Raw genomic sequence first — 70,185 nt, forward strand, 5'->3', positions numbered from 1 at the left:
TTGTCTGTTTCCATTGCACTGACCTTTTTCTTTCTATTGGCAGAATTCACTGTTTTCAGAGGAATATCCTTAGTATGAAAGAATGCACTTCTCTCAGACAGTTTCTTTGGAGCTGCTGGTCTGTATGAGTGCCCCATGGTGTTCTTGAATATATCACTGCTATCTCTCTGGTACCAGGAGACTTTCAGTTTGGCTGTTCTTTCTGCAAGACTTGGCACTTTGTCTCTGAGGTCCACGGGTACTCTTCACAACGTGACAACCTGAGTGATCTGCCTGTGACCAGCCATCATACACAGCTGGACAGCTTTTTGCTCATGTATGTGCAACAAGTCTAATGCAGCTCAGATCCTCAGCATGGATCCTCTGCTCAGGCCTTGTGATCCCATTAAGATAGACTAAATGGCATGATCATCTAAAAAGGGTCTTCGGACATCCACTAAACAGGGATGGACTGAGTAGTTTATTCCCTTGAACAGTACTGTAATCAGGTGTAAATACTTAACTTTTTTTTCTTTTTATAGGATTTTTGCACCTTTTCAAGGCTTTTTGAGAGGTCCTACAAATATCCAGCAAGAAGCTATAGAGATGTCTTCCATTCCTGAGCACAACTTAACTGTTTGTCCTGTTGCTCAGTAGCAAGGTGAATTCATGTCCTGTCACTTAGTGATTCAAAATCCCCTCCATCACATTCTCACCACAAACTCAGGATCTCTTGTGTAGAATGTGCTGTGGCTTCTGGACAATTCCACTAAATCACATCAGCTAAACAAGCCTGAAACATAACCCTGTGCAATGAAAGTGTTCATTTGAATGTCTCTGGGATGTTTCAGTGACTTGCAGTCATCATTGCAGTGATTTGCATCCTTTAAAAGTGAGATATTTTGATTTTACATGAAATGTGGAGTATAGGAAAACACAAGAATGAAGTGAAACATCTTATTTGGCCTGAAATTTTTTAACTCCCCTCAACTTTTTTTTTTGGAATTGATAGTGAACTGAAAGTGGGTACTAGCAGCACTATAACCGTGGTGCAGTGTATACATGTTCAGTTAGGAGAAAATATTACAACGAAAGTTGTCCAGGTTTCCTAGTAAATGAGAGGCTTATTTGCTTATTATTAATTAAATCTCCATCCTGAAGATATTTTAACTATCTTAGATGTCAGGCTAATCTCTAGGAGAACATCTTCAAAAGCACGTGGGGAAAAAGCCTAGGGCATGTGGATATGGTATTTCTTGATTTGATGCCATACCTTGAAAACAAATAATAAATTCCATTTAACTGCTTACTTTTGTAAAACTGGTGATGGGTGTAGCTATTAGGGTGGAATTTAAACCAGTTAGCTGTAGCCAGAAGGTTGTTCTGAGTTAATTCTTGTTTCAGTCAGAGCAGTGATATTTTTTTTATCTTTCAGCTTGTGGATTCCTCTGGATGTCTCCCAGGTGCAATTCCTTAAAAAAAACTTCCCAGTAAATGTATTATTACACAGCTGATGAAAACTGCTTTTCTTTGTTACCTCTCAAACCCTGTAGCACCAGTTCAGAGACTCATGGATTTGGGCAGAACGCCACAGGATAAAATTGTCTTGGCAAAATATTCATACTAGTCTGAAAATTTGTTGCTCTGGACTGCTCTTCCCCTGCACAGACCCAGGCACCGTTAAATGGTCACCCCTTGTTTTCAGCCTGACGTTGCCTAGTTGTGGCTTCTAGCCTTTAGATCCTGTTATTCCTCTGCCAGATTGGGGAGCCCATTAGCTGTGATAGGCCAATCAAACATCTCCTAGTGATGTGGTTACTAGTGACAACAGGCAGATGAACTTGATGACCCAGGAGGTCCTTTCCACTTCTGTGTTCCATGGAGGTAGCACAGTGTTAATGCCAGAGTGAATCATGGGTGTATCTGTCCTGCATCTTTGGAAGCAGGCTCCACCGCATCTCCAACGACTGTGATTAACAACTCAAAGCATGTCTCCTGAAGTCAGCACACCAGGCAAACAGCCCATGGGATCAAACATGTACGGCAATGAATGCAAGAAGAAAATAGCATTGGGACACTGATAGGGTTGTGTGCTGCATCTGGTCCTGAGCCAGTGATGGATGGACAGGCAGTAACTCAGACAAGGATGAACCTCTGCAGTAAAGGCAGCTGGATGGTAGGACAGGCAGCAACAGATCAAGTGTATCTGTAACAGATTCAGAAGGGAGAGAAAGGAAGAGGACTCTGCAAATGCAGGAGACCTAGTGTCCTGGTTTTGTCTGGCATAGCGTTGATCATCTTCCTAGTAGCTGGTACAGTGCTGTATTTTGGATTTGGTGTGAGGATAATGTTGATAACACACTCATGTTTTAATTGTTGCTAAGTAGCGCTTTTATCCTAAGTTAAGGATATTTTAGTTTCCCATGCTCTGCCAGCAAGCAGGTACATAAGAAGTTGGGAGGGAGCATGGGTGGGACAGCTGACTTGAACTAGCCAAAGGGATATTCAACACCATGGGATGTCGTGCTCAGTATATAAACTAGGGGGAGTTGGCTGGGAGGGGCAGGTCACTGCTTGGGCATCAGTCAGCAGGTGGTAAGCAATTGCATTGTGCATCACTTGTCTCGTCTCGGGTTTTATTTTTCTTGTTCTATTCTTTTTCATTATTATTATTATTATATTTGTTATTATTGTAATTATATTTTAGTTATTAAATTGTTCTTGATCTGTGAGTTTTACTTCTTTTTGATACTCCTCCCCCCCTCCCACAGGGACAGGGAGGAGAGAGCAAGTAGCTTTTGTGGTGCTTAGTTACTGTCTGGGGTTAAACCCCAACACCTACCTTGCTACAAGCACAGACTCACTGAAATGAAGGGGGAATTCCTGAGGCAGCAGCTCAGTTGATGCTTCCCAGCCCCAGGGCTCGCTCTGTCACTGGGCTCTCGGTTTCAATGCTGCAAAGGGGAGGTCTCCTTTTTGTTCACACTGCACATAAAGTGTATCCATGTTTGTACGGATGTGTTCACACACAACAGCCAGTATGTGGCATCCTCAGCTCCATGACTACCTCTCACAAGAGATGCAAATGCAAGCTTTATCCAATCCTATTTGGAAGGCTCCTTTCCTGCAACCCAAACTTTAGATTATGGCTTTATTTTTAGTTGGGAAACAGATAATTAATATGACCCCAGCCCTGGAAAGGGACCACAGGCTGGGAGATCCCATCAGTCCATCAGGAAAGACAATTTTGCTGTTTGTCCATGATGGTGCAAGACAAACACTTGAAGTGTTCAGCCATGATATTGGATGTTTTAGAACAAGATGAACACCCTTGAGAGCTGGGCTCCTTTGCCCCACACTGCCTATGTGATGTTTTATTGGTTTTATCCTTCTGCCAGGCACTGACTGGTGGAGAAAAGGGCCAGGTTGTGATCTAGATGTTCCTAGAAAAAAAGCGCACTGATTTGGTCTTTCCCTGACCTTGTTTCAGCTCTGGGATGCTGGTGGTGTCTGCTGCATGTCACTCCCACTAGCCAATTTGCTAATCAATCACTGTTGGGGAACACATTGCTTCCCACTGCTGTCATTAGGCATTTGTTAGCTGATCTGCTCCACCATTAGGCTGGTGACCTGCCTGCAATGGGATGCTTATTAAGTTGGATATGGGTGCATAGGGTAGTGTGTTGTGTGAAATGGTGTTATTAAATGCAAGCGAAAAGCCACAGGTAGTTAAATGTAACCACGTAAACCTCAAGACTTCCCATGGTGAGCATGTTCCTGCTGCAGGGATAACAGAGCTCTGAGTGTGTATGAGTGCCTATGGAAAAGGCATGGTTTGTAACAGTCCTTGGGGAAACAGGTTGGGTTAAATGTGTGCTGAACTCCCATGAAGTGCCTGTGCTTGAGAAGCAGACAAAAGGACTCTGAGGTTTTGCAGTGGCTGAGGGAATGCTTCAGACAACACCAAACAGGATGAAAGAGCCCAAAAGACCCACAAATCCTTGGGAAATTTCTTTCCCCCTTTTTGATGGAGGGCAAGTGGGAGGCTGGAGAAGTGTAGAAATAAAAAGGGGAGACAACAGTGTAGGTGTAGTCCTTGGTGATGTGGAGGAGGAAGAATGTTCACTCCTCTCTTCCAGAAGAAAAGCTGAAAAAAAGACCAGGATTGCCATGGCAGTCAGCCATGTCTGCTGGAGATGCTAGAAGGTGCCATTAGCTCAGCGGATCACTGATCAGTGAGTGTTTAGCCCTCCTTTTGGGAAGGATGATTCATACCTGTACAGCGGTCCAGAGGCAGGCTGAACCCGTAGGGTGGGCAGGACTTGGAGCATGTCTTCCTGGGCTTGGTGTGCCCCAACTCTCTGGCCACGTGGACAGATGCTTCATGGGGTATTTCTTCAGCCTTTGTGCAGTTTAAAGCACAGCCAGAGCAACCTTTTCTACACTCAGCATGAGCAGTTGCTGGTATCTGGCCAGATGGTATTGTGTAGACAAGTCTTGGTGTCAGACACTAAAGAGGGCTTTGCCGTGGGACACTAATGTCAGAAGTCTCATGTTTGTGCATAAGGGAAGCCATGCTAGCTGGAATTTGTCATGGTGTCCTAGTACTGTTGCCAGAAATGGCCTAGCAAATGCTCCTGCCAGAGCAAAGGGATTATTTTCAGTAGCAAACACATTAGTTGAAAATCAGGTACAAACTTGCAAGGAATTTGACTGCAGACTTGCACCCTGGAGTATTTGACCACAGTGTGGAGGAGCAGACTCCAGGGTTACACATTGAATGTCTGCACGAAACTTAGGTTTTGGTGTGTGAGTGGAGACAGCTGAGCTGTGAGGACTGAATGGAGACGGTTTCTTTAAGTGTATTAGACCTAAAGCGTTTCCCCAAAATCCTGATGCATTTCTGGTGGCTCCTCTCTCCTCTGAAGCATCAAGGGCTGTGCCATTATCTTTGATAAGGCTGAACTACTCCTTCAGCAACTAGAGTGATGCTATTGAAGGTAATGATGCTATTTGACAGCATGCCTCTCCTTCCCATAGAGAGGTGTTTAAACCTTTTTATATCTCACATAAAGGGACAAGTCTCCCCTTTCCCCAGTACTGCCACATCATCAGCACTTTGGGGAAAGGTGGTACAATGGCTGAAAAGTAAGTTATGGGTGCCTTGAAGATATTCCGTGGCTTTCAGTTTAAAAACAGGGAGTTCTGACCAGATGCAAATATTCATGTCAATTGTATGCTCTCTCCTAAATTTGGGGGATATGGAAGGAGAAATGGAAGAGTATGGAAAATCCATAGCTCTCATGCAAAACTCTACTTTCTGTTATAGCTGCTTATTTCTTTTTAGTGAAAAGTTTGTAGTTTTCTTTGAAAATTATCTCCACTGGCTTGCAGTTCTGGTCACAGTCCATGGCAACAGATGCGTCTAGTAATGACACTGTGGTCTTCTTTCAGATATGTGCACAGAAATAACTTATTCTCAGTTACCTTCTACAGAGCAAAGAAATTTGGGATCCAACCTTCCCACAGGTTCCTCCAGAGGAACGGCTGGTGCCTTGAGGGATCACATGCATGGCTAAAGGTACCTGCCGTCAGGCTGGCTGTGGGATAGGGTAGAGATCAGAGTTTCATAGTGCAATTAGCAGAGTGGGGTGTGGTGATACTATAATCTAAGACCAACCAACACCCACATGGAGTGTGTTTTTTGCCTCCTGCTGTTACTGCAGCGATGGGTACTGACACTTAGGCCACCACACCCTGCGGCCAATTCTGACACTATAGAATCCTTGCTACTGATAAAACATAAATAATAATTTTGCAGAGAGAAAAACATTATGTTCTTGTCCCTTGTTGTTCAGGTGGGGATGGCTGGTGATGGGGGTTGTTGGGTGACATGGAAGGGTTCAGCCCTCACTGGAGGGCAGGTTGTTGGCACCCCTCATTGGAGCAGCACTTAAAGGGTCCAGCTGGCAGCACAGGATGGGGCAGTGTTACTCAAATGGGTCATTTTGTGCTTTGTAATCCTTAGTGCATTGTGCTTATGGACTCTCCAGGCACTTTTCTAGCTGTCCACAAGAAAATAATCTCAGGACAGATTTTTCTTCCTCTGTTGAAATTCTGCTGTTTCAGTAGCCCAGTGACAGTCATTGTCTTTTATTTCCATGTGTGAGTTGAAGCCAGAGTCAGAAAAATTTCTACTTTGTTCCCAAACAATGGGGCTGTGTTTTTTTGCATGATGACTCTGGCTTTTCAGCCGGTGTGCCATGCTTCGCTTCTAGCTGTGGCCCACGGCTGGTGCTCAGCAGAGGCTGGAAAATACCCACAATGAATTTGGGTGGTTATGCAATGCTGCACATGAAGTAAAATTCCTTTCTAACCCCTGCAGGCGATCAGTTTACGCCCTGAATGATGAGATTTTGATTACCCTTATCTAAGCTACAAATACTGTTAACTGAGGTGAAATCAGCTAGCTCTGGTAAGGCCCATCAAAACAGAGATCTTGGTGGCCTTCCGAGGCTGCAAGTCCTTTGCAGCTCTGTGGGATGTCATGGTGCTCTGCCATGAGAAATCTTTTCACTGTGCAGATGTTAGTTGCTGAGGCCTTGTAGATCAAAACCCAACTCCAGCCATCTCCAGCCTAACAATTTTCAGTGAGCAAATACTGCCCTGGAAAGCGTTGACAGTAGGAATGGCAAGCTGCTTCCCCAGAGTTGGCGGGGAGAGCTCGTTGCTTCGAAGCTGGATCTCCCTCTGAATGCAGAGACTGGTTCCAGCATCCCCAACCCCACATGGCATTGGTTATAGCTTGGGGAGCAATTTTGCTCTCCCAGTGAGCGCAGTTTCCCAGGGCAGCTTCATTCTTCTGCGAACAAAAGTTGTTGAGCTGCGGGGAGGCTCCTGGCTGGAAGGTGGGACCTTTCCACAGGCAGACTGAGACTGGTGGGTGGAATGACACTGGATGGTGTGTTAGACACTTGGATGCATCTCTCTGGATTCCTCTGTCTTATATTTCACATCCAGAAAAAACTAAGTATATATATAAAAAAATCCAATCTAGCAGGAAGGGAGAGCTTCTTGTACCGTTCAGCCTGACGGGAGGGAAGAAGTGATCAGTTTTCAAGGCCAGGAGAGATCAATAGAACCAGTCCGGCCGGTGTGCCATGCAAGCCAGACCATAGCTGATAGTAGTGATTCCTGTACCAGGCCTGAGTGAGAGATAGCATTGTTGTTTTGCCTTGTGGGAGGATCTCTCTCACCACAGGGATGAGTTCTAATATAAGACCAGGGATGAATGGACTGAAATAGGTGTGACCCAGAGGATAATGCAGCCTTCTGCATCTTAAGGTACCCATCTGTGAAATGCAAATAATAACAGGGGAACCTTGTAGGGATTCATTAGTCCTTTGAAGATGGCATGTGTTACATGCTATTACTGTGATCATCCAAAGTTGGCCTCATCCCTGCCTTTTGGATATACACCTCTTGCTGTTGCTCATTTCCTGATTCATTTCCCCCTCCTCCCTGGCACTGTCAAGCTAAGTCAGCAGTGATAAAGGCCTGTCCAGGACACTCAGCCACATGCCATGGTGGCTCATGGCCTGGGAAGGGTTGCAAAGATGAGGTCCAGACTCTGGTTCAAGCAGAGTGCTGGAAATTGCTGCCATTGCATTGCAGACTTGACAAGGAGACCCAGGACCTTTCTGTGCTGGGGGATGTACAAATGGCATGCAAGACAGTTCATAACCCAAGATGCTTTTTGTGACTTTTGGGTCAGAGCTAAAAGGTGGATTTGGGCAGGAAAGGAAACCTGGTGACAGGGAAGGGCATGACCCATGAGACACTGGGTCCATAGGAGGATGCAGTAGATGTTGGATTTAGGGGAAGTTGTTAGATGCTCTTGGTGCACAGAGATTTGCAAAGTAACTGATGCAAATTAAGTTTATCCACTTTCTTTCCTTCTGATACAGTAAGTCCACTTGACACAGACTTTTTTTTTTGAGTGTGTTTTATTCTTCAATAAAGCTTGTTGTCATGCTCTGGACATGTTTCTGAAATGTTTTTTGCTGAGGCTCCACGTGCTCTTAAGTTACACAGGACTCGCTGTGCACCTCATCGTCAGAGGTGGATGAAATCAGGAAATTCCTGTCATTCCTCTCCTGGCCTCTAGCAGTTCACCCTCCTTGGTGAGCCACCAGAGAGGGAATAGTGTTCCAGGATGCTGAGAGTTAACACACTCCGATGCTGAATTTGCATTTGCAGCGATGCAGACTGGTGGAGTGAAGTCAACTGCTGTGCTGCTGAGCTGGGTTGCATACCCAGCACAACGATGGGAAATGAGCAGCCGTTTGGGACAGGCTTTTCACTGAGCCAGACTGTTGGAGCTTTGCTCTGGGCTCAAGAAGCTCATCCTGGCTGAAGGGAAAGGACCATGGTGTAGACCTTGGGTAGCTGCAGTGACGTCGGGATTTCAGGATGACCAAGACTTGTTTCCCTGGAGATCTGGGCAGCACTCACCTGAGAGCTGCAGCAGCAGTAGGTACGAATAGAGGAGCTCTGAGATGTGGTTATCGCAGTCCAGAAATTCAAACTCATTTCCATTAGCTTGGGGCTGACTGGCTTGTTGGCTGATCAGCAACTGGGAACTGGGTTTTGGTCACAAAAGTGCATGAAAGCAGAAGAGCTTTGTCCAGTGTCATCAACCTTGTTCTTGCATGGGATGTGTGAGGATGAGGTGTCTCCCAAGTTGTGCTGAGATGGGTGAGACTCATAGCTCTTCTTGCAGCAGAGTCTAGCCCAGGGTGGGTGCATAACTGGGTGTCTCTGGGGGGGAGAAAGCCATCTTCATGTGGTGGTTGACAGCAGAGATGAGTCCTTTTCCAAGGCACTCGGCAAGATGTGAAGAACAGACCACCTCTGTGGGCAACACTTATGCAGATGCAGCCCCAAAGGCTATGTTAGCTTGCAATGTTAGCATGGCAGCACAATAATCTTCCCTTGATATTTCTTATTTGACAGCTACAGATGAGCCCAAAGTGAGCTGCAAGGGGCTGCTTGCTCTGAACCTGAAGTGTTAATAATGCTGAGAGACTGATTAAAAATGGGTAAGTGTCTTTGAAGTCCCTGCATTTTGAAATGCCTCACTTTGGAGGTGTAACTCATGAAACACTGCTGAAATTGAGAGCTCTGGACACTGCTTTGGCTGTGAAGCAAAATGCCACCTATTCTGGGTTTCTTTTGTTAAATATGCCAAACAACTATGCCTCTTCTCTTTTAGCGCAGAGGATCTCTGGGTTGTGAGAGGGGTGTAGTGGTTGGTTGGAAAACAGAGAAGTTTAAATATTTCAGAGAAATTAAGTGTTAAGCAGTGGTACTGATGGGGTTCCTCTGAAGGGGAAGAGAGATGGCAGGGAGGTAAAAAGTGTGTCAATCAGGACAAAAAAAGGACAACGATGATGGGAATATAGGCATGTCCGTGGTTTTATAGGTGGGATGCAGTTTTCCTAGTGATGTTACAGGAGTTCACTTCCCTGGAGGAGGAGAGCAGGGGATGTGACCTAGTCTTGAAGGCTGCCTGTGCTGGTGTGAACAGGGAACCTGGAGAGATGACAGAGCACAAACCACCTGAGAGCATATGCTGGCACCTGTGAGGCTGTGAAGGTTATGGTGGTGTGAGCTTGGCTGGCACTCAGGAGGAAGAGCGAGCAGTGTTGGCAGCACAGACCCAAGCATGTGTTGCTTTTCCAGTCTGGTCTAAGGACCCAGCAGTGATGTTGAGTCCCCTTTGCTTACTGAGAGTAATGTTGATGACACCAAAGCACTGATTGCAGAGATGCAAGTTTTCCAGTGGGGGGAAAAAAAGAAAGACTAATAGTGCTGTGAAGGGGACTGTCCCTGGCAGCAATGCCAAAGTAGGTGAAACATGGGCTGCAGATCCTTATCAGAGCTCATTTTGTCCTGCTGTGGTGGCTTTGGAGACCTGAGTCAAAGCATTTCCTTGCTCTGGGGTGAAAATGGAGCTGCACAGCGCACATTCTCAAGCATTGAGGGAACCCTTAGCGCTTCTTGGGCTGGAGACTGGCAGTCAAACAATGAAGAGCTACCAAAGCAGAGATAGTTTAAAAAACCCTGACCACCAACCAAAAAAAAAACCCCAAACCCCAAGCAAATCCTGACCTGCTCCCCCCTTCCAAACCAAACCACCCAAACAGACAAAACCCAACAAACAAAAAACCCCAACCAGTTATACTGCCAGGAAGCTTTCCCTTTATGAAAACATCCCTAGGTGATGCTAAACTCATTAGAAAGGTGGTGGTCCCATATGCAAAACATGTCACTAAAGGGAAGAAAAACAATCTTCTGAGTGGACAAGGCATCTTAATTATTTTTATATATATTTTTTATCTATAGATACATTCCTGTGCAGGCACAGCCTGTGAAGGAGTGAAATGTGGGAACTTCAGAAAATGGGAGAATTGTTATAGGAAAGGGAGTGTAAGCTTGTTCATCACTAATAGGGGTGTGAATCATTTGGCTGCTCATTGGCTCCCTTCCACATTCTCCTCAGGCCCCTGACAAGGAAAGAGGTGAATGTCCCCTGTGGCTGTGCCCTGCCTACCATGGTGCTGGCCCAGGTCTGGGGCTGTAGGACTTTGTCCCTAGGACTCCTCACAACCTCTTGGGTTTCCCCCTGACAAGAGTTTGCCTAAATTTCATGTTATGCTCCCATTTCCCCTTGCATTTTCCTAGTTGCTCCTCCATGATTATTTTTATCCTGTTTTTCTAGGAGAAGGTGGTGGAAAGGACACAGTGAGAGCTGTCCTACCAGGCATAACATCATTATATGCTGTTTACTTTTCCAAAATTTTAACTGAGACATCAACAAAAGAGTCTTTGTAATATATCTTCTTGCTCTCAGCTGCTTTTCTCAGTGGCATATTGCTCTTCAGCTGTTTGTCATCATTTTTAAATTAAGAGTAGCAAGGTGCAGTACTAAACCCATTGCTAAAGCATCAGGATCATCTCTCCTACAGATCTGATCCTGCAATACAAACTCCTATGGAAATTAACGGGCTGTCTGGATTCCAGTGCAGGATTGAGACTTTATTGTGTAAATCCATCAATAAAGGCAATCAAGTGAGTCAGACAAGATTTATGTTTAATACACACTTGCTGTCATCCCTCATTATTCTGCTCAGGTTTCCTTTTGTAACTCAAGCACACAGGAGCAAATCCTTCAAACCATATGGCTCTGCAGGGTTCTCCCCATCCCCTGACATCACATTTCATACCACAACTGTTTTGTTAGGAGGTTGTGGTTATGCAGTAGTAATTGGGAGGGAAATCCTTCTCTCTCTTTTTTTTTAAATAGGTTTAGTGAACATGGTTCTGGTTGTTTGGGTCATTCCAACCTTCTCCCAGAGGTCGGTGTGGGTATAGCTGGTGGACAGGGTGCTGCAGTGGTGGGATGATGGGAGAGATGTGGTGGTCACAGGGACCCATCTGGGATCAGGTCCGGGGTCTCTCTCTCCTCTACCTTGACTCTGTCTACACAGCCAGGCTGGGAGCTGCTCTCGCCTGACCAGTCTGACTGGGTCTGGTACCCACTGTACTTCCTTCAGGAACAGGGTGGTCATCTAGCTGTCTTAAATCAAGGAATTGTTTCACTTCTCTAGAGAAATAGAGCTTTTGGAGGAAAAGAAAATTTTAAAAACAAAACCCCTTCAAAAATCCACCTCCCTCCCCAAACTCTATCACCTCATGGCTGACTCATGGGAAGACACCTCAGTAACAAAGAATCTCTTTTGGTTTTGTTCTTCAAATAGATTTCCAGCTCTATCTACTTTTAAACTACCATACACTTTTTGTTTTGCTTTTTCTATTCTGGATCTTTTCTAATATCTCCCAAGGATTTACTGAGACATGCTATATCAGGTTAGTTTTCTTCTCTTCCTGTTGGCCTCCCCTCTAATTCCATGACCAAATACACATACAGAAATTATGATTCAGGGCAACACACAGCTCTTCAGATCTGTCATGAACCATCTGTATGATCTCAGGCAGTTTACTTCTCTATTCCAAACTCTCCACTGTGAACCTGCACATGATTTCAGTTTGAATTGAAAAGAAATGTTAGGGATGACCACACACCAAATTAGGACTCTACTTAGTTGGCTTTGGCTCCACTTGTGAACACTAACAACTATTCCGATCTGAGAAACATGTGGCAGCAATTTATTACAAAGATTTATATGGAGCTGTGTTGGCCTGTCTGGCCAAACAAATATGTCATGCAGAAGTATGTTTTCTTCCTCAGATGGTGCTGACCTGCCTCTCTGCACAGCTGCAGCCTGCTTGCCTGTGCTCAAGCCCCTCATTGCTCTGGGCTGCTTGACTCTCTCATTTATCCACCTGTTTCAAACCTTGCAAATGACTTTTCTCTCCAAATTCTCCTCTTTTTACTGGAGAACAAAGCACGCAGCTTCTTTCCACATAAATCACATTCCAAAACTTTGATGTCATCTTTATTTTCCTCTGTTGAGTCTCTTGGGAAATGCTGCACAGGATGACAACCTTCATTTTTTATCTCTTCTTCAGGAGAGACCTGAGCAGGGCTACTTTGCTGGACCCTTTAGCATCAAGAAAAACACATCTCTGTGAGCACTGATCTGCTTGAAGAGCAGTATCTATATGGTTTGCCAGGTCCCACGTGGGCTGAGGAAAGGTTTTCACTAATAACACTGCAATTTTTTCTGAAGACAACAGGGATAGACAGGGAAGGGATGAGGATTCAGCAGTATGGTTTTCTCATTAGCACAGCTGCTATGTGAACTGTGGCATCAAACTCAAAGAATTTCATCAAGGCCTCAAACTTGTTTTTCAACCTTGCCTGAATGCTTACTATTTAGGTTCATACTGAGGTGCTTTAATAAAAGCAGACTGATTTCCAGAGGTCTTGGGTGACCTGGCCCTCCTCTTGTCTCTCCTGGAGCCAAGTTATTAAAATAAAACCCTTTCAGCTATTTTTTTGAGATATGAAAGGGTATTAGTGGTGTGCTACTGGGGTACCTCTGTCTTATGAACCACCCTAAAGATGGCAAGAATTCTTCTGCCTGTGTGGGGAAACCAAAATGATCTATTTATAATTTTCTTACCTTGACAAAATGCAGGGAGTGACTCAAATATGCCCCATCCTTATGGAAATTAATTGTGTTAATGGGATCATTAGAGTTTAGAACTACTGTCATCAAACTGGTTTTTGCAACTAATGATGGTTCTTGGGAAGATTATGTCATAATGAAGGCGGGGGATCTGGTCATCTATATATACGTGATCTGACCTGAGCCCTTTCTTTGGGTTTCATTGAGCAATGCACTAATAGAGTCAACACAGGCAAACAGCTGCCACCCTCACCATGAAAATAGAAGGTGCCTCGGTGGTCCTTGCTCTGGCATTTTTCTGCTTCTTCTCAGGTTAGTAACTTCTGACGTTCTCCGTGCTGAAATCTGGAACTGGCAGAGGACAGAGCCTGGGAGTTCCCGTAAAGACACTGAGATAGAGGATTAGAGAGCCCTTGTTCTTTAAAAAATATAGTGATATAATGAGAAGGCCATAATTTTTCTTACTGTACTACTTGTATTGATTTGATATAACACATTCTTGATAATGGCTTTTTCTCTTGCATGTGAAAATGGTGAAGTTCTACTGATCGGTAAAAGTATCTATTTTTAGTAGAGTTAACAGTTTAAGAACAAACAAAAAACCCAAACGCCCAGCTGTCTAAGTGGAGGAATGCAAGTTTCCAACCAGACTGAATTTTTGTATAAAAAGCTTGACTTTGAACAAAAGTGTAATACAATTTTTGGTAAAATCAGAAAAATAGGAATTTCTTGTCAACACTTACTAAGGAATGAATTTTTATATGGTTACAATAGACAGACTTCGGCAGGAGTTTAGACTTTATGCGGTGGTCTTTCACTTTAGTGCCTATTTCTATTGAAAAAGAGCTAAGAGAGGATTTCTTGATGGTTCCCTGTGATGCCACTGATGATGCAACACAAAAGGATGAAACTTATTATACTAGCTCTAAGTGGCTTAGTAGAAAGAAGCATGTATCGGTTGACTGATTATTAATTTGGTAATTTATGTGAAGTACTGCAAATGGAATGGGCCTTGAAAAGGAATTTGAAGTTCTGGACAATGATACGGCCTAGCTCTGGTACCCCAATTTTAAGTGAAGATGAAGAAAGTAAAAAATACTTTGGTAAGGTTGATACAACTACCAAGGCAGTGGGGTAGAATAGAGAAACAGTTACTAAACCATCCTTGGAACTTGGATTTTAAACGTGGGAAAAGTAACACAGTGAAAGGGGACACAAAGATGCGAAGAATGGATTTGCCTTTGCATTTGAATGACAAAAAGTGCAATGTTCCAGAAAGTCTCTAATGCCCAGTCCTTTCTATCAGTGTACAATAATGCATTGGATTAGCTTTTATCTAGAGGTATTTTGGTGGATTAGGAAACTGCATCAAGTATTTTAATTAAATGCTTTTGATTTAAAATTTCCCTTCAAAGATTTTGTATGGTTTCATTGTTGGTTTTTCTGTCGCAGATGTTGCCAGCCAAGCTTCGATTAAGGCAAGTCCAACCTTTTCTATTCTGATTCTCCTTTTGTTTTGCCAACTACACTGCCTAATGCATGCTCTGAGCAAAGTCATTTAGACGGACTATACTTAGATGTCATAATGCTTTTTCAGTGGCAAAAGCAATGTATTTCTCTGTGTTTACAGACTATACTTTTGTAATACAGCAATGGCTCTACTGACAGTGTATGTTTGGTGTGCTATGCTGAGCACGTATCTGAACAGCTCTGGGCTGGAAATCACATGAGATGAAGTTAGAAATGGCATGAATTATATTTCTAATGATATTTCAGAATTTTGCTACTGATCCAGCAGAAACCCCTGCTTCTGATAATTCCTGAGTTTGATAATTAAAAGAATTAAGGCAAGTCCTTTGAGCCTTGGAAAATTATTTGATTCAATGACTGAGAAGTCAGCTCCGTTCATGTTTTAATCAAAAAAAGCTTGCCTCTTCTTAATAAAGACCCTTTTGGAAAACATAGTAGCCAAAAATAACTTAATGGTTCATTGATTCTCCCTAGTCTGCATTTCAGTTAGCCAGCAGAAGAGACAATTGGTTGCTGCAGCATTACACAATATTACTGCTTTGCTTCCTAAGAGGACTGTACTTTTCTGTGCTTCAGTCTTGCACCTGAATTGCTCTTCAGTCACTCTGGTCGATTCATTACTCTTGCATCCCACTGGCACTTCTAGGGCTACATTCTCCGCTCTTGACTAACTTTATAACAGAGTCCTTCCCTGCAGCGGGTAGCAATTTGCAGCTGTATGCAAATTAAATATGTATTCCTTTTCCGATGAATAATGGCCCTTGCAACGGGTTTTGAACTTTCTCGTCTTTTCTGCCTCAGGAGCCACGAGCGGGGCTCTGGGTGCAGCCTGTACCACACGTGATGTGTGGTGAGGGATGGGGTTGAGGGGTGTGGTAGCCTCAGGCCTGGTGTGAACAGACTATTGCTGTCAAGAGCACGTAGCCCACCCAGAAAAGCTTAAATTTGAACAAACTGTTCTCGGGATCTTGATGGCCTCTGAGGGAGTCTCTGCTGACTGTCCTCGTCTGTGCTTTTCAGAATGAGTGCATGAAAATTTGGTCACTTCTGCGCAGTGGGAAGTTTTCCTGTCCTACCAACAAAGAGCCCGTCAGCAGCCCAGATGGCAAAGCAGACCTCAACAAGTGCCTGATGTGCCAAAGGCTGATGTGAGTATTGGCTGCCCATGCTGGCTCCAGCGACCATCTTCCCTATCTGCAGCATGTCCTCTCCTCCCATAGCCATCTCAGGAGGCTTTGTGTTGTAAAATCATAGTCCTGGGCCAGACAGACCAGTTAGTAGCTCTTCAGCAAGCTTGTGAACCCAGCAGTTCCCTCTAGCTCATCACATGGGGATGGGGACACACACCACAGGGTGCGTGGAGCAAATCCAGGGTGAAAACACACAGGGATTGAGTTCCTTGTTTCCATAGGTGGTGTTTAATAGGATGGAAACACCTGGATGTTAGGCAGAGAGAAAGGATGGCAAAATTCCCCCAGTGCAAAGATGCTGAACACCCTGGGCATGTCTCACTGAGCTGGAGCCCCGGCGCTGGTCTGTCCTGCTGCCTTGCGCAATGGGGAGGTGGGGTTGGCAGGATGGGCCTTTAATCACCAGCTATTTTGGTTTTAGTCTGAGGACTGCACACTGCTCTGCCACTCACGCCTCCCTTTCTTGCAGGGAAAGAGACTCAAACAACAAAGGGAGTGGTGGAGAGGCGAACAGGAACGTGAATTCCTTGGGAGAGGTGAGGTGAAACATCGCTACGGAAGCCAGTTTTATCGGCACATGGGGAGCAGGGTGTTGAGGTGGCATCGTGTCTTCTGCCTCTGACCCCTTGCCGAGTGCATTTCCTTGTCTGTGGCGTGGGAAACGCTGGCTTGGCTGATGGGGAAAGGCCCAGCAATGTGCCTGCAGTGGGAGGAGGGCAAACATGCTCTGCCTCCGGAAAAGGGTCTGAAGGAGCGTGAGGCTTTGTGCCATCCGTGAGCATAAAAGAAACCAAAACTTCTTGCAACTCCTCCCAGGCAATCTAGTCCCTATCGGGCAATTAATATGGTCTGTGCCTGACCCAGAGTATAGTCTAAGGAGGATACCTGCCTGTTTATAAGGCATGCCATTGGCATCTGACAATTAATAGCAGTGATGGTGCATGTGAGCTCTGACTAGGGCAGGGTGTGGGAGCAGGCAGATTCTAATTGTCCCTTGTTTATCTTGTTGATGCACCTGGCTGGTTTCTTTTACCCATAGATGTTTTTTTAGATAGCAGGTCTTTATGTGGAGGGAGTTGTCTTTTTGAGCCTTGGGTTTTTTATTCTAGATAGGAGTGAATTGGTTTCCATCAGATAGTCTTGGTTGCAGTGATTTATTTTTTTTTTTTACATCTGGTTAAGCAGGGTAGCTCTTGTGTGTCTGGGCAATTTAAAGGTTTTGTAAAGCACAGCTGTCCTAAAGGATATCTTTTTTAAACACCTGACTTGCCAAAGTGTGGTCCTGAGGCAGAAGGACAGTTTCACAGTGTCAGGAAGAGACCTACACTGAATTTCTTTGTTCAACCATAGATTTTCTGTCTGGCTTTTGGCAAGTAATTTTCTAGGCTTGACTTCCCTATCTGCAAAGCTGGGATAAGTTATCAAACCATCTCCTCTACACAAAGGGAGGGGGAAAAAATGTATTACAGATCACATGACAGATAACCTTAAAAGTGCTGCATAAAAGAACCTAAAGACTTCATATGTAGCATGTGTTTCTTATGCTACAAACCTGCTTGCGTGCCCTGAAAGTTATAGGAAATCTGTTCAGAGGAAAGTAAAGACCGGGTTGAAATGCTTAAGCAGGTTTTGTGACAAAAGCCTTTTGTGAAATAGAGTGCTTTGAGTCGATTAACGCATAACGTCATGTTAAGTGAAAGGTAAAAATGCCCACCTCTTACTCTAGCATACCTGGAAATGTGAGGTGTGCAAGGATTATTTTCATGCCTGCAGCTTCATTTTTTTTACTGTGCATGGATTTTTAGAATTCTTGGTAGCATGTTCTCTCATGAGAGATGGGAAAATTGACTTCCTCATTCAAAATTCACTGAGAAATTGTAGCTTTTATACTTAGAGAAAAACCTCAGTCCTTTAGGCAGGCTCTTGCATGTCTTACCTATTAGAAATAAAGCTACCCTGGGTGCAAAAGACAAATCTGCTCATCTAAACATACTGACCTATTTGTTTTATATTGCATGCTATAGTTTAAGAGAACATATCAGGCAAACTATAGTTTTCCACTGACTTATGCCGCAAGGAAACAAAACAGTGTTTGAAATGTAATTCATTGGGTGGATAATCCTTTGTGGATTTGTGGGAGATGCATCCCTCTGGCAGCATACCTGTGTCAACCCATGTTTTTGGCATTTCCATAGGATGAATGCCGAGAGTTTCGGGATCTGTTTAAGAAAGGGAAACTTTCCTGCACCAGAGAAAATGACCCTGTCCGGGATTCCTCTGGGAAACAACACAGCAATAAGTGCATCATGTGTGCAGAGAAGTTGTGAGTAGAGGAAAAAAAATGCCTTTTCTGTTGAGAAAGCGGCTGCTGGAGTGACCCAGCTGCTGATGACAGCGGATGGGATCACTTGCCCCTCCTGCAGCCGATGACAGGGAAAATCTCCCGCTCCCTGGAGCACTGTGGTATTCACTTTCTCATCTTGCTTCTCTTCCAGCAAAAGAGAGAATGAGCGGAAGTTATCTAAAAACAGACAAGGAAAAGATAAGGTGAGATTAAAGTATTAGGCAGGTCAATATAAAACTTTATTGGATTTTCACCCAAGATAGAGAGAAGGCAACATTATTCTACTCAGTTGCTCTGTCTCCGCTGATTTGATTTTGAGATCCACTTTCCTTTCCCTCTTTATTTCTTGCTCATGCTCTTGAATCCCTCAAGTGAACTATTTGTGCCTGAATGTTACAGTCTATCCCACTGACCTGTGGATCTAGGGACAGCCAAATCCCATCAGAGTGAGAAACCAGGTGTGCTGTGCTGTCCTGAAACCTGGCTCAAGGGTGGAGAAGTCAGTGCTGCTGAGGGTGCTAATTAGGTGAAAAGAAAAATCTGGGTGAAAAGCTCTAAATCTGAACTCTGCAAAGCTCAAGATACCACTGTATTCTGGGAGGAGAGCTCAGCCCTGCGCTATCTCCATGGACCTGTGGCTCAGTTATAGCTTTTCTTCTTGGAAACTTTGTTCTCACAGAGCTGCCATTCACCCCCTGCGCCCTGTCATCCTGCAGCCACTGTCACACTGATGCTTTGCTGGCAAAAGCAGCTCTGTAAGGGGAAAAAAAAAATCATTTTCCAACACTTACCTTTCGATTTCTGCTATGGTAGGAACTGATGTGGTCCCCTTAAGCCTCAGTCTTGGGGATAATCCTCTTTCAGTGCTTTTCCTAATGACTTTGGCACAAAAAAATGGAAGCGTAAGTGAAATTTGCTGATGGCAAAGTTGGGAGGCAGCAGAAGAGGATCAGCAGATCACTCAGGACTAATTGGATAGCGCTGAGGCCTGGAGTAATAGAAACAAGATAAAATGTAATAACAGCGCAAGATCACACAGTCAGTGATTAACAAGAATTCCTGCTTGTCGGTTAGAAGTGACAAAGGATTAGAAAGCCCTGCATTTATTAGTGGGTCAGGGATGTGACAGGCCATGAAAAAGGCAAATGCAAGTCTTGTATGTACTCAGCGAGGTTTCTGCAGCAGAGGCCGGGAAGCTAACAGAGCTCCAGAAATGCTAGTTCAAAGGGAGACTATTTGAGAGGGGTTAATTAGGGGAAGGCAGATCTGTCTCTGGAGGATCAGGGTGCTGAGTTGGGCTGGTCCCAGGGAACAAGGTACAGAGGGTCTGGGATTGCTTTCCTGGGCTTGTCAGGGAGGGAAGCATTGCCTGAACTGCACGGGGGTGTGAGTGCACACTGGTGTTGGGGAGAAGCAGTGAGGCTCTTGGGGAGCCCCTCTGAAGTGGGGTGTGACATTTATTTCTGGTGGGAGCAATGCAATGTGGCTGCTGGCCACAGCAGGTGCAGGCTCGTCCTGTGCAGATCGTGTCTCTCCTACCCATGGCTAGTCTGGCTCTAGAGAAATGCGGGGCTTTGTACTCTGAGTGTTTTGCCAATGTTAGTCCAGTAGCAAAGCTGAGGATCCAGAGGCTGAGGTGCCCCGGATGGGATGCAGGACACAATGCTGGGGAAATCCTCCCCTGACAGAGAGGATGAGGTGCTGGAAACTTCTGAGCGAAGCAAAGGATGAGGCCAGTGACCTGTTAAGGACCTTAATGCAAGCTAGTCAAAACTCCTATAAATGGGCAGAAAATGTCAAGTGTTAAAAACTATTTGTAAAAAATAAAGGGTAAGAGGGATCCAGTTACTTATTCTCTGTATTTGCTGCTTGGAATTGGCTATTGCAGTGTCTGAAATAGTTGAAATTATGGGGATTGAATGTTTACATCCATGTTGCATAACAGGTTTCTGTACAGCAATTTTGAACAGGGAACAAATTAATCATCCACTCTCCAAACAACCTTCCACTGCTCATGGACTATTAAGTATGTTCGCATTGTGCTTTTATGTTTTAACTGTTGCTTCTTGATCGACATGTCCCAAAGTGTGGTTGGTTTTGGAGATACTACTGACTTTGTAAATGAAATTATTATCTGAGCTGCAACCTGGGAAAAGGCTGTAGCTGTGTATGAAGGATGTTGAGAGAAGTGGGAGGGAGTTCATTACTGTATCGGTCACATCACTGGCATGCTTTGGAGAACAGGGAGAATGATAATTAGTCAGACCATACTAGAAAACTCCCAACACGTGCTGTGCAGGCAGAAGGATCCGTAATTTTCTGACTCAGTCCTCTGCTTATATACTAAGCGTCTGGTACTGCACACCCTCTTCTCTTGCTCATACCCAGGCTCTCCTGTGATGTGTTTGTGATGGTTCAGTGCTTTCCTTGCAGGAAACCCCAAGTTTCTAAGAATCAGATCAATAAGGCAAAGAGGACAGGGTACCCTAACTGCTGCCCTCCTTCCACAGGATGACTGCAGTGAGTATCGCTCCCAGTTTGAAGCTGGTGGACGACTGTCCTGCACAAGGGAGAATGACCCTGTTCGGGATTCCTCTGGCAAGCAGCACACCAACAAATGTCTCATGTGCGCTGAGAAGTTGTGAGTACAGCTTCCTCTGAGCAACAACAGCAAAGAGGGAAACCTCCGGCTGCAAAACTGCAGCTTCTGCCTGTGGAGCTGCATCTGGGCGATGCCTGGGGGAGAGTCCTGAATCCCAGTGGCCCTCCAAGAGATGCTCTGGCAGTAGGGCTCCGGCCATTGCCACTCTTCCCACTTCCCTTTCAGCGCAAAGGGCCCAGGGGCAGGTGAGAAGCAGCGTGGAGTAGAGGAGGAGAAGCAAGTTTGATAGAGAGCAACCCCTTTCCCAGGGGACTGTGGGGTGTGGGCAGCTCCTGAGGAGTTTCCCATGCATGTACTTTGCCTTCCAGATGCTCTCTCTCTACTCCCATAGAGCATATGCAGAAGCAGCCCTGATATGAAAGCAGCCACCTGGATCCAGGATGTAGCGTACAGTGGGAATGGTGAGGAGAAGGGAGAAGGCTTAGGGGTGGGAATTAGTAACAGGACCACCAAGAACAGGGACTGCGGATGGGAAGGTGGTGCCTAATGGCATGATGCTGGCTTACATGGCAGCCCTGAGTGCCAGCGGCACTTGCACTGCCATAGCACTCCCTTTTCCTCCTCTCCCCTTCTTCCAGCAAAAAAGAAGCCCAAAGAGGAGGTCAGTCTGGTGGAACTGCCCAGCGCAACAAACCGCTTGCTTCAAAGAGTACAAACCAGGTGAGATGGAGCTTGGAGTTGCCCTGAGCTCAGAGAAAGGGGCTGGTGAGAGTCTGGGATCCTGATGGCCAGGGACTGCCTGTGGTGAGCCTGGGGTAAGCATGGTGCTTGGGATGCTGGAGCCAGCTAACGATGGGGGAGAAGCAGGTTGCATTGCAAAGCCTCAGTCATTTGTGGGATGGACCTGTGTATGAACATACAAAGTGAGCACGTTTGGACCTGACAGAACAGTCCCTCTCACTTCCCTGGTGGTGTGATGCTATATGAGAGATAAAGGGCAGGTTCAGACTCCCCACAATCCTGTAAGCCCTCGGATAATAACATTTGGTGGGTATGAAGCAAGCATCAAACCTGCTTCTCTAAGAACAGCCCCATAATTCTCTGGGTCTGGGAGGAGGAGGGGGAAGGGCGGGAGCTGCTTTAGCTTTGCTGCTTCTCTAGTTGTATAAAAGTTGTTTCTATGGTTGTTGAACATGACCCTGCCTCTTTTGCAGAAGAGCTGCGGTGGTTCAGGGTCACGGCAGGGGGTGAATGAGAGACGTCCCTTCTCGTCGAGCAGAGGGTGAGTTGAGCAGCAGCTGGGACTGTAGCCTGTCCCCTCGACGACCCCACAAGCCCTGGCACTCGTTTCTGCCCCCTTCCATCTACGTGTTTTTTCCTAGGGGTGGTTAGGATGTTAATTGGAGCAGGAATGCTTCAGTGGCACACAGGTAGCACTATCTGGGATGGAGAATTGAACATTGTGGTGTTTGGTGCTCAGTACAGCACTTCTCCCCACTGGCTAAGCTGGTGATGGCAAAAAGACACAGAGTGGGGACATTTGTCATGCAACCCTTGCTCCTTTTTGGCCTTGACTTTCCTGTGTATGAAGCATCAGTGATTGCTGTGCTCAAAATCCATCTCAGGACACCTTTGTCCAGCAAACCCTGCCTCCTGACAGGGCACATGTGTCTGCCTTGGCCCTGGCTCATCCTGACCTGCTAGCTTGGAAGCAGTGTCTGGTGCACTACTTTCTGGGCACTGGTCAGGCACTCCTGTTTGTTTTATAGCTGCTGGACCTGAGCAGGACTTGGCTGATGTTTTTTCAGAGCCTTTACTGGGGAGCTCTGATACTTCTTGCTTTTTGCTGGTGCAATCCCTTTGTCTCCCCATCCACCAAGTGATGCTATCAGACACAGGGATGCAGAGCCCTGGGGGGTGGTGATGCACTTGTGCTGTGCACAAGGCAAGGTTTGTCCTGCTGTTGGCTGCCTGTTAACATGTGGCTGGGGGGCTTCTCACCCTCTCCTGTCCCAGTGGGTTGGTGGATGCCATAGTGCAAGCAGCTCCCTGAGAGCTGTGGGGGTCTGCGGGGAGGGTGGGTGTGCACTGTGCTCCCCCTGTTCAGGAGGGGTGGTATGATGATCTGCCTCTCCCCTCTCTCCCCCTGCCAGCCCACAAGGAAATGTGGCTCAGAGCAGTAGGAACTGCAACCCAGCACCTGGCCGCAAGGCACAGAGCAGAGATGACACCGATGCCTACCAGCTGGTAAACCCACCTTCTGCATCTTGGATGGCAGCTGTTTGGGCAGAAATGGGGACCTCTCTCAGGGGGTGCTCCTCTGCCAGTGCTGAGCCCCCACCAACTCCTTTCCCAGCAGCTGCTCCTGTTCTTGCTGTGGCCCTAAATATTCTCACTCAGCCCCATGTCCTTGGAAGGGTTTGAATGACTGATAGCATCTGTACCCTGATGCTAGCCCCTGTATCACCTGGCACTGAAGCAGAAGGAAGGGGAGTAGGGCTGGATGTGCTCATATGGGACCCTCCTAAGCCAGTTTTGCTCATGGGCTTGGCTCCTTATGGAAGTACATCAGCTGTGGGGGTGCTGGTCTTGAGCTCAGGCTGGATGCCTGCCCCACATGTAGCCAAAGTGGGTGAGGAGTTCCACCCCCCATATGTTGAGAAGGTGCTGAGTTAAAGGCCATGGCCAGAGCAGGGTGATGGAGCTGACCAGGGGATGAGGACAAGGTTGACAGGGGGAGGGAGTGCTAAAGGGGGAAACACTGAGTGATAGATGATGACTGTGTATGGAATAATGTGGGAGGAAGATGGGGGTGTCTGTTCTCCCTTGTCTCCATGAAAGGAAAATGCAATAGTTTCAATAGAGCTAAAAGTGGAAAATATGAAACTAATAAGAGAAAATAAGTTATGATAAAAAAGGTGACTGAACTGTGGATCTCACTGTCATGGGGTGTTGTCAAGAGCTAGGATGATTAAAAAAAAATGACCTGATGTTTTAGTCCCTCCAGCATTTGCATACAGTAATTTAAATAACATTTTGGAAGGGATAGGAAATGTGTTTCTATGGAGCTGGAGGGACCTTACTGCAAACCGCTTCAGCTCTCTCTGAAGCCTCTGTCACTGACCACTTTTAGAAAAGGGGTATTTGAGTTAAAAATCCCAGTAGGTGGTTCAGGTAAGGCAGTTTTGATGCATTCCAGAGGAAGCATTAAGTGTAATAACACCAGTCTGCTTCAGGGCTTAGTGGTATTTCCTGGTAGCTCCGGAGGGGGAGTGGATGCTGACGAGCCTGACTGACTAGAGGTGATTCAGGGAGCAAATCTGCTCCTCTCCTCTTTCCAGGGCCACCCGTGGGTTTTGTCACAGGCAATTTCCCAGAGCCAAAGGTGTGGTGGCACTGGCTGCTGGGACCTGTGACATGTGGGGCTGCTGGGGTGGGGGGGAGTGGCTGCCTGCCCTGGGCAGTAATGCAGGCACACGGCTCGCACTGCAGGCAGCAGCAGCTGGCACATTGGAAGGCATCTAGCAGAGAATTGCAAAGGTCAGGGTTGTCTGCTTTCACGTCATTGGTAATTACCGAGATGAGGGAGGAAGCAACACATTAATGAAATTAGTAAATGATGTTAAACCAGCGGGTGCTATCACAGCACCCCAATGTCACCGAACCCCTCGTGCCACCTGGCGTGAAACTTTCCTTCCCTATGGTGTTTCCTGTCCCGTAGTGCTGTTGATAAACCATCATTTTGTGCTAAATGCTGCATCTCCAGAAACGTTCTCTGCATCCCAGCTGCAGCTCTCCTCTGATTGCACCATTTGCAGTCACTGCAATGTGTTTTGCAGCACTTGGAGAAGGGGATGGGAATTCATTAGTCACTCCTTTGTCTTGGTCTTTTTTCAACACCTAGAGCAGAAGTGGGGGCCAGGCTGAAGAAGGGGCTGTGTGTGTGCCAGGGAACAGGCTGTGGTATCTCTGACCTCTGCCGTTTGAAATTTGCTATGACTCTGCAAACATCCCCCCCACCCTGGTGTGCTTGTAGGGTGGAGACCTTAGTGTGAGAGGCTTTTTGGGGTCCCCAAAGACCACTCCTTGTGCTGTGAGTTTGTCCTGGTTGTGCCACGTGTGGTTTGTAGGAAAGCTGTGTCTAAATGTTCCTGTTGTCATGCTTGAGAGGAAACAAGAGGGCACCCTTAATTAGTCATAGCTGCTCATATATGCTTGTGTCTCTTAACTCAGTGGGTGTCAGAAGTTGTGCTGCGTGTCGCACCGCCCTCGGGCAGCGGGAGTCTGCTGTAGAGCTTTTTTCTTAATTTTGGCCAATGGGTTTCATCTTCATTCTCGGAGATGAAACTGCATCAAAGCCCTGATAAGGAGGACTAAGGACAGGTAGCAGAAGTTTTCACCTTCTTGTAGATCCCCAATGAGAGAAATAAACCTGCCCTGGACCAAGGTGCCGAGGTGGATGGGATGAGTGGGTCTGTGCCTGGCAGTGGGGCAGGGAGGGCTCTGTCCCTAGAAGCTTGACTGGCCAGTCCAACAAGAGACACTATCTCTTTACAAGCCTGGCCTTACGGGAGGTGTGGTGGATGTGTTGCAGGGCAGAAGGATTCCATGGCAAGGCTTGGTCTGTGAGTGCTTTTAAGTCACATAAAGGAGGGTCTCACAAGTGAACTAGCACCAAATGTGATTTCTTTCTTTCTTCAGCTGGACTGTGATCGAATTCTGCACGGGGTAAAGGGTGGAAGGATTTTCTGCAGCAAATCCTCACAACCAGTCTGTGGCACTGATGGGAAAACATACAAAAATGAATGTGACTTGTGTTCAGCTGCCATGTGAGTAGGCGGAGAGATTTCAGTAATACAGGGCCATCCACCATTCCCGAGTGTCTTTTGCAGCACAGTGTTTGTTTTGATATATCATGACTCACTATCAAGTGTGTCCTTGGTGCCTTGCTGTTAAGCAAACATAGATCAAAATGCCTGAGATTAATCTGATGACAGCTAATTAAGATACACAAGTTTCCAGAGTCCCCTATTCCCTTTCTGCCCAATCATAAGATTGTTTGGGGAATAATAAATGCCATCATACTGGAAGTAGCATCAAAGTATTAAGGAGTCCACAGAGGACTGTCATGCCGATGGCAGAGAGCTGTGGCATTGCAAGTGAATAATAAGCAATGTCTTGTTCTCCCTTTGCAGGAGAGCTTCAAACTACATCACGGTAAACTATCGAGGTGAATGCCGAAAGCCTGCCCCTGAAGTGGTAAGCGGCATGCCACGGCTGGGCTGGGGAAACATCAGTCTTTTCCCTTCCCCTTGTGAAATTCTCCTGTTGGCACCATCTCAGCTTGTGGGGGCCTGATCCAGGCAGTCACAATGCAGAGTGAAATATGAGAAGTAGGTAGCAGGTAGTCACCAGCTGCCCTGCAGTGCTCTTCAGCAATAGCTGGGGGTCAACACCTTGACCCTGCAGGCAGGTTAGCTAACAGATTAATCAAATTACAGGTTAACTGAACTAATGGGTTAATTAAAACCATGGTCTGCAGCTGCTCTTTAGCCACGTGGTGCAGCATGCTCTGGAACTGTTAGGGTCAGCTCAGGGGGTCCTGCAGGTTGGGAGGGCTCGGTTGTACTGCAGGCTGGGAGGGAAGAGGAGTATTGGACCCCCTTATCTCCTCTTTTATTTATTTATTTTTTTTTTTCCCCCTGGGTGGGATGTTGCTGAGAGGTGGAGAAAATGGCCACCCAAAGTGCCTCTTGGCTGTGTGTAGCATCCCATCTCTCACTCCAAGTGCATGCTGGGGAGCCAGCCTGGCCCCTGCATCTGTGGCAGGATTATTAGAGCCCCAGGAGTGGGGTGCTCATAGTCTAGATGTTTGACTTGGATTGACTTGGACAGAGGTTCAGATTTGGATTTAATATATAACCTGGGCATAATCTCCGTGTTTTATCTTGGCTGTATGGTAAGAGAGTGACATGTCTGGGAAAACATCTGGCTTTCCTCCTGGGACTTTGGTGAGGCCAGAAAGACCAGAACTGTGTAAACCACAAAGGGCTCATTTCCCAAATAATATCTAGGGAGATGGTTGGGAAATGAAAATGATTCACTAGGTGGCATACTTTTGGGAAAGGTGTTGAGCCTTAATATTTTTGCGATTCCATGTAGCAGATGAGTTAAACATTTCTCAGTTGTGCTTTGTCTTTCCACCAGTGGAAGCTTGGCAGTCTCCAGCACTTTGATTTGCGGCCAGGGTCTCCCAATTTGTGTCTCTTGAGTGCGTGGGATGCCCTGGAGCATACAGGGAGGACTGTCCTCTGTATTGGCATGAACTCTTGAGAAAATGAATATTCAGCCCCAGGGAAATACTGACATTTGTTCCTACTCCAAACCTGGAGAGAATCAAAATATTGAACCAGCCAAAGAGAAGTTCTATAAAGATTTGGATGGGAACTTTGGCTTCTGAATATGAATTTGGTATCAATGTGTTCGTAGGCAATGAAAAACTTTCCCACAGGATAGCTATCATGCCATTGCGTCATGCCATGCCTTCCTCTGCTCAGTGCCAGGATCCCAGCAGATCCCCAAAACATTAAAAAGTAAACATCCCGGCTCCTCTTCCCCTCTTCTGTAAAGCAGCAGAGTGCTCTCAACTTTAAACAAAAGTTGAAGAAATTGTAGGGCAGAGAGAAATAATTTTGCTTGTGATCATACTTCGAGGTCTTCGTGTCCTGACCTTTAGTGTGATGGAGCCACTGTTGGCTTGAGTATTCTGGGGGTACAGGGAGACCAGGCACTACTCAATCCTGTTGGTGACTGTGCTCACACTGCCCAAGACAGATGAGATTGGGTATACCACGGCAACTGAAAAATAGAGAGGATTCCCACAAAACTGTGCCTGGTCTGGAATTCCTTACTGTTTTGTGTTTTACCAAGCTGTTACAGCTCTCAAGCCTTTGCAATTAGAGGAATATGCCATTTACTGAAAGTCAGACAGCTTGTAGCGATGTTAAGTATTCCAAGGAGAGTTGGATCCAATTAAAAGGAAAAGCGATAAGCTTTTTCCCTGGGGCAAAAAAAGCCAAACATAAACCCCCACGCACAATGATTTAGTCTTTATTTATGTATATTATGTCACCCGAAGAATGAGACTGGAAATTTATGGAAGCTTATGAACAACGTACAGAGCAATGTTATTGTCAGCACTGAAATTCATGGTCACTTGCAGTATAATGAATTCTTTCTAGTGAAGATCCAGACACTCAATATATGCTACTAAAACCCAGACGAAACCAGCTCCAGTAGTGCATTTGGCATCAGAAGTGGTTTTAGACAGTTGCAATGTGCAGAATGGAAATGCAAAGGCCTCTCTTTAAGCTTTGGAGGAAGATAAGAAATTGTTACCCAAAAATGTAATATTTCCTTGAGTTGTATTTTGAAATTATCCATGGAGGGTGCTGGGTTGCCTGACTAAATGTGTCCAAGCTGCCTCATCCCTTTGCAGCTCAGTGTCTGCATTCACTCCTGCCTGCAAAGATTCGACTGAATATCCAGGTGTTTCTGGCAGCTCTCCCTGCCTGGTGACCAGATTGCTGTCAGGGAGGGATGGGAGCAGTGTGGTTTGAGAGAGATCTGACACTAAAGAGTGTATCTATGCACTGCTGTGGTGGAAAATCTTGCTGCAGAGAGCCTGTCCCTGGGGCCTCAGGCTGGCCAGCATTTGAGCTCACCACCTTCCCTGGGAGGTCTGTGCCTCTGTGCTGTAACCAAATTCGTTTGATCCTGTTCTGCTTTACTAAAGATAAATGTAGGTCTGAGTCCTGGATTTAGATATCTTTTTTGGTAAGCTAGCTGGCTGTGGTGCTGTGTCATATGGATGAATTAATTGTGGGTCTTCCCAGCACATTTCACATTTAATGCTGCATATCTCACAGTTCCTTTACTTGTTCAAAGGTTTTTCCACAAATCACCCATGTGGTAGTTATCAGTCTGCCCATGTTAGTCAGGGAAAAAAGGGAATATCCAGCTTCTCCTTTCTTTAAAACCTGTTTCTTAACAAAGAGACAATTCCCAGGTTTGCAATGGGCAAGTCCTGGTTTTATTACAAGGCTCTTTATTTTATCATGCTTCTTTATATGGTGGTGGAAGGAGGAAAAAGCAGAACCTTTCCCAGTTAGTTATTAGGTGTGGAAAGCACCTAGCTTCAGGCTGAAACTAGTCTTGTTTTCCTAGGCTGGCAGCAACCCAACCTGCCTGCCCCAGTGCCAGGCTCTGCTGCAGTGGTTTCGTGTGGCTGCTGAGCTGGCTGGAGGGGCTGTCACGCTGATACTAATGCTCAGCAAGTGTCACGCAGCAGTGGTCATGCTTGGGGATGGACTTATTTTTTGCTCTTTCTTTCCAGAAGTAATGGAGTTCAGACTGCCAGTGAACACCAGGGATCAGCTGTGACCAAAGGTACAGAGAGAGGGGCAGTGATTTACCTGCTCTCGGCCAGCCTGTGCTCTGGAGGTTGCATTTCACAAGGGTTGGAGTGTCCAGCCTTGCTTGGACAGACTGCAGGGCTGGGGTAAAGGACTCTGCAGCATGCTTTTCCTTCTCGCTGCAGCCAGGGGATGGTGGGGCTGAGCCCATGGAAATGTGCAAACGTTCTAGTGCCCCTGATGTTGGGCTCTGCCCATTCCTTTTCCCATCTCTGTTTTTTCAGCCAAGCTGTCCCTGCAGAGCGGGGAGGACGCTGGCAGAGCAGTGTGCTGCTCTCCCCCGTTGCAGGGAGACAGGGGTGGCACAGAGCCCCTACAGAGCATGGGAGCATCCCCGCTTTGAGGTTTCCTCATGGTCATTTCAGGTCCCTTTGCCTTCTGGGAACTACAGTAATAAACTGTCTCCCCCATGTCTCCCTAGGGCACGTAAAGGAAGAGTTGATGTTGAGCACCAGGGGAGCTGCCGAGTCCCCGGGACTGCCAGAGCTGCCTTCATCCCCTTCTGCAGTGAACGGGGCCTGTCCTTGCTCAGGTGGAGGGCGAAGGGCTGTGGGGACTCAGTGGTGTCTTCCCAGGTCTGCCCCACGTGTGCCGTTACGGTCTCTGCTGCCTCGCTGTGTCTTAGCGTGCTTCTACAATAAAGATAACTCAGCAGCTTCATGTCACTTTTCTTCACTATGCCTTGTGGGAGGGACAAACGAGTCCCCATTCCAGCTTTACACAGCGTGCCCCTTAGGCAATACGCAAGTGCAGAGGGCCCTGGGGTGCACCAGCTGCTGTAAATATCTGGTGAAGATATTGGACCTGAGGAGGAAGAACGTGATCTGGGATTTTGTGAGAAGGGACCAGGGGTCAGGTTCTCTCTGACTCGTCGTGGGGTCTTGGGTCAATCACTTCATTGCCCTTTAAGCCCTTTTCTCTTGCCTGTAAAATGGACATTAAAAGATATTTACCTACCTCAGAGGGTTGTTTTGAGACTTAATTGGTTTACATTGGAAACCCACAGAGGCAAATTGGTTTTAAAGCACCCCGTGTGTTGGGCTGACGGTTTAGCTGTTGCAGTAAGCGTCCTCTTCCAGACTCCCCTTCTGAGGCACCAGGAAATCCAGACCACTTTGTTTTGAGCAGCTGTGGGAAGTAGATACACCCTGGATCATGTTAGATGGTGTGCTGAGCCCTGCCCCACTGAAGCTGGAGTTGGGGGCACAGCCAGGAAGGTGTCTCGGGTCTGGAGGTCTGAATTTGGCCAGCAGTATTTCTTGCTCTGAGAGGGCAGAAGTACTGATGGCACCCTTGAGGTAGTGCTGGCCAAGCAGAACCTCCATGAGATGGCCCATGAACCTTCACCACTCTCTTCTGGGTCACCCTTCTGCCTTGGCCTGAACTTCCTTCACCAGACAAGGCCCTGTGGGCACAAGGGCTCAGCCAGTGCCCATCTCAGGAGCCATCTCCTGCAGGGAGGGGTCCTGGTGCTAGGGGAGATGGAGAAGTGAGAAGTTCCATAGTGTTGTAATGGCTTAAGGTGTTTAAGGAAAAGTATCATTGTTTTGAGATAAAACTGTCTGTAAATCAATTACAATTCATTTATAGTCTAAAACTGTTTTAAGATAAAGCCAGGTCTTTGAGCTAAGGGCTCCCCTGGCTCGTCAGGGGCAATGCATCTGAGAATGGGGTGGGATTTACAGAGCGGGAGACTGTGGTGGTGGGTTAACAGAAATCTGCTGGCAGTTTGCACGCACTTCCTGTACTTTCTTTTATAGCTGTTACTTAAAGCAAATATGTTCTTTATTTGAATAAACTCTATTGCAGGACATTTCCAGAAGACCTTGAGTGAACACACACGGTGTTTGAGTCCATTTTAGCTGTGACCTGATCTGTAAACACTTTCTGTTGCAGATAAGGCTGGAGTGACTTTCTTTCAGATTTTTGGCAGGTTTTTACCTAATACCAATTAATTTCACTCCTACCAAAGACACAGATTTTCTTTCAATTAAGTTATCAAATCCTTTTTTTCTACTGCAGTTAATGAGAATTGATTTTAAACTCAAAATGCTTACGCATGCATCACATTTTATTTCTGCTGATAATAAATCAGGTTTTATTATCAGCAGACTCTGACATGAGTAGCTGTTAATATTTTGTATGCTGATTTTTAACGTGAGCAAACACTATGATTTAGAAATAAATTATTACTGCCTATTTCTATGTGGAAAATCCCCTCATGAAGTGCAGTCATGCAGGGTGAATGTCACCAGTTTGGTCCTGGTTAGCTGTTTTGCGGGATGCAAATTTGTCTGCCTTTGGACTGTGATGAAACAAGTGAACATTATTTATGGAGCCTGGGAATGATGAATGTCAGACAGTAAAAATGTTCTCTGATGATGTCTGCTCACTGATTCCAGCTAAAATAATGTGCAGGGACATCTACATGATTTCATAAAAACAGTGCACAATTTGTGGCTTAAAATAAATTCTTGCAAATGAAAATCAGTGCACTTGAAAGCTGTTATGAGCTGTAGTGATTTCAAGTATTTAGGTTTTGAAATAATCACCCATAAAACCGGCATTAACCGAGCTCCAAAAGCAATGAATTGATGAAGACTGTGCCCTAGTAACCTCTTCTCTCAGTATTTGAGCACCTTCTGAATGTCTCCTGCTGCCAGCAGAAATTATCATCCATAAAAATCACAGCTGGCAATAAGGGATCATTAATCAGATTCCAAACCTGTCTGCCGAGAAGGTGCAGGACAGTGACTTGCTAAAACTGCCTGTGCTGTTGTTATCAGCCCTACTAGAGGTAGCAATGGTAACTCCTTTCTGCTCTCAGCACCCTGCCCGGTCAGTCCTTTTTTGCTTTCCACCCTTTTTTGCAGGTGACTCCAAGGGCTCACTGATGATGTCCGTCCTGAGCACTGCTGTGTGCGGCGGAGCTCTGGTGGGACTCTGCGTGAGCCATGCCGTGCGTTATTGCTGTGAGCTTCCTGGGGAGAAGATGGCAAGGGCTTGAGAGGTATTGGGGATTTATTACTCTTTCTTTTTTATATTTGCTCTTGGTCACCCTTTTTGTTGCCCTCTAACACAGTAATGAGGCCAAAACAGTACTCTACAAAACTGGAAAGGTACCAGCACTCTGGTGATTCTTCGGTTTGCTGTAAATTACACTTTATTAAGGGTGTCTCTTGCCAATATCCACAGACTCCATGTGGTTCACAGCAGTTTCTGAGGTTTTGCAAAACTGGCATTGTGAATTGACAGCTTTGGTCTCCAGGTCTCTCAACACAGTTGGGTTTTGAGCTAAACTACTCTCTGCAGAGAGCTTGAGTCTCATGCTTTTTTTCCATAAAAGGTGTCAGGTACTTATGCAATTCTTCAGGACGTGCAAATGCTGCTCTTGCTATATAGTGAGGACTGTTGACTCTGGCAGATGCCTCAGCAGACCTTGAACTCACCGTGGTGTTTCTCAATCCTCTGCAGTCTGTCCGTTTGGAGCCTGGTAGCTCTGCCCACTGCCTCCCTGCTGCTCTTGCAGCCACCATGGAGGGAGAACCCCTACAAGGCAGCATGGCGTGGTCTGGCCAGGGGACCTCTCACAGTCTGCTGCTGCAGACGGTATCAGAAATCTTGCAGTTTAGGGGCATTTGCTTCTTCAAGAACTGAGCGAGCTGTGACATGGAGAGCCTGATGCCATTTGTGTAGTGAAGCCCCTCTGAGTCTGTCGCAGAGCGCTCTTTTCTAGTTCTCTCTACATCTCTGTGACACCCAATCCCACTTAGAAACTGCTGTGTATGGGTACCTTTGAGTTTCAGCATTATTTGCCTTGATTATCACAACTTCTGCTCCATGGCCTGTCTGGGATAAACCTTGGGACTGCTGAATGGGCTTCTCTCTTTCCTCTCTTTAGGGCTTCTCTTTGGCATCTGTTAGCACATCTGTCTTTTCCTGCAAGGGTATCCCTACTACAGGGAGCTCTTGTCCTGGCCGTTTCTGTGGGATCTCCCTGGTCCAGTCTGCTGCAGGAGCCCTTCAGCTGCCCAGCCCTCCCACTGGGACTGCAACACAAGAACTTGCAATTCTTTCCCCTGTGTGAAGGTATGAGCAACTCCGCTCAAATTGTTCACTGAAAATGGTAAGATATAAATGCAATACTCATTAAGTACAATCCAGATCCTTGACACTGAAGGTCCTAAAAGAAGCAATTTAGTGTTAGGTGTAGCGACAATCACACACTTGGATTGTGGATGGGAAGCATGGACAATTTCTACATATATTTCTGAAAAAGAGGTGAGTTGGCTTTACTGCCTTCTGGCTTCAAAGGGGTTGCTTACTTTCTTGGCCTGTCTCAGTGAAATTCTATAGAAATGGTGACAGATGATTCACAGCTGGCACTAGAGGTAACCTGGAGAGGCAGCAGAAGAAAGGAGCAGAGTGCTCATGTCCAGGGCTGCTTGGCCAGGTGCACTTTGCAGAGCCTCCCTCTCCTGGCATGCCCAGTGAAGGGAAAATAAACAGGTAGACATCAACACAGTAGGACTGCAAGTGAGGATTGCACAAACACGAGGGTGTAAACACATGGGGATAACCAAAGGTGTCCCTCTCCTGCAGCTCTCTGTCCAGCCTGGGTGGGATGTACCTTCTGCTCTGGTCCTGAAAGGCTCTGTCCTGTCAGAAAAACGGCTGGTGGAAAAAGCTTTGCTGAATTGCTCTGTGAAGCACGCAGCTCGCTTGTAAGGTCACAGCATGGATCTTGTGCACAGGGCAGGAGCCCAAAGTGGAGCACTAGGTGTCTCGGCTGGGGTGGGGGACAGCAGACGTGCTATAGCAGTGGTGGTGATTTCTAGATCCCAATTCCTTCCCCAGATCCTTGACAGGTGTTTGCTGTTCTGTCCCTTTAATCTGTCTCCTATTGCAAACTACTCCCCAAATCTAATAACTCGGTTGGAAGAGAATTACTTTGGTCTTGACAGAACATGCTGAGTCAATCTATTTTAACTGCAGATTTGGTTTGCAAATAATATCTCCTTTCTTATAAGATTCAGGTGTCATCTCTGTGGACATTGGCAGGAATTTGCTTGACCATGACAGCTTTCACAGAGACTGGCAATTAAGTTGTCAAGATACATTTTCCTCTGCCAGGAAGCATTAATTGATGGTAGTCTTGGCTGGAATGAGCCCTGAGAGATGGATACTGTAATCATGGTGAACTGAGGTCCTTGTAGCTGAGGCCTGCATTGGTCCAAAGGTCTGGAGTCCTTGACACTTCATGGAACTGAGATAAGGGACAGGGCAGGAGACATCTGGGGCTGAATATCAGGTGGAAGGAAATGAAAACAAGGTATGTGAATAGAGATCTCTCTAATGTCACTAGAGATTAATGTAGCTGTAAATGCTGGCATTTGGGGAGACTTTAGCTTTGCAGATGCACACTGCAAACTACTAATATTATCAGAGATCATGGATATGAAAGCAAATAGAATTTTCCATTAGGTAATCCCCAAAATCGTGTTGTTGTGGATTTGCTTTTCAAGTGAGAAAGATGTTGGAGATATCCTTCCCTTAGAAAATAAAACTGGGATGATTCAACACAAGCTCACTCTGTTTAAATTATGTCAAAAATAGATCTGCAAGTAAGGATTTTGATTACCAAGTACAGAATTTGAAAGATTAAAAGTTAGTGAGAAGTTTGGAGAATTTAGGATCCCAACTGAGAAGACGGGGATTGAGAACAATGCAAAGAATTGCCAAAAAACTCTTTCAATAAAGGACAAAAAAAGCCTTCAGGACCAATCCAAGTTCTGTTACCTTAATAGTGGGCAAACCTTCAGGAGAAATTTGAAGAAAACTAAAGATATAAAGTGTAAAGAAATAACGTACATAGTGAATTTTCAGGAAGGAAACCATGTGTAGGCTAATATCAATCTTTGCAGAGTTGGCTGGCTTCCTAGATAAAGGAAATAGAGTACATCTAGTCTGTGCAGACATCAAAAGCACTTTGTCTGCTGCCCTGTGGGATGGTATCACTTAGGCTTGGTGGGGTGGGTCAGGAACTGCCCGTGGGGAAGATGGTAGCAGATGAGCAGAGGGTACCATGGGAGTTATCAGTGAACAGTCAAAAAGATGGATTTTAGAACCAAACTTAATATTTTCACTCCTTGTTGTAGTACAGAAAAAGTTGGCACCTGGAGTGGGGCACTGCTGAGTTTTTTAAAACAGAAGAGCAGAATTTCTCCCACAGAGCGCAGGGTGACCTTCTGGGCTGAAATTGCCTGGACTCAAACTGGGATGAAATACAGCAGTGGAGAGTACAAAATCATGCTCCGAGGTTAAATAACGAGGGTTTCGGCTATCAGCTGGCAGCCCAGTTGAAAACTACAAAGGAGGAAAAGAAAGATCTAATTGCATTTAGCCAGTTGCAGGGTAGATGTGAGCCTAAAACGTGCTGCAGCCATGCGAGGGACAGCCCAGGGCTGGGTCAGATCCATCCGGGAGGAGAGGGGTCCTGGCATGCTCCACGTCCCTCAAGCCAGGCAAAAGGCCCCTTCCTGGCATACAAACCTGTGTCAATAATTACCTAGAAATCTAGAGCTGGGTAAATATATTTTTGGCTTTGATTGTTGATGACAGACTTGGAACATTACCTAATAAGGTGGGACCACTTGATATCGTGGCATGCTATATATTCCTGCTCCTACCTGCAATCTTCCTCTCCTGCACAGAGAGCTAGCAGACTGCACTGGAGCGGGACCTCTGACTGCCATGAAGGTAACAGGGGTTTTCGTGAAGGCGGCTCTAGCCCTTTGCTGCTCCTTAGGTGAGTATTTCTTGGGATATTGCAGAGATTGATCTAGCTGAATCAGAGTTGACTTTTCATTTTGGTAAAAGTATTTGGGTCTTGTAATGTGGAGGAGAGCCTTATTCCATGAAGAAATGTTCTTCCTGAGAGAGCGTAGCAAAAAAATTAGACTTCAAGACTGAGATTTCAGCAAACCTTGTAAAAGTGACTGTTTTCATCTTCTTGGTTTGTAGGAGCAAACCGCTGAAGGAGCAGTCCTAGTGCAGGGCAGGAGCTTGCACATGGGAGCACTGTGTATCAGGGCAAAATAAAACTGTTAGAAATCATTAGAGTCACATCGTTACCCATGTGAGCAATATAAATGCAAACTTTAACCTCTAGGATTGCTCTGTAAGTTTACTGTGCTGTTCCTGGTAACTGAGAAGGATGTGTTTGGAGATGAACAGTGTCAGTGGTCAGCAGTCATCTTAAACACACATGTCCAAACTGTTGAAAGTCAAATATAAAGTCTCTTAGAAGATGTTAAGATCCAGGAGTACTGAATTGAAAGTGCCTGTATTGCTTCCCTGTAACATCTTAGGGATGGATTAATGTATGCACTCTCCCCTGTTTTATCTCCCCTCAAAAGTGCAATTAAACTTTATTTAGTAGCTTCTAATACATCCTATGACCATTTATTGGCATAATGTAAAACTCCATATTTTCCTAAACCAAATAAACTGGTCAACAACAATCACTGAATTTAACAGTTTCATGAAAAGATTGACATTTATCTTCTCTGCATATTAATAATTTTTTTTTCTTTTCTGTCTCCATTTTTTTCTTTCAGGTATTGCCTTTGGAGTTGAGGTGAGCTACAGATCTATTTATTCTGTTCTATTCCAGGTTTCTGGTAAAGTAGAAACAGTATGTAATTACCTGATGAGCAAGTGGATTAAATCTAATGAAAGCTTAGCTGTTCAAACAATATTTGCCAGTGTGTGATTGAATGATATTGCCAATTTCACGAGAAAGTAAAAGTCCCCCATTTTTTACAATATTTTCAGTTCATTAAATAAAGCGAAGAAAGTGAAACATAATTATACAATCCTATTATATTAACTCTTAGACATAATTTAGTTACTCTAAGCCAAAGGCAGTAGATTACCTCCTCGTGAGGAATAGTGTTTTAAGATTATATGCTTGAAAGCATCAAAGACCGTGATTCTGATAATTTTTTTCTATACAGTAAGACCTGCAGAACTGTGTTCCTTGCATAGGTTTCCTATACCTATGTCATAGAGAGGAAAACAGCAGGGTCTGTGCAGCGGATTTATCTGCAGGTTCTTCCCACGCAGTTACGAGACTCCTGTAACTCACCAGAGACTGCAGCATGATTTGAAATGATCAGATTTTGAGCTAAGGGGCTTTGGTGTACAGCCGAGCTCCCAATTACCGGCTGCCTTCATTAGGCATTGTCTCACGCACAGCAATCCTTCCTCTGTGTCGTGCTTTCCCTGGACCCCAGCAGGAAAGCAGAATCAGAAACTTCTGTAGAGATGATTCGCTCCTGCTAACTGCCTGAGCAGATTCAAAATAATACCTGTAATTTACCTCCTGGTAGGAGCTCCAGGCAGTGTGCTTGCAGTGGTGGGAGGCTGCATGGGGGTTTCTTTCCATGAGGGAGCCAACACTGGGGCTGATTCTGTGCTGCTTTCACAGGTTGATTGCAGCCTGTATTCCAGTGGCATTGGCAAGGATGGGACAGTCTGGGTAGCTTGCCCGAGGGACTTGAAACCAGTCTGTGGCACCGACGGCACCACGTACAGCAATGAGTGTGGGATCTGCTTCTACAACAAGTGAGTATTGCTGGAAGCCTAGCAGAAGCTGCAGGGACAGGGGCTCCAGGTAAGGGTGGCAGCTTCATCCCCCAAAGATGGACTGGGCAGAGAAGCATGTGAGTTAGCAGCTGGGTGCTGACACTGCCAGCCTCGAGGTGATGCTGCTCTCTGCGATTCCTGACACAGGTCTGCTTTCTTCTAGGCAACACAGGACCAGTGTGGAGAAGGCACATGATGGAGAATGCGAGCCGAAACCTGTCATGGTAAGACAAAATCCGTGGAAGACTTCAGTTGGCTGTAAAAGGGGACAGTTCAAACACCACTTGAGGAAAACAGAACGTGCACAGCTGGTCTGCACAGCTCAAAGGGGATTAAAATCTGATGATAACTAAAGATGAGACAATTTTTTGGGTCTACCTGGTACCATGTCTCCGCACTTTTCTAATTCCCTGCAATTTTCTACTTCTAGCCTGTGTAATTGGGAATAAAATGAAAAAATTGTGTTGTCTGAAGGTTGGATCTCACCACCTGGATAGCTCCAGCAGGGTCTTATGAAGGCGCTCACAAAATCCACAGTCTTCTTGCTATGCCTTTTTTTTTTTTTTTTTTTTTTTAAGCAGGACAGAATTCCCACAGATCTGACTCTGGCTTCCACTTTTGATAATGGAATTAGTTTGAATTGTCCCCAAAGGCTGAGGGACAGTAAACAAGCTACATAGGAGTGTCATATATTTATACTGAAAATGTGGGGTTTTTTTTTCTCTATTCCTGTTATTTTTACAGATCGATTGCAGTAGGTATAGAACAACTGCGGTAGATGACCATGTCCTGGTAGCATGCCCAAGGATACTAAAACCTGTCTGTGGCTCAGATGGCTTCACTTATGACAATGAATGTGGGCTCTGTGCTTACAATGCGTAAGTCTTCCGCATAGAACGTCCTTCTGGATAATTAGCAATAGTTAAGGCTCTCAGCAGCACTTCTGTAAAACACTAGTCTTTCTTAAGGCAGGTCTCTGTAGGTCTCTCTAGCCAGCCTGGGTTTTCTTCCCCATTTTCTGTCTATGCTCATGAGGGGAATCACAAACAAACAAATCAGAGGACAACCCAGAGCAGAGCCATGAACAGATTAACGTGTTATTTATAACACCTAATTACTCCTAACACTTAATTATCATGTGATACGGAAATACTGTGCATTTGCTGCTACCATCTGTGGGGTGCATTCAGACAAGTCAAGCAGTTGTAGTGTCCCTCAAGGCGGGTGGGACCTTGCTTTCTTGGTGCAGTACCTAGAGTGTAATGGGAAAAGTTATTCTCAAGGCTTCCTAACCAAAGCATTTATTTCTTTCAGGGAACATGACGCCAATGTTAGCAAAATATATGATGGAGAATGCAAGCAGGAGATTGTAAGTGCAATAGAAATTAAAAATCGATCTCTTAGGGCTGTTAATAGAATCCTGAGAACCCCACAGATTCCCCTAGGAAACTGTAAGAGGACCATATGAAAAGGCTTACAAGGTTTCCAGTCCATGCTTTGTTTTTCTGCACAGCAAGGGTGGATTTTGCATCCTCCTTGCTTCAAAGAGAGGGTCACCCCATGCATATGACACCAAACCAACGAAGGAGAAAGGAGATGGATATGAAATGAGAAGCTGCAGTGAGCCAGTGCTGCAGAACTTGCTTCCCAACATACTCAGTTGGTTTTTGTGCTCAGGGGAAGGGGAGGCCCAAGATTTCACTTGCCAATGTGCTGTCCAGGTTGGCAGTTTTCTCTCTGGAGATCACAAGTGTTTCCACCCTTTGCAGTAGGGATTCAAAACTCCCATGCTGGTTGCTTTCACAGACACAGAGCACTAAGCATACATATTTACAGAGTACAGTTCATTGTATACTTGTATGAGGCCGACAGTCTGGTGCCTCAGGAAGAGAAGCTTCTATATTTCAGCATCAAAATTCTGTGATGTAGAAAGTCCGTTCTCCGACTGATAGATAACCATTTTTTCTTCTATCCTTTCAAATCCTATACTCAACTACAGGGAATTTGAAATAATAAGTAATCACAGAGCTGGAGAAGTGGGGAGAAAACCAACACAGACCAAAACAGTATTAGTCAGATTTCCAGCTAGCGAAAAGTATTTCCAACTAAATTCAAGACCCCTTTTTTTTTTATGAGAACGGGCCCAAAATTTTGTACATGTTCTTCTGCCTCAAGGATCCCTTCTCCAAGATAGTCCTTTTTCTTGACTCCTAGAGAACTAGGATAATATTCAGAAAGCTCATTTCTGATTGAAGACTTAGCTTCAGTGTATCAGAGCTTTGTCCTGTTGCAGAAAAAATGGAGGCTGACATAGAGGATGAAAAGGTTTTGCATTGACTTTTCTCGCATAGCAAGGGCTCCACCAGAGCTAATTCTCCTTATCTTGACAGATTGACTGCAGTAAGTACCCAACAGTAACTGCTGAAGATGGCAAAGTATTAGTATCCTGTCCAAGGAACCTGGATCCAGTTTGTGGCACAGATGGTGTTACGTATGATAATGAATGTGGGATCTGTGCCCACAATGGGTAAGTGCCATACACAGAGTACTCCTAAGTAGCCAACAATGCTTTGCAGTCCTGAGAACCATCCTTCTGCATTTCTGCTTATGCCTATGTCTTCGAGTCTTTTAGAAACTGGATTGGGTTTGGATTTACCTTGAGTTTCCTTCTGATACCTTCTTTGTGCTCATGAGGCGAAACCTTCAAGAGTCAGGTGGCAGCTCCTTGGGTTAGTCTGTGGGCTGGGCAGCGACTGAGCAGAGGAAGGAATAATTCAGAATATTGTTATAAATTGCATGTTATGAGAAGATGTGATGAGCTTGTTAATGCGTAATGTAATGTAGCTATTCTGATACACTCTTATAGAGTCTGAAGCCATGGTTTGCTTCATTTTGCATGTGACTGTGACCAAGAGGTTAAGCATTTAGTTCCTTGACTTTAGTGTTTCTCTCTTCCAGACAACAGAGGACCCATGTTAACAAGAAGCATAGGGGAAAATGCAGACCAGAGACTTCTGAGGTAAGTATTCAATATAAGGCATATTTCTCCTCCTGTATCAACTGAAAGGTTCCCTGAAGCTACATCTACTCTGAAAGTGAGCTGGCCTGAAGCCTGGCTTTCTCCACATGTCTATTAAGTCTTGTCAGCCCCTTGTGTTGAGGATTCCTACAAAATCCATCTGTCCTGGGGCAGGTGTCCTCAGGCCCTCCTTGCCCGCACAGCCCTGGCAAATGGGCTGCATAGGAGCTAGGCACGGAGTTTTCATTATGAATTCACACCTACACCAACCTTTGGGGTGGGGATATATTCTGGTGTATGGAGCACACCTGAAGTTTTGATCTGAGTGTATCAGTTGAGAATTTCTAGAGCTGGTGTCTAGGACGTGCCAACACATCAATGTGGAAGTCAGTCAGTTTGGGCTTAGATCTTCCTTTGAGGATGCTCTTCAAATGCATTGTCAGCAAAATCCAAATTCCTTCATGATTTTGGTGTTTTGTGTATATCTATACTGCAGAATGAAAAGGGGATTATGTTTTATCTGTTTTTTGCTTTTCTGGCGTATCTTGCATTTGGGATTGACCTAGCTACTGACCCTAGTCATCTGGCATCTCACAAACTGTGCAGTTCCCTCTGTGCATGAGAGGATTCGTGCAGAACTGACTCAGCCTGGTTTTGAGAGAACTGAGATGTAGCACTAGTGTTGTCTCAGCATCCCGGAATAAAAGCCATGGCAGGAGGTTACGTTGGGGTTTTTCTTGGAGAACAAGGACTTCCCCAGGTTTGACATTTCTGCTTTTTGTAGATCGATTGCAGTCAATACCCAGCAAGAGTGATGAAGGGTGGCAAATCCAGGATAGCCTGTTCAAGGATCCTGCTCCCAGTTTGTGGCACAGACGGATTTACTTATGACAACGAATGTAGCATCTGTGCCCATAACCTGTAAGTACTGTACATAGGACTCTCTTTTGAAGTGACTAGCCATAGTTAGTGCTCCTGACAACTTTTCTTTTGATACCAACATATCTATATGTCTCTGTTTCTATTTCAACCTCCTGAAGTTCCTGTCAGCTTGATTTTTGTTCCCTGATGCTCTGTTTGTGCTCCTCAGGGGAGCTGTGGGAGAGTCAACTCTCAATCTGAGCACACTGAGGGCTGTGGTATTTGGACAGAGGAAAGATGGGGCTGCTGCATAGCACACACTGAGGAGACCTGATAAGTCTGTTACCACTTAGGATTATGCTTGCTAATGAATGGGAGAAACTGGTTCATTAGGCAATCAGATGCCTCCTTTATCATGTATATTGTCTCTGAATTTGGTTTGCTTTCTGTGGCACCTGGGTGTCACAGGGCTTAGCCAGTGAGCATGCTAACGCCAACCTCTCCCTTTCAGAGAACACGGGACTCACGTTAAGAAAAGCCATGAGGGAAGATGCAAGGAGGAAAGTACTCCTGTAAGTGTAACTGGTTATAAAATAAGCGCCATCTCCTACTCTCTGTCCAGTCTCCAGGAAGACCCTGGCTGGGCTCGGTGTAACCACTGTGCTCCTGGGTGCATGGAGGGGTGATGGATGGGGCTCATGCTGGTGCTGTGCTTCTCCCTAGCTGCTCACAGCGGCTGCTGTCAATGTGCTGTGCATGAGGGCAACAACAAATGGGAACAGGAGGGGTCTTCAGAAACAAAATGTCCCAGTCCTGCAGATCTCTGAACCAAAATCATCAGAGGCAGCCCAAGAACCACGTAGCCCATTTTAACACAGTAGGAGAGGAAGACAGAAGGCTGTGTTAGATGTCTGTGTATTCATTCAGTGCTAGGATTTCCACTGCACTAGATAGGCATGTTAAAAAATTCTCATACTCTGGTCAGCCAGGAAAAATCTGCTCTCAGGTATGCATACAAAAATAGCTTTATTATCCTGCACAGTAACAATATGCGCTGATAATAACTCAGCACATTTATTCTGCTTATGCAGAGCAGCTCTAAAGCACCAAAAATAATTTCATGCATCCTGGGGGACCACAATATATTTTCTGTAGTAAAGACACATTGTTAAATTGCTGGTTTTGCTTTAATTTGCTCCTGGACCACGTGGGAAAGAGGGGTAATAGACACTGCACTGGGGAAACTATGGGAAATGACAGTGAAGTGTCAGTGATGCTTAGTTATTGCAGACTGACTCCCAATAGGTGTTTGTCTGTTTATCCTCAAACATTTAAACTGTTAGATTTTATATGTTGTAAATATTTTTGCAACAACAGCTGGTGAAACGTTCTTGCTGCTTTTTTGAAAAAGCTGAAACAAAATCTTGGATTTCACTACCTATGTCAAGCTGGACTTAATGTCAAACACTTTAAATCAGATTCCTTGGGTTAAATGCTTGTTTTACAACTTGCATATGTACTACTCTAGGAAAAGAATCTTTTTGGCCAGCTGTTCCTTTCTTCCCTCTGTTAGTAGACAATACCAATCCCAACTGCAATTATTTCATTTCTAATGAAAGACTAAACTTAAAGAACCTCTAACCTTTTCTGCACTTTGGCCACAACAACCCCCAGCAGCGCTCCAGGCTTGGGGAGGAGTGGCTGGAGAGCTGCCAGGCAGAGAGGGACCTGGGGGGGATTGATAATGAGCCAGCAGTGTGCCCAGGTGGCCAAGAAGGCCAATGGCATCCTGGCTTGCATCAGAAATAGCGTGGCCAGCAGGGACAGGGAAAGGATCTTGCCCCTGTACTCGGCGCTGGTGAGGCCACACCTCGATTACTGTGTTCAGTTTTGGGCCCCTCACTACAAAAAGGACATTGAATTACTCGAGCGTGTCCAGAGAAGGGCAACAGAGCTGGTGAAGGGTCTGGAGCACAGGTCGTATGAGGAGCGGCTGAGGGAACTGGGGGGGTTTAGTCTGGAGAAGAGGAGGCTGAGAGAAGACCTCATCGCCCTCTACAACTACCTGAAAGGAGGTTGCAGAGAGCTGGGGATGAGCCTCTTTAACCAACTAACAAGTGATAGGACAAGAGGGAATGGCCTCAAATTGCGCCAGGGGAGGTTTAGACTGGATATTAGGAAGTAGTTCTTTACAGAACAGGTTGTTAGGCTTTGGAATGGGCTGCCCAGGGCAGTGGTGGAGTCCCCATCCCTGGAGGTGTTTAAGAGTAAAGTTGACTTAGTGCTTAGGGGTATGCTGTAGTTGGGAACTGCCAGTGTGACGTTAATGGTTGGACTAGGTGATCTTCAAGGTCTTTTCCAGCCTAGATGATTCTATGATTCTAATTTTCCTCTGGCAGAAACCTTTAAAATCTGGAGGGTTAGAGTGGAGAGACTGCAGATGAGGCACTCTTCCACCGCCCAGCAGCTGACCCAGCACTGTTACCGTATCTCCCCAGGTTGACTGCAGCGCATACCTGACCAATACCAAAACTGGTGAAGCCATCGCAGCCTGCCCCTTCATCCTGCGCGAGATCTGTGGGACAGATGGTGTCACCTACAGCAATGACTGTGTGCTGTGCGCCCATAATGTGTAAGCCCTGGAGGTCACCCCTCGATTGCTCAGCAGTTACTTGTTGAGTATTTTTAACTCTGCTTTCTCTTCCAGTGAATTTGGAACCAGTGTTGCCAAGAGGCATGATGGAAGGTGCATAGAGGAAGTTCCCCAAGTAAGTGAAATCTAAAGGAAAATAAGAGCTTGAGCTGGTGCTGATTGCTTGTATAAATGCTGGTTGGTTTTGGTGGTGTAGCCTGCACTGGGGGCCACAGCTTGTGCTGTCCTTCTTTCTGCGGGTGAGTATCCCCCTCCTGGCAGTAGGAACCTTGTCCATTTCCTGCCGGCAGTCAGGAAAAGAAAGAGGAGAGGAGAGGTGAAGAATGAGTTATGAGACAGGTGGTATAAATGGTTTAAGACTTTATAAGAAGAAATCCCTTTCCCACAGCAGTCTATCATAGCTGCTGCAGAAACTTAGCAGTCTGTTTTGGTAATATGGGAAGGGGACGCAGAGGACCCAGGGTACCCGGTGCCTCCTGGATGCTTCCATTTTACAAAAGGATGTTCTGCAAAGATTAGAAAATTGCCTGTGTTTTGAATGCTGATATCTAATGTAGCAGGGGATTCAAACCCCTCTCTGTTTTTTTTGTAAATGCAATGTAATCTAATATATACTAACAAAGAATCTTGTAAAAATACCAGATTAACTATATTTGGCCAGCTCTAAACTCTTTACACTCACTGGGGAATAGAAGAACAAAGCCATCTCATTAGCATGTGTTTGAAAGAGTCAGCATCCCGAGTCAGATATTTCATTTCTATACAAACTATGAAATGTCATTCCTTTGTTTCCTGAGTACGCTCTGTGCTCAGACTGGGTGAGATACATAAATCAGGGAGGAAGATTCCACACTGGAGAAACTGGGAGTGCTAAAACACAAGGCCAGTTCTTCAACTGGTGTAAATCAGCTTCAACTGCTGTCAGTCCTGCTGGCAGATTTCAACACTCGGAGCTGTCCTATTGCAACAAAAGGCCCGTCAGCACATCTCCCCTCCATTCTTGTGGGCCATGAAAAACACCTTGGTCACAGTCGGCCCTCTTGCAGGAAGTGCACAAATCATGCCATTTTGATTTGAAGATTGTTTTTGAGCTGCATTTTGTAATATCAGTAAGGTATGGGGGCATCATGATAAATACAAAGCTGAATGAGTAATGTCTACCTTCAAGCCTTGATTAAGTCTTCTCCAGCATAAGGCTGTGAAAGGAAATTTTAGTTTTCCATGAAGAATGAGTTAGTACATAACCATAATTTGTCCTATAGCAGATCCTAAAAGGCAGAGGGATAAACATGGGGGGTTATTTCTGGGCGCCCTTGCTCAGCAGAGCCTGTGCCAGAGCTTTTGCTGTTTTTGTTCCCCAGCTTGACTGCAGCCAGTACCAGACTAACGTGATGAAGGATGGCAGACAGACGATGATCTGCACGATGATCTACGATCCTGTCTGCGGTACTGATGGTGTCACTTACGCTAGTGAGTGTGTGCTGTGTGCCCACAATCTGTAAGTACTCATTTTTCTCCCTGGGGGATTTACAGTGGTGGTGGTTGGATCTGTTAGGGCTGAGTAATGTGCAAGGGTGCTTTCTGAAACTCGTGTGCTGGAGGGGTCCTGTCTATCAGCCCCCATTTTCCTGCTTGCCTTGGTTCGTGTTTGACAAGAGCATTTGACCCCAGAGCCCCTCAAAGAGGGATGCATCAACTGGGGAGAGTGTTATTCTAAAAGACATGTGCCTGGTCCGTAGGGGCATGTTCTTGTTAGTGCGGTGCAGGCAATGCTGAGCTAGTTTATCTAAAAATCTCCTGTGCACTATGTGGGAGTGAGGTTTGGTTTGGCACTGCGGTTGTAATGGGGAAGGTTGCGGCTAACAACGGTCTCTCCTTCCTCTAGGGAACATCGGACCAATCTTGGCAAAAGAAGCAATGGACGCTGTGAAGAAAATGATGCAAAAGTGAGTGGGAAATGATGGGAACAAAGAGTAAGGTTCAGTGTCTGTGACACTCATGGGGGACTGTCCTCTGCTCTGGGTTACAAATTGGGGGGGTGGTGGTGAGCAGACCTGAGGAGATCCCTTGGGAATTTCACACTGGTCATAAACCAGCCAACATCCATGGCATTGCTCTGTAACAGTGCAGGAAAAGATGTGACAGTGAGCAGAAACAGTACAAGGTCACATCTGCCACCAGGAACAAACTTTGAGTTGGTTATTATGATGTTACAGTCAGTTTCATGTCTCAGTGGGGTGTCATTCCTTATGCTGGGGGGGCCATGGTTTGCTCTCAGGCAGAGACACTCATGTCTATCTTCTGTGTGCAGGATCTTTGCAAGGACTTTCAAGAACCCTCTTCTGTATGCAGCATGGAACATTTGCCCCACTGTGGCTCTGATGGCACAACATACGGCAACAGATGTCTCTTCTGCAATGCTTATGTGTACGTACAAAAGTAAACCCCTTCCTTTCATGAGCAATTCCTGTAGCTACTACAGATGCAGAGCTGTTTTCATAAGTTGTTTTTGATTAAATGCTTATGGGCATATACTGGACATTTCTGGTGCACCGTGACTTCTGCAAACAGATTTTTTTTTTGCATTTTAAGGGAAAATGCAAAGGGCATGTTTCTGTGATCTGTACGTGGTCTCCTGTTTGTTAACTTCAGAGATATTTTACTCATTTTCACCAGCATGTAATCTGTCCCACAGGTTCGTTAGGGCATGTGGAAAGTAGTTCACCAAACCAAATGGATTGTATCAAATGTGTGAAATCTTTCATCTTTCCTTTATGGTGATAATGAAAGGGAGTATTTGGGCTTTTGAGACTGTTCTTTGTCTCCAGTCAACACTAAGCCAACACTTGGGCCAGTGAAGTGAGGAACAGGGCTTCAGTACTGAATACGCTCTGTGTCTAATCTTTCTCTCTCCTTTTCTCACCAGGAAAAGCAGAAGGACTCTCAACCTCATGAGTATCACTGAATGTCCAGGAAGATGAGCTCCCTTGCATGTGACTTCCCCATGGGCTGATCTTCCCCAGCAACTTTCCTTCAGTTTGTCTCATTTCCTTAGCCCCTGAAGCACTTGTTCAATAAACTCTCTTGGCAACATTTCTCTGTCTCGGTACCACACCTCATCCCTTTTGCCCCTTCTCCTCCCTGACACGGTACTTCTAGTGGTGCATATGTATTTTTCTGTTGTTCTGCTCTACTAGACAATGTGGGTAAATCTTTTCTTGCCATGTGTCGGTGCCATCCCTGCTCTGATGAAGGCCTGGCCTCCCCTTGGAGCTCCCAGGCACTTCCTTACTTCTCAGAGTCTCCTTGTCAGTATTAGTCTCATCTACCCATTAATGTCTTTGTACGACCTGATCACGGACTCCATCTTTATAGTCAGTGCAGGGAGACATTCACCTCAAGGGCATGGTCTAACTCCTCCACAGGACAATGTCTAGGATGTAAGTGGTAGTTTGCTCTCAAGAAGAACACTTTTTTTCTGTGGGCTAGAAAGGGAAACTGGCTGCCTAGCCAAGAGGTCCTGGTTCCCACTGCCTGTGCAGCCTGTCCCATGGAAGAGTTAAGAGGCAGCAGCTGCTGTCAGGAAAGGTGATCCCAGCCTGTCCCCACTGAATTTGTCCTCAGTGTAGAGTGCTCTTATAGGATATAATCTACAGGAGGAGAATGTCAAGCTCTTTCCAGGGTCACAGACAACAGAAGTGTCTACTCATGAAATATCTTCATTTATTAATGCAACAGAATATCTCCAGGACTGGTGAGCAGAAATCACCCCTGGGGTGGGGGACAGCCCTGGTACATCACTGCGGCTGCCTGCCTTCTAAAGCCATTTGAGTAGGAAAAGGATCACAGAATTGTAGAATGCTTTGGGTTGGAAGGGACCATAAAGATCATCTAGTTCCAAGCCCCCTGCTACGGGCCCAGACGCCTTCCACTAGACCAGGTTGCTCAAAGCCCCATCCAACCTGGCCTTGAACACTTCCAAGGAGGAGGCATCCACAACTTTTCTGGGCAACCTGTTCCAGTGCCTCACCACCCTCACAGTAAAGAATTTCTTCCTTATATCTAATCTCAGTCTACCCTCTTTCAGTTTAAAACCTTTACCCCTCACCCTATTACTACACTCCCTGATAAAGAGTCCCTCCCCATACTGGAAGGCTGCTGTAAGGTCTCCCCAGAGCCTTCTCTTCTCCAGGCTGAACCCCCCCAACTGTCTCAGCCTGCTCCAGCCCCCTGATCATCTTTGTGGCCTCCTCTGGACCCGCTCGAGCAGGCCCATGTCCTGATGTTGGGGGGCCCCAGAGCTGGACACAGCACTGCAGGTTGGGGTCTCACAAGAGCAGAGTAGAGGGGGAGAATCCCCTCCCTCGACCTGCTGGTCACACTTCTCTTGATGCAGCCCAGGACACAGTTGGCTTTCTGGGCTGCGAGCGCACATTGCTGGCTCATAGTCAGTTTTTTATCCACTAATACCCCCAAGTCCTTCTCCTCAGGGCTGTTCTCAATCCACTCATCGCTCAGCCTGTATTTGTGCTTGGGATTGCCCTGACACATGTGCAGGACTTTGCACTTGGCCTTGTTGAACTTCATGAGGTTCACATGGTCCCACCTCTCCAGCCTGTCCAGGTCCCTCTGGATGCCACATCCCTTCCCTCCAGCATGTTGACCGCACCACACAGCTTGGTGTTATCAGCAAACTTGCTGAGGACGTACTTGATCCCTCTGTCCATGTCTCCAACAAAGATGTTAAACAGCGCTGGTCCCAGTACTGACCCCTGAGGAATGCCACCCGTCACTGGTCTCCACTTGGACATCAAGCTGTTGACCATAACTCTTTGAGTGTGACCATGCAGCCAATTTCTTATCCACTGAGTGGTCCATCCATCAAACCTATGTCTCTCCAATTTAGAGACAAGGATGTTGTGTGGGACAGTGTCAAGTGCTTTGCACAACTCCAGGTAGATGATGTCCATTGCTCTTCCCTTACCCACCAGCGCTGTAATCCTGTTGTAGAAGGCCATCAAATTCATTAGGCACAATTTGCCCTTAGTGAGCCACGTTGGCTATCACCAATTGCCGCCTCCTTTTCCATGTGCACTAGCATAGTTTCCAGGAGAATCTGCTCCATAATCTCGCCAGGCACAGAGGTGACACTGATTGGCCTGTAGTTCCCTGGGTCCCCTTTATTTCCCTTTTTAAAAATGGGGGTTATATTTGCCTTTTTCCAATCAGCAGGAGCTTTGCTGAACTGTGATGACTTCTCATTGTTCACTGTTCACAGTTTTAATTGAATATATAACAAGTCATAGGAAAGCAATTCTGCTTGATAGTCATGTTTTGTCTACTTTTTTTGAGGTCAAAGAGCTCAGGACCTGGTGATACAAGTGCTGTCACTTTGTTGTCCGCATGGACGGCAGGGAGGTAGGGGACCTAGGGACTATCCTTCATCTGTGGGCAACATAGGTACAGCCACTACCACTAGCTCCACACCAGGTCACCAAAACTATTACAAGTCCAATATTTCAGGGTTAAAAGATTTCTTCTGGACTACAGCTAGCACCTCCTTGATTCAATGTCCCATTGTAGTTTACCAGAGAATAACACAATTATTTGGATCAGTTTGGAAAGTCACTCTTTGAATTGTCAGGCTAGAAGAATAGGCTGAAGGCAAATGTTCCTGACTTGGAGATACTGTGAGCATTGTATCAGGGAATGAGGCCGTAGTACCTCTGTGCCATTAGTGTCTGTGGCTGGCATGTACTTTCCAAGATGATTTGTAACTAACAATAGCTTATTGTACTTTTCTTGGGTCTGCGTCCTAATGTAAACACTCCTTTGGTTTGTATAACCTTTTGCCATTTTCTTTTAAGGTGTTCTTGTAGAACATGCTGCTTTAGTCTCTAAGTGTTACTTGGTTATCCTCAGGGATAAGACCTGAACAATTTTTTTGTGGACTTTGGCAGACTTTCACTTTGACTTAGGTCTGACCGCTGGCTGTCGCAAGCCTTTGCAGTAAAACTGCCAAGATCCAACTGAATGGCATTAGCTGGGCACAGCTGTGCCAAAGCCGCCTGTGCAGAGCTCATTGTCTGATGACACCAAAGGCAAATATGAACTCAAGGAGGCACAAAGTTGAGATTAAGTCAGGGCAATCCAGGGAAGAAGCCAAAGTGGTCATTAGACAGAGTTTTCCATTCAGTATTCACCAGTAGGTTTCATGTAAAAGTACATAATGGAATAAATCACTAAAACTGGGCCATAAAATGGGAAAGACATAGGAGTTTAAATATCCCCTAGGCTTAGGGGGGTGTTTTATGAAGCAATATAACTCTATAAAAGTAGGGCAGCTGCCTTCTCGGGGACAGAGCTGTCTTCTGTGCCTTGGAGTTGTTTTTCAGCTGTTCCAGGGTTACTTACTGAGTGTGTGTTAATGAGATGATTTCTTTCTACTTTATGTTGATGAGAAAGCAATGGTCAGGCAAAGATGAGCACATTCAAGAGGAAGCATTGAATTTTTGTGGCTTAGGAAAGAGGTAGAACAATACCAGCTTTGAATTGTCACCAAGAGACTTGAAAGTTGTTTTTAAGGTATGGTTGACTGAGCTGGGTGCCTGCTTGGCCACAGATAGAAGAATGGCTGGATAGATGGATAGATAGAGATTACTGTGCTGGGGAACACCAAGACATCACGTCATGAGCTCAGTGCTTGCCAGGCTGCAAATATATTCAGTAACCATCTCCATTGTGAGGGTGACAGACTCTTTGGTGCTGCTCATCCTACCGCTCCATCGTTTCTCAGGTGCATAATGCTGCAGGGCCCTGAGGCTGACTTTCTTACTCACCTTGGGCAAAAGCCTGAGCAGCTTCAAAATGGTCAGGTTACGCTCAAAAAACATTCAACTGTCATGCTAGGAAAGCCTGTTTTTTAACTTGGAAAGAGGCACTAAAAGGACCAGATGCAAACATGGATTTAGTCTTGCTTCAGTGGACTCTTATTTTCGCACTCTTGCCATGAACAGAAATAGTTGCGGGTGCAGCCTTACACCCTCAGTCAAGGATGCAGTGAAGAAAAAACTGACTTTCCAGTGCCTGTTATGACTGCAACATCAGGCATCTAAAATTTACTGCTGGAACACAGCTGGTCCAGCTCCACGCTCTGCTTTGCAGCCACTGCTGCAGCTCTCTGGCTCTGGAGAGCGGGGACTGAGCTCTCAAGCTGCACCAAGGGCTGACGAACTTCGACATATTTCACACTGATGACAGTCCAGCCTCAGGATTCGTGACCTGTAAATGCACCAGTACATATCGCAGAGGCAATATTTTAAAAATATAAATGTCCTCTCTCCTTCCTTGTTTGTCTAACTTATCTTTACAGCCTTATCGATGTTTTCTGAGTCTACAGTCATTTTTCTTACAACAAGAAGAGGAGGAAGAATGAGGTAAATCATTTAAATCTTGATTGATAAGTGGCTTTTAGAAAACAATACTTAGTCTTTTCATACTGAGCCAAAAGATTTTTTTTTCACCATTTATCAGCACTCACCCATCTGTGACTCGAAAAAAAACCCCACAACTTTCCTTGATAGCGTGTGTACCTAAACTTCATTCAAACACTTTACAATCTATACCTTTCAAAATTACGTCTGCTGATAATTTGCCTTGTTTTAGCTTTTTTTCATGTGCTGTATTTGCTAGAGAGGCACGTGGATGGGCCTACTCTGTCTCTCTTGATGGGTGGTTGAGAGTAAGAAGGCTCATTCTACTGATTTTTAAAACTCTTCTCTTTTCAGAAGAACATTTAAATGATTTTTTTACCACTTTTATAGCAATGTGTTCCTCAAAAAAAAAAAAAAAGAAATCTAGAAGTAATTATACAAACTCATTGTATCAGTCACACAGGTCTATTTAACTGGCTGTTAGCAAAGAAAATAGTTTGGGAACTGAAAAAATTTCCTCAGACCTTTATATTTAAGGGAATATAATCCTGGTATCCACCCATTTCATCCATCAGTATGTTCTCACTCCAGAATGTTCATTCTCTTGTTGTAATTTAATGTTTGATACAATTTTATTTGATTCTTTGCCATGCTCTGGTTGCGTGGCTCTGGCTGTGTGCTCTCTGCTGATCAACGAGTAGATATGAAAAAAGCAGAAAGCAGTAGCGGAAGGGAGCCTGTCTCCAGCTGGCAGACATCCACTCAGCCCAGGAGGGTTTTCCAGATTTTCACCAGCTGAGGTGCAGCCCCATAAGTTTAAACATACTTATGAATTTGCAAACAAAGAGCGTTCACATAGTGCATCGCATCCTGCCTGTTTTTCATTCATGGAAGTAAAACCTTAATTTAATTCTAGACCCCTGAAGAATGAGGAATGTTTGGAAATTTATTGCTTTAAACTCTTTTTCTCTGTTCTCTTTAAAGCTTTGCTATAGCACACGCCCCAGGGGCATGGCTGAGGATGGCCAGTCAGGGCCCCCTGGCCAATTCCAGAGCAGATCTATGGCACAGATGGTTTCACTTACACCAATGAATGTGGGATCTCTGCCTATGTGTCAGTCTGATGGAAAGAACATGCTTTCTGAGTGACAGTCCCCTAATCCCTGGCCTCTCCCTGTGCTTTTCCAATTTATCCTCCTTTCGTCCCTCTTCACTTGCTGTTTGTGCTTGAGGGGAAATTGTGAAGATTTAACAGAGAAAAGAAAACAGCTGAAGAAAATAGCCACAGTGGAAATCCAAATGATGCAGCATATTCAGATGGCATAGGTTTGTTGACTGATAGGATTATAATTAGTCAGAGACAGTAAAACCACTTCCTTGTTGGTGGTTAACTCAGATGAACTCTACTTCACTTGTATCATTTGGGAGTTTTATTTACATGCCCAGCACCCGTCCCCCTTTGGGAAAATGGTCATACTGAGTCTCTAATGGCAGACTTTCCCTTCTGCAGAGAACGTGGGACACCCAGGGACTTGGGAACAGCAGTCATCCCAGTGACTAAGAAGGAAGGCAAACCAAGAAGCAGCCTGAACTCCCATTGCTCTCTGTGGCAGCATCCCAAATAATGTCAGCTGTATGCTGAGCAGGCAGTGTACGATTGGACGTAAGTGATGCATATACCTTCTGTTGACATTTTATTTGGCAGTGATTTAACGCTAGCTTTCTAATATCGCTATTCTCCACAGGCTGCATTCAAATCTATGAAGAGAAGGATGGCAAAAAGATGCAAAATATGAGACAAGTAGCAGAAATATTTCTTTGCTATGCAAGCATGCACAAACAACCTTCACTGACAGCATCAAGTAAGTGCAACATGACCTGTTTCAAGAGCAGAAAAGGAGACACACAAAACCTTTGCAGATATCAGTGCAGTCAGCTCTCCTGAGAGAAGAATTTTTGTCAAGTTGCAAATGGGGCACAATGCCCAAGCCAGGGGATGTAGGGGCCGTATGATCATGTACAACATAGCAGTTGTCATGCATATACTAACATATTAAGTAAAAAACTGCATTACTCTGCTAGTGCAATAGTTTAGAGATGGTAGAAGTCCTGCTATCTACCTCAATGTCTGTGAAATAGTCAAATCCTGTAGTTCAGCAGCATGCTCCTTTCTGTCAGTACCAATGGTGCTTCACCCATTTCCAGCTGCAAAGAATCAGCCAGTGGTCTCCTTAAAACTCAGCTCTGCAGAATAAAGGAAATTATTGCCCTTTCGTTTGATCTTAATAATGAAGGAAGAAGTGTTCAGTGGTTATGATGCTAATAGTCCTTCAGCTACAGAAATTCTTTCCATCTGATTCCTTCTATTCCAGCCAAGGGTTCAAGTCACAGCACCATGATGCATCCTGTCTCTCACCTTATTCTCCTTTTCTTTCCCACTAGGGAGAGCAGTGGATTTTCATTCTTAGCCTATTGCACCCTATCCCTCAGAAAGAAAATCCCTTGTTGCTGCTTTAGTTACAAGATCTTCCCTAAAAAGCAAACCATCATTCATCCCAAATCCCAGAGGTTCCTGGTTTTCTTCCCATAAATGAAAGCAACCACCTTCATTTGTCTTTTCCAAACATTGTTTCTCATGTGAATTTTTGCTAGTTTTTTGGCTGAAAAGGTGAGGCATGGGACCGTGTTTCTGTTTGATGCTCTACTTGCTCTTGTTCTGCATTGCCTCATCCTGTGGTTTCACATGGAAAGAAAACTTTGCCTGGGAATGTGATACACTGATGTTTCTTGGGGCAGTTAACAGGCAGAGCAATGCCTCCAGGATACTGAGGCGGCAATGGACTGGCACCTCCAGGAACAGCTGCTTTGGACTCCTGGTTGCTTCCTCCTATATGGGGTTTGTGCAGGGGAACACACTCTTGAAAGGTTTATTTAGCTTAGAAATTTCTTTAGAATAGTTTCTCTCTCCTATACCTGTGTATAAACTTCCACACCTCTAGCTCCCTCAAGTTGGGCAGAGCCTCAGGTCACCCTGTCCTGAGCTTGCAATGAGGCAGGTCCCAGATCCTGGCCCAAAGGGCTGTGGAGCTGCAGGTTGATGGTGATCTCATTCACAGATCTGGGGCTCGTCCAAGACCCCTGAGTCCAAGGCTTTGGCCATTTACTCAAGGAAATTCTTCCTCACTACTACAATAGACCTCAGAAAAATCATTATTCTGATCCTCCTGACCTCTGATCAAGAGCATATAAGGAAACTATCACTTTTTTACAGCCAGCCCTCCCCAAAACGCACAAACTTGGTGTGTTACTTACCAAGAGGAGGGAGATGTAAACATCGAAGGTTAATTACCCTCTTGTCAAGAACGCTTTGTGGTCTATAGCCATGTCTGTCAATCTTATGGAACACAACTGAGGGGAACGAGCACTGAAGGCATGTTCCTATGATAAATTAATGAGACTTGGCAGCTTACTGTGAAGAGATGATCCCTGTGCTTCACAGGAGGCTGTAACCTGTCTCCCCAGCCAGCCTTGCCATAGCCTTCATATTGCAGTTGCATTCAGGATGCTTAGCCCTCTGTAAACAAGCTCTCGAATGCAGCTGTCCAGGGATCAAGCAATTTTCCTTGAGGCCTTCCTGTTCCTTTTTGCCCCCAGTAGCATGCAGCAACTTCTCATCCCAACCATACTGAATAACTTTTCCTAGCCCTGCTAGTTAGTCAATTAAAATATCTTACTTCTGCCTATAAGCCTCTCTTGGCAACGGCACTCTTCTGGCTTGCATAGCTGTCTGATATCTAAGGGACACAGCCACGTTCCCCCTGCCGTGTGCTATTCTGATGACGTGCATGCTGCTAGATGACTGGTAGCTTGAAAATGCCTCATCTGCTGTCCTTTGGAGACGTGTTCAACTATTCCCCTGGTTTATATAACCTCAAAGCAATTTGCTTTCATGGCAGAACATGCTTATTCATTCTATTTTAACTGTACATTGAGCTATAAATAATGTCTCCTTGCAGATAAGAATCTACTGATTTTTTTTTTTTTTCCCTTACCTTTAGAAGATTTTCTCCTGACCCCAGCTCCTGAAGGAGACTTTCCCAACCTTAGCAGTGAAGTTGCCAAATTGACTTTCTCCTGTCAGGCAGCCATGAACAGTGTCGATCCCAGGTCAGCTGCTACTTCCCTACAGCCACCTCCTCATTGTTCCTGCCTGGACTGTGGCAAAGATGAAAGGAGCCCCCAGTGATGCACAGCTGAGATCACTGAAGTGTCAGGAAAACTGATTAAGCCAATGATTTCCTTTTTCTCTGACTAGCTGCAGGATAACATCTCCTGCATTACCTCCAAACCACCTTCTCTGCAGTATGTTCACTTCAAAGAGCGATAGCCTGGGCTGTTGTGCAGCCAAATGTTCTACTGTTTAGTGCCTCCTTTTTCTGCTGCTTGTTCTAGCATGTTCCTGCTTTCACATGAGTAATTCTCGCCCTATGTAATGGAACCCTTGACCTGACGTCCTCGTCATCCAGAAACTGCCCAGAGCTGGAGCTGGTGAGGTGAGAAGTGAATGTATGTCCTCAGAGTTGATTCTACTGAGACCTGTGCCTGGTCCAGGCTGCAGCACAGCAGTAACAACTGATTTTCTGTGGCACAGGTAACTTTGCTGTAGGTTCAAATGCTGATGCTCTTCTGGGGAAGTGTTGTGATGGTGAGGACATGAGCTGTTGCAGAAGTGGAGAGACTGAAATCTTTGAGAGCTAATGACGTTCTCAAATTTGAATAGTTTAGTGTGATTTTTAGCAATGATTACTATATACTCTTTTTGTTGTGCATTTTACTGGCCATCCCCCATAAAAATGTACTGAGAGCAATTTGTACCACTTACGTGTGGCCCTTTAGCAAAGATTGTAGGAAAACTCTGAGACTGCTCTCCTGGGTCATTGAGAAGTATTATGTTCCTTCATTAATGAAAACTATCCATAGGAGAGAGCGTTATGTAAGTACCATATACATCAAATAACTCAGGTTGGAAGAGCTCTCTAGAGGTCTCTAGCCCAACCCCTGCTCAAAGCAAGGCCAAAGTCAGCTCAGGGTGCTCAAGGCCTTCGTCGCTCAGCTGGGTTTTAAGTATCACTGAGGAAGGACGTGCACGGCCTCTCTGGTTCCTGTGGCACTGCTTGATCACCCTCGTGGCAAAGAATAATTCCTGCTATTTGGTCAGAATTTGATCCCTTTGCCGTACAGCTCTGAGAAGACTCTGGCTCTGTCTTCTCTATAACGCCATCAGGGACCTGATAACAATGTGATCCCCTGTAGCCATCTCTTCTCCAGGCTGAAGAAGCCCAGCTCCTATAGGTTACCCCAAATTCCCTGTGGCCCAACCCCTGACCAGCCTGGTGGCCTCCGCTGGACTCATTCCCATGTGTCAACATCTGTCCTTGCGGTGTGGCCAAGTACATTTAATTCATTGCATAAGTAATGTGAAACCATGTTAGCCTTCACCTGCAGGGTACAAAGTTCTGCACATGGTCTTATTAGTTCAGGAAAATATTCACTGGCATTACCTGAATCAAACTCTATTTAATAAGTTCATAAACACATGGATATGTTTTCATATTGATACGTTTAAATCATATCAGTGACGTTGTTTGCTTATTGCTTAGTTCAAATGGTGCCTTCGGGCACTAGGTGAGAGGCAGATCTTCCATTTATTCTCTATCAGTTTCTCCAGGTGTGTGGCTCAGTACAAATAGTTATTGGCCACACTGTGGCCAAGAGAAAGACAAAGATGGAAACTGCAGTCTGAATTGTATTTAGCAGGCATTTTGGAGTGATTAGAGGAAATTTCATGAAAGAGCTACAACTAATTATTGTTATTTCCCACTTTTACAACAGCTATTTTGGAATTAAATAATGTGACAAAACCCAGGAATGTTTGGAAAAGTGTATTAAATAGTTTGTCATTCATTTATCAGTGTATTAACTTATGCTGAGGAGTCCCATATCTGATAAGAAAATTTCCCAGCATCAGTTTTGATTCTTCCAGAGAATACGAAATCAATACTGGCAAAAACTGTAGTGGGAAATATTAAAGAAGAAATTCCTTGGGTAAGTGAGAGAGGATGTTGCGTAATGGCCAGATCCTGCCCTGGTGTCAGCCTGCAGACCCTCTGGTGCTTAGGAGCATAACATGTGGCACTGTATTTTCTTACTTGTGGATCTTTGCCCTTGTGCTGGCTTCTGCACACACAAGGCCAAATGGTCATTAGCCATACGCTGCCTCTGACTTTGAGGATTAGAAGATCGTAATGAAGTGGATTACAGCATGAGATCAGTGGCAGGATTGCAGACCAAATCCTCTTTCTAACTGTTCTTCCAGGAGTAGCTAACAACTGAGCAACCTGTCCTACTGCATGAGCTTAGCCAGCTGTGGAATTTTTCCACACTGTTATCAGAGGCAGGATAATCTGGAGCTGTAACCCCAGGTGGGGAGGCTGTGCATGAGTCTGAAACCTGAAGATACCTGGGTGTCACTTCTGTGGCTTTCCTGGAGCAGGTACCTGAGCAGCCCAGGGGAGACTGGTGTTCCCCAGTCAGCACTTAATTGTCACAGGCTTGAGTCTCCCTAGAAGTGTCTGTAGGTAAAAGAGGGAAGGAATGGATCTGCTGAACATCGGATGAGTGTTGTGATGGTTGGAGGAAATCTGGGTTGCTTGGAGCCAGTAAGTGCCAGACCCGGTGCTGAACCCGGCAGTTGCAGTGGAAAATTTTTCTTTGGTGTGTACAGGCAACACATGCCAGCCTTTGGCAGGATGGTGCTCTCCACCCATCAGGAGATAGGTTGGTCCTGCCTAGAGGACAACATCATCCAAGGCAGGGAGTAGCCTGGGGCAGCAGCATGTGGGCACCAGGCAGGAGGCAACATGTCAAAAGCTGCCTGTTTGGGGCTGGGAAGGCTGGTGAGGATGATTCACAAAGGTCTCACTGCCTGGCTGGAGAAGGCAGTGACAAAGTTCATATTTGACCCAGAAAGATGTACCTCCCTCCCAGAGACTGTACGGGTGAATTGATGAAGGCAACTAGCACGGCATATGACAGCAGTCTCAGTGTGCTCCTGTACGTGCTCTGGGAGAAGTATTTGACTTCCAGAGATGCCATCCGCAAGGCACATTTGGGCAATACATCTTGAAGATGTGCCATATCTATCTAAAATATTCATGTATGCTCCCTGTAATTTATAGAACCAAACCCAGCAGCATAATTATTTTAATGCTTCTCCCTGTGAAGAAACCCATCTCTTTTAGGTGAAAATGTAACCTATATATCCACACAGCCATGCTGTGGCCTTCATAACATGCCAGTGCCCAGTAAGGTGATTCCATGCACTATAAAATTTATACATTTAAGGATCCAAGTATACCCTTTAGACCACTGTGATGTATCAGACAGCAACACAATGGCTTGGACTAACCTTCAATGATTTCAGCTGAATTTCATTTGATTAATGAGTGGTGCCTTGTTTGTGCAAGGGAGCACCCATAAAGCTTCTTTTGCTCTGCAGCTCCCACAGTTCTGAAGTCTATCCTAAGCACAATGCTTAGCTCCGATGACCAAAAAAACGCAGGTATGCTTCCCATTTCAGACCCGTGAAAAGGATCATGGTGAGAAACTTGGGTTAAAGGCAGAAGCTACTCCCGCAAAATTACACCTACTAAACCAGCAGAGGTCCAGACCTCCTCCTAGGAAGGAGCAATTTGGAGATGGCACAAAGGCTGGAGGTGCAAGACAGACAGGAAAATTGGGACAGGCTCTATATTTTAAGTATGATTTTCTAAAATATCTGTAGGGGGAAAGGACCTACTGTACTTTCAAGCGTAGTTGGTGCTATGTAAATAGGTTCCCAAACCTTCGGTGTCTTTTGTTCTTAAGATAGCTTGGCAGAACACTTTGAATCGGTCAGTGTGTTTAATTGTGACTGGGTCTGTAAATAGGTGCTCCCTGCTGATAAGGTTCAAGTGACATTTTTAGTGGTATTTGACAGAATTTTAATCTGCTTTCAAGTCTTCTACTAAACTCTTCTATACCCAGGAGGTGGGTTTTATCAAACCAGTGCTAAATACCATTAGCTTCACAGGTTAGACACAGTTCTGTCAGACTCACCTGACAAGGCTTAACCAGTTCTGCTGATGGCAAAGCCACACCTGAGCTGTATTCATACCTAGTGGTGAATATCTGGGAATGTGGAAAAAACCCAACCCAAAACTAGAAAGGAAAGCAGAGACCCTTAGCCTGATCTGCAAGCAGGGTAATGCTGCATGCTCTGCCTAAACTGCTCCCTGATGGGAGATGCTGCTCTGCAGAGATGAATGAAGGACCTGCCATTTACTCCCCTCGATATTTGTGCTCCTTATGTTTCTACCAGAATCCTAAAGAGGTTTCTTTTGTTTAAAAGGCTGTTTGTTTGGTTTTGACCACTGAGAACATGTGATACTTGTCTCAAGCTGTTAACCAGATGTCCAGCCAAAATCAATTGCCGAGCTGATGCAGACCATTACCTGAAAGTCAAGACCTCAATAAATATTACCAGCCTCATTGTACTGGTGACAGATTCTGCTGGTTGTTTTATGTTACAGTTGAACAGTTTAGACATTGCATTTGTATATATTTGCAGCTGGCCTCGGAGAGACCATCTCATGAGCAGAGCAGGAGCCGGCAGCCTGCAGACTCAAGAAATACTTCCACCATGACCACGGCAGGTGTTTTTGTGCTCCTCTCCTTTGCGTTTTGCTGCTTCCCAGGTGAGTAAATTTCAAGGTGCCGCAGAGGCTTCATGTCCGACTCCTGGCTGTCTTTAAAAGGATAAGATAGTGGCTTCAAAGAGAGAAAATCTTCTCCTAAAAGAGCTAGGCTGCATCTGATTGTTGGCATCACGAGAGATGCAAGAGCAAATTTCAGGACAGTCTTAAATGGATCACTGCTGTAGCTGGTTGTCTGTCATAAACACAAATAACTGCAAGCAGAGCTCTGTGCTGGTAACTGGTGCTGTTACACTTTTTACACTGTTGTTTTAACACCGTTATGCTGCTTACAATTCTTGTTGTACAATTACAGCAAATGGATAAATACTTGAAACCAGGCCGTAACGAGGTGTTCAGACCTCTAGTAACTAGTCATGAAATATTGTAATGGCACAAGCAAGTTCTTTGTAGGAGCCTGGCAACTTTCCTGCAGTACTTTTGCTGCTAATGGAGAAACAAGAGATGAAAACAAGCCGGTGTCTGATGTTCTCGCTGCATATTTACATCTGATGAATTTACAAAGTCAAAGACAATGTTTTTTTTACACTCAGCTTCTTTAAAATGCATATTCCTGACAACAGATGCTGTATCTATTTGCTTATCCTGTAGGTGACTATTTGCATTTGCATTTATCTGTATTGACTCAGTTTTCTTTTCAGATATGTAATAGCAGCTTTTTAGGGTCAAAATGGATGTGTAAAAAGATAAGGAAGGAAAAGCTATTCTATTTTCAATTAATAAGTCTACCTATCTCAAAATAAAAAAGAATAAAGCTATTCAAAAACATGTTTCATCACAGCGAGGAATAAGCAATGCTATTATACTTATCAACATAGAAAAAAAAAATCATACATAGCTTGTTTCATTCAGGAAACCGATTGCTGGAAATCATTCAGTGTGGTGCTGAATATAGGAATTTTACATCCAGATTTCCAACTTTAACTGAGGTCTTATCACATTGGCTTTGTTTCACACTTTCTGCCTCTTTTCTTTTCCAGATGCTGTTTTTGGGGTTGAGGTGAGTGGAAGATTTCTTTTTGCCTCTTTTCTCAGGTGTGTGGCTTCAGGAATGAGGAAAAACTTCAGGCCTGTAGATGCTTAGCTGTTTTGCACCTAGCATGAAATTAGTGTCATTGTAATCAGTTTCTACAGTGTAAAACCTTAAATGATACTGTTCCTGGCTCTACATCTATGCTGTATGTTAATACTGTTGTAGTAGTAGTAATGATAGAAAAATTTTGGATTAATTAATTTTTTAGTAACTTTAAACTAGTCTAAGATTTAAGCTGGTCATATATGACTGGCTCTAAACTGATAGCAATAGACTGTGGTATCAGAACCTACCCAAAGACAACCTATTTCAAGAATAAAATACTAGGAGATGCTCCAGCTTCCACACACCAGGTCATTAGTCTTGCTCCTCTGTAAAAAGCATGACCAGTATGTTGAGAATGAAAGAGTAATAACAGAAGTGCACTGGAGAGGCCACAAGAATATAACAATGAGGGACCAACAAATAGCCTTCGCAAAATGATGCCAAGTGAGCATGAGAGACCACCACTGATATACCCCATCTGGGGCACTGCACGGCTACAGCCCTCTCCTTTCCTGCTGCATGGGGAGGTCTCTGCAGGAAGGATTCACCTGTTACCAGATTGACCCACCAGCACAAGTTTGTGCTGTAGTAGTGAAAAACCCACTGCGGGTTGTATCTGGTCACTGTTTCATGCAAAATCAGGGTTGTGAATGTAAAATGTCCTCTTCACCCTGTTGCTGTACATTCCTTTGACAGGTGGACTGCAGTACGTATCCCAACGCTACAAATGAGGAAGGCAAAGAGGTGTTGGTCTGCACCAAGATCCTCAGCCCCATCTGCGGTACTGACGGAGTCACCTACAGCAATGAGTGCCTGCTCTGTGCCAACAACCGGTACGTACTGCATAGGAGATCTCAGACAGTAATGCTTAGGGCTCCTGGCAGCACCACTTTTCAACAGTGATCTGTCATATGTCACTTGTGTCAATTCCTTCAAAAAGAGCTTGTATATCACTCTGTGGCACTCTGTTGCCTAGACATCACTTTAGTCACCATGTGTCTCCTTTGCTGGTGTAATTTATTCAGTTTTTAATTCTCCAGCTCAAGGATCAGCTAGATGACAGCCCCTAGGGCATATCTCATCACAGCAAAGCAGAGCAAAAGGATGGAGAGATGCTCTGCTCTGAACTGCCCCAAATGGTCCTAAAGCTCTCAGGGTCTTTACATCCCTGCCAGCCACTCAGTGCTAGCTGGTCAGGGAGGATGGCGCTACCTTCTCAAAAATATATATATAAGCCTAACTGATAAAAAGTCAGCTTTCCCTTGTATTAGTTACATATTTCCAGCACCTAGGATGTCTTTTCTGAACTTCCTAACATTTGTCTTTCCCTCTCTAGAGAATATGGAACCAATGTCAGCAAAGACCATGATGGAGAATGCAAGGAAGTTGTCCCTGTAAGTGAAACCATTTTGCCCTTGGCCAAGGGGCACGTCCTGCTTCTGAGTGACCAAAGCTGCTTGCTGACTCCCCCAATAAATAATTCAAACACTAAATAATAGGACATATGAGATGTCACAATCTTGCATTGGTCATCTTCAAGTGAACTGTTGTCATAGTGACACACAAAAAAGTATTTTGCTTGTGGTGATATCATAGGTGGCCAGACAGACACACTCACCATATCTACTTGCTTCCTATAAGTAAGCCTTCACCAGTGCTTTGTTGTGTGTTCCCTCAACAGGTGGACTGCAGTAGATATCCCAACACAACAAATGAGGAAGGCAAAGTGGTGTTGCTCTGCAGCAAAGACCTCAGCCCCGTCTGTGGTACCGATGGGGTCACCTACGACAATGAGTGCCTGCTGTGTGCCCGTACCCCGTGAGTACTGCGAGGGGTAATGAGTGCTTAGCACTCCTGACAGCTGCTCTTCTGAATATACTTCTATATCTTCTTCTGAATATACTTCTACCAAGGTCTTCTCTGTAAGGTGCTTGGACTTTGAACCTCTTCTTTCTCTGGTAACTAGACCCTGTTTTCCTTTGTGATTAGAAGGAAAACTGTGCCTTTGATCTAGAGAGAGAAGTAGAGGGCTGGGTGGGGATCTAACACAGGAGAGCATGCTTCTCTTAACTATGTTAAAAGGGTCTGTGTGGGAGATGCTGCCTTGCAGAGGACAGCAACTAACCTAAGGTGCATCTACAGTGTCACACAACCTAGCTCCTCATTCATGCTAATACCCTGGACCCTCCCTTGTCCTTCGCATCATGCATTCTGGCAGGCTGTGTCACCACCGGAGCTGGTATCTAGAGCCATGTGGACACAACCTAAGCTGGATGTCTCTTGTATCCCCTACGTTGTACCTGGGGCTGATCTGCGCTGCTGGGATGTGGGGTTCAGCAGAGCAGGTTGCTCACAGAGTTCCCTAACATGGGTCTCTTCCCTTCCCAGAGAGCCTGGAGCTGGTGTTGGCAAGAAGTACGATGGTGAATGTAAGAAGGAAATTGCTACAGTAAGTGAACTATGTGACAAGGGACCATGTTTCAGTCCCTCTGATGTCAGGGGAAGCACTGCCAGTGTCTGCAGCAGCCCCCAGACCAGCAGTGTGCTACAGGAGTGTAACTGCTGCTGCGCTTCAGCACAGGGAAGATTTTGCTTTCTTCACATATAATACACATTATCTGCGCTAACGTCAGAAAAGGAAGAGGGTGGTTGCACAAGAAGGGATCAGTAAAAGAGTAGTATCAGAAATAATCCATCGGGGCAGAACTGAGAATAAGAACAGAGCATGGCTTTTGGGGTCAGACCAATGATCCATCAAGCACATGATGGCTTGATGCAGAGCCTGCTCTTAGCACAGGGGTCTTAAGGATTGTGTAGGAGAGAGTAAGAGTAGAGTGAGTGTGCATGGGACTTCTACTCTTCCAGCCTCCAGCTATTTTCAAGTGATGGACCTCAGCTAGGTGCGGTTTCTGTGTAGTCAGTAAGCCTTGATAGATTTCTTCTCCATGAAATTCCTCAGCCTCTTCCTGGACCCATATAGGTTTTTTGCACTACGATACTTCTCAGCAAGCATAGAACCCATTGCACAAAGAAACAAAACCCCACTCTCACAGTATCTGCTGATCTTCCTGTTTTAAGACTGTAGGAGAGACACCGGACCTTTATACAGGCATCAGCACCTACACTTCTCCAGACACCAGTGTTTTTCCATTTAATTTCCTGGCCAGGTTGGGAACACAGTGCAATGTGATCACGGGAATGGCACGTTCACCGAGTGAACTGCTGCTGCTTAGAAATGCTGTGGTCAGGTTATGATATACATCTCTTCAAACAGGAAATTATGATCTATTTTTATATTACTAAATTCTTCTGGCATAGGAGAAACTGACACCTCAGTTTATATCAGATTGTGCAAGGAAGTTAATTACTTTTAGTTAGATCATTATCATTAGCACTGCAGCTGTAGCTAGGGGTTCAAGCCCTTCTGCTATTGACTCCTTCATATCCTTCAGATTAGATATTTTTTCTTTCCAGATTCACTGCAGTGACTACCCTAAACCTGTCTGCTCGCTTGAGTCTATGCCTCTCTGTGGCTCTGACAGCAAAACATACAGCAATAAGTGTAACTTCTGCAATGCAGTTGTGTACGTAGAAACATAGATCACATTCACGTTATCAGTTGCCTTCTGTAGGCACAAGTTCACAGTTGCCACTTTCTTGTTTGCTGACCAGCGTTGATTAGGCATTTGGGCTGGGACAGAATGCCAGCCTTTGTGCCGACCATTCAGGTTTTTTTTATTAGAGAATACAAAGAGCGATGTCTGGTTTGTTAGTGTGAGCGGTTTGAAGACCGTTAACCTCAATGGAATTTTTCTTGCACGTTGCAAAGAAAATTAAATTTGAAGTTTCTTTATACTTTCCTCCAAAATATTTCAGTCTTAAGAATGGGTTAAATAATTTCACTCATCTCTTAATAATCAAATACCTAAAGGGACTCTCAGTCTGCAAGTTCTTTGGCTCTGTGGCAGGATCCTATCTGACGCCTTCTCTAGAAGTCAAGCAAAAGGAGAGATTACAGCAGGCAGCACTCTGTGTCTAATCCATTTTTTCCTCTCCTTGCTTTCAGGGACAGCAATGAGACTCTCACTTTAAGCCATTTTGGAAAATGCTGAATATCAGTGCTGAGAGAATTCACCACAGGATCCCCACTGGCAAATCCCAACTAAAGATCTCACCTCAGTTCATCTAATCCTCTGGGGAACTCAGCTCACTCCTGATTTTCTTTCTCAATAAACTACATCAGCAACATTTCTTTGTCTTGTTTCATGTGTTGTCTCATGAAACATTTTCTTCTGATTTGTTGACTGATGGTGCCAGGCTGAACGGGTTACGTGCTCATAGTTCTGGGATATAACAAGAACAACATCTTGCTCCCCTCCCTCTCATAAAAGACAGAAAAGTAAATACAGATGCATAAACCTCAGAGCTGTGTGACTTTGTACATAAATGATAGCCTACACTAGTGTTCAGACCCTTTTAGACGTTTGACATTGTAAAGGGCTGAAATACTGCTCGGAGGCAATGACACTAGCTGATCTCTCCTAAGGTATTTCTGGTGCATTTTCCAGGTGTAGGTGTCATCAGCAGAACCTGCTCAGGCTGTGGTGGTGTCTGCACCCAGTGCTGATCCCTGGGCTCCTGAGCACAGTCCTCACCTGAAGCGTAGCACTCTGCAATGGCAGTCTGTTAGCAAAGCCCATATTTTTCCGACACATGAGTGGGCCCTGCCTATTTGTCTAGATCCTCCAAATGACTTATTTCTAGATTTTCTTCATCTCGAAATTGTCCTTTAACAACCTCCAAGTGTTTTACAATAAATGCCCTCCTAGGGATGGTTCTTACTCCTGCCTAGCTGTCTTCTCTCTTAGTCTTTAATAACATAATACTCTGCCAGTCCAAGGAGTATTTCAGTAGTGTTTCACAATCCAAGGACAAAGTATCCTTCTGTTTTTTGAGAGTGTGACCTGTCATTGGCATATTGTCCATGAAATTTGTTTTGCTCTTGTCCTCTGTTGGAGTGTTGAATTGGTGTTTTTTTGATCCACACGAGAGAAACATAAATAAATTGAGCATATCCCTTCTAAAAAGTAGTATCTCCCATATGCATTTCTTCTGGGAGCCAAAGGGAGGGGGATGCTTGATTTTCTTGATGGAATGAGGTTGTCCAAAAAAGCCATGCTTTGGTGGTAAAACAAAGGATTTATGCTGAGATGGAAAAATGGCTGAAGCAGCGATTGGGTTCAACTTTTCTAGGATCCAGGCTAGGGTCTCACACTGTTCTGTCATCATCAGACTATCAGTCCATTACTGCTAATCTAACCCATAATGCTAATGGCTTTTAGGGGAAATAACAATTGTAAATTCTTTGCATATGCCCATCTCTTGTCCAGTCTAAGGACTTCTTCAGTGTCTGGGACACCCTCTTGCTTCCCTTCACAGTTCACTGCTTTCCTGGTTTCACTATGAATTAATGATGCTTTACTGGGATGAATCACGAAAATAAAAGTAGAGACTTTCAACTCTGGAAGTGGTTCATTCAACATTTTGCTCATGTATGTAAATAGGCACTGATAGGTGCACACAGAGAAAATCCGACAGCAGTTGCTGCTTAGGTTTCTGCAGTTGCTGCTTAGGTTTCTACTGTTGCCGCTTAGGTTTCTACAGTTGCTCGTTTGCCCGCAGAAATTTTCTATTGTCCTTCAGAAGGAACTTGTCACATATTTCACTTGAAATAATGACACAGAAGGTGTGTCTAACATGTCTAAACTTGCGACTGCTGTTGATGAAGTAGCAATCTTCCTGGCTTGCAGCATGGCTTACCTCTGTCAAGACTGCCACCCCAACAGAAGACCCGGAATGTTACTTCAGAATAAGGGTGGATAAGCGAAATATGAATGCACACAAGCACACACAAACAAACAAACATGCACATACATATAAGCATGGTTACCACCTGAGGGCAGAATTAAGGCTACGTTTACTGAGCAAAACACAGGCTCTGCTGCTTGCAGACGCTTCAGCCACCATGAAGACGGCAGGCGTGTTGCTGCTCCTTGCTCTAGCCCTTTGCTGCATCCCAGGTGAGTAGTTTTACTGCCTCCTGCTCTGCCTTTGAGTAAGCGCTGGCTGTCTTTAAAACCACAAAAACATCCTCAGACTGGAAAGAGCTTCGTTCTACAAGGACTTATTTACTCCTAGAAAGATAGTGTTGAAAAGACTTGACATCAAAGACTATCACTTATGGGGTAATATTTTAGCAACAGAACTGAGTGGGTAAGAACAACTGTGGGAACAGTTCTACTCTCAGTGCTAGTTTATGCATAATGAAAGAAGTGACATGTACGTGGTACAACCCGGAGACTCAGACATCCAGTATTTAACCTCTGAAATGTTGCAGAAACACAAATTATTTTACTGAATGAAAGCAAACATTTCTTGTAGTCATCCCGAACCGAGATGTAATTTGAGAGTCTGAACAGTTGTAGAAGCTTTATAAAAGTTACATCTCACTAAATACTCCTCTTATTTAAGAGCTATTGTGGCAATGCGTACAAGACACTACCTCTGTGCACGTGCCAGCTTTATGACCTGTTTGCCTCAATAACTTGCTTAGCTTTGAGTACATGTCCTGCTATCCTTTGAGCCATGGAAAATGTATTTTTCTTCTTTCCTTTTGCACACCCATTTCCATCATGGCTGTAACCCTCATTAAACAAATCATACTATAAAATCAATGTTGCAAACTTACAATATGGCACCAAATTTTGCCTGAAAATCATTTTGTCTAAGAAGTTATTTGCTAACAAGCACTGAATTGAAAGTTGCTAACAAACACTGAATTGAAAGAATGCCGGGCATGCATTCACAGTTTTTTTAACTCTAACAGAACTCATGAATTGCGTTTGTATCATATTTCCTTCTTTTTTTCTTTTTTCCAGATACTGATGCACTGCAGGTAAGGGACATATCTTTCTATTTTCTATCATTTCTTTCCTTAAAGCAGTTTCCATATAAATCCTTACTAACCACATTGTGATCGAGCATTTGAAAATCCTGAGTCATCCAGCTGTCCGAATAATATTTGCCACAGATATTATTGGGTGAAATTGCCATTTTCGTCTGATGATAGTTTCAACAAGTAGTGCAGTATTCAGTTCATGTCCAAGTTATTGTTAAAGTCACTGCAGCAACATTTACGATGGCTACCCAGGCTCTACATTGCTGGAGGCAATGTATCACCATATTCTTGCCCTGCCCCTGTGCTTTTTCTCAGCATCTGCTGCTGGCCGGTATTGGGGGGAGCTCAGGGTGTGTGTGGGGTCTCCTAATGTCACCTTTCTTACATATGTGTTGTTGAGAGCTTTTTTGTGAACATACATTGCATCTAGTTACAGGTCTACTGCAGTGACTACATGGTACCTACAGACGTCTGTACTATGGAGTACATCCCACACTGCGGGTCCGATGGCATAACATATGCCAATAAATGCTCATTCTGCAATGCATTCCTGTATGTATGAAAATAAATCTCTTCACTAATGGTGAACTAACTTAGCTTAAACAAATTAATCAGTCTTAAAGACTGGTTGGAGAAGTAAAGTTCTTTTATTTTGTGTTTACCTGTTCTCTTACTAGCAAGGGTCAGTGTTTTATTGGGAGAATTTGCCAGGAATTCCTTTCTTTCAGGTATAAAGATGTAACATTTAATAGAGTTCTTCTTTTCCCTCTTAAGTGATTTGCTGAAGAGCTTTCTTCCAGCAAACAAAGTCTATTTTGTACAGACTATTTGTTCTTCCTTTAAATTAAGTCTTTATCTTGTCTTTGAATGTTGGTAATAAAAGGAAATAGCTGCAATAGCGTTCAGAAGTTTTCTGTTTTGTTTAAGTTCCTCTACGATACATTCTTCACCAGAGGAAGAGACAAACAGTAAAAGCCCAGATGTTCTGTCTCTGAGGTATTGATTTCTTTCTCCACAGGAGAAGCCATCAAACTCTTCGCTTGACATATCTTCGGGAGTGTTAACTTCTCAGTAGGCTTCAGCTGAGAAAGAAGAATCCTCCCTGGCCATGTTCCCCATGGCAGATGCTCCCCTAAAGCCTTGTCCTGAACCTTGAAAGCTCCTGATGAATCTTGAAATCTCTGCTTAATAAAAAAAGGCATCAGCATTTATGTCTTGCTTTAATAATATGTCTCTTTCTGGTTTTACCTAAGATGTTGCATGATTTCATCACTGCAACAATCCTGGGGTGCGGGTATGAACGGGCAAATTACAGGGAGAGGGAATACATTGTTCTGATCTACAAAGAAATCAACCCCAGCCCCAAAGGCAATGGGTACATCTTGAAGACATCTGACTTCATCCAGCTTTCCAAAAGAAAATCAGGTCTGGAGATACATCCTGGT

At 45.0% G+C, this 70,185-nt stretch overlaps 3 protein-coding genes across 4 annotated transcripts; all 3 read left to right on the plus strand.

Annotated features, from left to right (window-relative positions):
- Nucleotides 1-15,687: 15,687 nt before the first annotated feature.
- On the plus strand, nt 15,688-30,237 carry LOC141949815 (serine protease inhibitor Kazal-type 5-like). The gene is made up of 12 exons (XM_074883856.1): nt 15,688-15,814; nt 16,326-16,392; nt 18,052-18,179; nt 18,352-18,403; nt 20,711-20,841; nt 21,441-21,522; nt 22,017-22,084; nt 22,956-23,049; nt 25,504-25,631; nt 25,998-26,061; nt 29,198-29,250; nt 29,698-30,237. The coding sequence occupies exons 1-11, from the start codon at nt 15,696-15,698 to the stop codon at nt 29,201-29,203; spliced, it is 939 nt and encodes a 312-aa protein (XP_074739957.1). The 5' UTR covers nt 15,688-15,695; the 3' UTR covers nt 29,204-29,250; nt 29,698-30,237.
- Nucleotides 30,238-35,973: 5,736 nt separating this feature from the next.
- Nucleotides 35,974-47,551, plus strand: LOC141949857 (ovoinhibitor-like). The gene is made up of 16 exons (XM_074883953.1): nt 35,974-36,084; nt 36,896-36,915; nt 37,768-37,904; nt 38,089-38,149; nt 38,670-38,803; nt 39,240-39,294; nt 40,316-40,452; nt 40,884-40,944; nt 41,729-41,865; nt 42,317-42,377; nt 44,304-44,437; nt 44,513-44,573; nt 45,820-45,956; nt 46,344-46,404; nt 46,770-46,885; nt 47,385-47,551. The coding sequence occupies exons 1-16, from the start codon at nt 36,030-36,032 to the stop codon at nt 47,437-47,439; spliced, it is 1,422 nt and encodes a 473-aa protein (XP_074740054.1). The 5' UTR covers nt 35,974-36,029; the 3' UTR covers nt 47,440-47,551.
- Nucleotides 47,552-60,631: 13,080 nt separating this feature from the next.
- LOC141949757 (ovomucoid-like) lies at nt 60,632-65,894 on the plus strand. Of its 2 annotated transcripts, none has more exons than XM_074883706.1 (8): nt 60,632-60,686; nt 61,685-61,704; nt 62,479-62,615; nt 63,119-63,176; nt 63,464-63,600; nt 64,171-64,244; nt 65,240-65,366; nt 65,849-65,894. In XM_074883706.1, the coding sequence occupies exons 1-8, from the start codon at nt 60,632-60,634 to the stop codon at nt 65,892-65,894; spliced, it is 654 nt and encodes a 217-aa protein (XP_074739807.1). The 2 variants fall into 2 exon arrangements, with proteins under 2 accessions (XP_074739807.1, XP_074739808.1); XM_074883707.1 differs by having other exon boundaries at nt 64,171-64,231; nt 65,257-65,366.
- The last annotated feature ends 4,291 nt before the right edge of the window (nt 65,895-70,185 follow it).

The sequence above is a fragment of the Strix uralensis genome, chromosome 14 (genome assembly GCF_047716275.1).
Source record: "Strix uralensis isolate ZFMK-TIS-50842 chromosome 14, bStrUra1, whole genome shotgun sequence".
Lineage (NCBI taxonomy): Eukaryota > Metazoa > Chordata > Aves > Strigiformes > Strigidae > Strix > Strix uralensis.

Bases quoted from the DNA above. Each gene is read 5' to 3' on its own strand.
- LOC141949815 (XM_074883856.1), top strand. From the start codon at position 15,696: ATGAAAATTTGGTCACTTCTGCGCAGTGGGAAGTTTTCCTGTCCTACC. The intron at 16,393-18,051 runs GTGAGGTGAAAC...GCATTTCCATAG, and splicing joins ACGTGAATTCCTTGGGAGAG to GATGAATGCCGAGAGTTTCG. The intron at 18,404-20,710 runs GTGAGATTAAAG...CTCCTTCCACAG, and splicing joins ACAGACAAGGAAAAGATAAG to GATGACTGCAGTGAGTATCG.
- LOC141949857 (XM_074883953.1), top strand. From the start codon at position 36,030: ATGAAGGTAACAGGGGTTTTCGTGAAGGCGGCTCTAGCCCTTTGCTGC. The intron at 37,905-38,088 runs GTGAGTATTGCT...GCTTTCTTCTAG, and splicing joins GGGATCTGCTTCTACAACAA to GCAACACAGGACCAGTGTGG. The intron at 40,945-41,728 runs GTAAGTATTCAA...TGCTTTTTGTAG, and splicing joins GCAGACCAGAGACTTCTGAG to ATCGATTGCAGTCAATACCC.
- LOC141949757 (XM_074883706.1), top strand. From the start codon at position 60,632: ATGACCACGGCAGGTGTTTTTGTGCTCCTCTCCTTTGCGTTTTGCTGC. The intron at 61,705-62,478 runs GTGAGTGGAAGA...TTCCTTTGACAG, and splicing joins ATGCTGTTTTTGGGGTTGAG to GTGGACTGCAGTACGTATCC. The intron at 62,616-63,118 runs GTACGTACTGCA...TTCCCTCTCTAG, and splicing joins CTGCTCTGTGCCAACAACCG to AGAATATGGAACCAATGTCA.